Genomic DNA, 72,089 nt, shown 5'->3' with positions numbered 1-72,089 from the left:
CATTCTGTGAAAATTCTTTCTGTTCTGTGCATTCAACTAACAGAGTTGAACCTTACTTTTGATTGAGCTGTTCTGAAACACTCTTTCTGTAGAAACTGCAATTGGACATGCTAAGCGCTAAGAGGCCTACATTGGGAAAAGAATATCTTCAAATAAAAACTACACAGATGCATTCTGTGAAACCTATTTCTGATCTGTAAATTCAGTTAACAGAGATAAAACATATTTTTGATTGAGCAGTTATGAAACACTCTTTTTGTAGAAAATGCAAGTGGAGATTCGGAGCGCTAAGTGGGTAATAGTGGAAAAAGGAATGTCTTCAAATATAAACTACACAGAATCATTCGGTGAAACTTCTTTCTGATCTGTGCATTCAGCTAACAGAGTTAAACCATACTTTTGATTGAGCAGATCTGAACACTCTTTCTGTAGAAAATGCAACTGGACATTTGGAGCGCTAAGAGCGTAGTAGTGGAAAAAGGAATATATTCAAATATAAACTACACAGAAGCATTCTGTGAAACTTCTTTCTGATCTGAGCATTCACCTATCAGAGTTAAACCATACTTTTGATTGAGCAGTTTTGAAACACTCTGTCTGTAGAAAATGCAACTGGACATTCGTAGCGCTAAGTGGGTAATAGTGGAAAAAAGAATATGTTCAAATATAAACTACACAGAAGCACTGTATGAAACTACTTTCTGTTCTGTGCATTCAGCTAACAGAGTTGAACCTTACTTTTGATTGAGCCGTTCTGAAACACTCTTTCTGTAGAAACTGCAATTGGACATTCTGAGCGCTAAGAGGCCTCTATTGGGAAAAAAAATATCTTCAAATAAAAACTACACAGAAGCATTGTGTGAAACTTATTTCTGATATGTTCATTAAGCTAACAGAGTTAAACCATACTTTTGATTGCGCAGTTCTGAACACTCTTTCTGTAGAAAATGCAAGTGGACATTCGGAGCGCTAAGAGGGTAATAGTGGAAAAAGGAATATATTCAAATATAAACTACACAGTAGCATTCTGTGAAAATCCTTTCTGTTCTGTGCATTCAACTAACAGAGTTGAACCTTACTTTTGATTGAGCCGTTCTGAAACACTCTTTCTGTAGAAACTGCAATTGGACAAGCTAAGCGCTAAGAGGCCTACATTGGGAAAAAGAATATCTTCAAATAAAAACTACACAGATGCATTCTGTGAAACTTATTTCTGATCTGTAAATTCAGTTAACAGAGATAAAACATATTTTTGATTGTGCAGTTATGAAACACTCTTTTTGTAGAAAATGCAAGTGGAGATTCGGAGCGCTAAGAAGTTAATAGTGGAAAAAGGAATGTCTTCAAATATAAACTACACAGAATCATTCGGTGAAACTTCTTTCTGATCTGTGCATTCAGCTAACAGAGTTAAACCATACTTTTGATTGAGCAGATCTGAACACTCTTTCTGTAGAAAATGCAACTGGACATTTGGAGCGCTAAGAGTGTAGTAGTGGAAAAAGTAATATATTCAAATATAAACTACACAGAAGCATTCTGTGAAACTTCTTTCTGATCTGAGCATTCAGCTAACAGAGTTAAACCATACTTTTGATTGAGCAGTTTTGAAACACTCTGTCTGTAGAAAATGCAAATGGACATTCGTAGCGCTAAGAGGGTAATAGTGGAAAAAAGAATATGTTCAAATATAAACTACACAGAAGCATTGTATGAAACTTCTTTCTGTTCTGTGCATTCAACTAACAGAGTTGAACCTTACTTTTGATTGAGCCTTTCTGAAACACTCTTTCTGTAGAAACTGCAATTGGACATTCTGAGCGCTAAGAGGCCTCTATTGGGAAAAATAATATCTTCAAATAAAAACTATACAGAAGCATTGTGTGAAACTTATTTCTGATATGTTCATTAAGCTAACAGAGTTAAACCATACTTTTGATTGCGCAGTTCTGAACACTCCTTCTGTAGAAAATGCAAGTGGACATTCGGAGCGCTAAGAGGGTAATAGTGGAAAAAGGAATATATTCAAATATAAACTACACAGCAGCATTCTGTGAAAATACTTTCTGTTCTGTGCATTCAACTAACAGAGTTGAACCTTACTTTTGATTGAGCCGTTCGGAAACACTCTTTCTGTAGAAACTGCAATTGGACATTCTGAGCGCTAGGAGGCCTATATTGGGAAAAAGAATGTCTACAAATAAAAACTACACAGAAGAATTGTGTGAAACTTCTTTCTGTTCTGTTTGTTCAACTAAACTAGTTGAACCTTAGTTTTGATTGAGCCGTTCTGAAACACTCTTTCTGTAGAAAATGCAAGTGGAGATTCGGAGCGCTAAGAGGGTAATAGTGGAAAAAGGAATGTCTCCAAATATAAACTACACAGAATCATTCTGTGAAACTTCTTTCTGATCTGTGCATTCAGCTAACAGAGTTAAAACATACTTTTGATTGAGCAGATCTGAACACTCTTTCTGTAGAAAATGCAACTGGACATTTGGAGCGCTAAGAGAGTAGTAGTGGAAAAAGTAATATATTCAAATATAAACTACACAGAAGCATTCTGTGAAACTTCTTTCTGATCTGAGCATTCAGCTAACAGAGTTAAACCATACTTTTCATTGAGCAGTTTTGAAACACTCTGTCTGTAGGAAATGCAACTGGACATGCTAAGCGTTAAGAGGCCTACATTGGGTAAAAGAATATCTTCAAATAAAAACCACACAGATGCATTCTGTGAAACTTATTTCTGATCTGTAAATTCAGTTAACAGAGATAAAACATATTTTTGATTGAGCAGTTATGAAACACTCTTTTTGTAGAAAATGCAAGAGGAGATTCGGAGCGCTAAGATGGTAATAGTGGAAAAAGGAATGTCTTCAAATATAAACTACACAGAATCATTTGGTGAAACTTCTTTCTGATCTGTGCATTCAGCTAACAGGGTTAAAACATACATTTGATTGAGCAGATCTGAACACTCTTTCTGTAGAAAATGCAACCGGACATTTGGAGCGCTAAGAGCGTAGTAGTGGAAAAAGGAATATTTTCAAATATAAACTACACAGAAGCATTCTGTGAAACTACTTTCTGATCTGCGCATTCAGCTAACAGAGTTAAACCATACTTTTGATTGAGCAGTTTTGAAACACTCTGTCTGTAGAAAATGCAACTGGACATTCGTAGCGCTAAGTGGGTAATAGTGGAAAAAAGAATATGTTCAAATATAAACTACACAGAAGCATTGTATGAAACTTCTTTCTGTTCTGTGCATTCAACTAACAGAGTTGAACCTTACTTTTGATTGAGCCGTTCTGAAACACTCTTTCTGTAGAAACTGCAATTGGACATTCTGAGCGCTAAGAGGCCTCTATTGGGAAAAAAAATATCTTCAAATAAAAACTACACAGAAGCATTGTGTGAAACTTATTTCTGATATGTTCATTAAGGTAACAGAGTTAAACCATTCTTTTGATTGCGCAGTTCTGAACACTCTTTCTGTAGAAAATGCAAGTGGACATTCGGAGCGCTAAGAGGGTAATAGTGGAAAAAGTAATATATTCAAATATAAACTACACAGTAGCATTCTGTGAAAATTCTTTCTGTTCTGTGCATTCAAGTAACAGAGTTGAACCTTACTTTTGATTGAGCCGTTCTGAAACACTCTTTCTGTAGTAACTGCAATTGGACATGCTAAGCGCTAAGAGGCCTACATTGGGAAAAAGAATATCTTCAAATAAAAACTACACAGATGCGTTCTGTGAAACTTATTTCTGATCTGTAAATTCAGTTAACAGAGATAAAACATATTTTTGATTGAGCAGTTATGAAACACTCTTTTTGTAGAAAATGCAAGTGGAGATTCGGAGCGCTAAGTGGGTAATAGTGGAAAAAGGAATGTCTTCAAATATAAACTACACAGAATCATTCGGTGAAACTTCTTTCTGATCTGTGCATTCAGCTAACAGTGTTAAAACATATTTTTGATTGAGCAGATCTGAACACTCTTTCTGTAGAAAATGCAACTGGACATTTGGAGCGCTAAGAGCGTAGTAGTGGAAAAAGTAATATATTCAAATATAAACTACACAGAAGCATTCTGTGAAACATCTTTCTGATCTGAGCATTCAGCTAACAGAGTTAAACCATACTTTTGATTGAGCAGTTTTGAAACACTCTGTCTGTAGAAAATGCAACTGGACATTCGTAGCGCTAAGTGGGTAATAGTGGAAAAAAGAATATGTTCAAATATAAACTACACAGAAGCACTGTATGAAACTTCTTTCTGTTCTGTACATTCAACTAACAGAGTTGAACCTTACTTTTGATTGAGCCTTTCTGAAACACTCTTTCTGTAGAAACTGCAATTGGACATTCTGAGCGCTAGGAGGCCTATATTGGGAAAAAGAATGTCTACAAATAAAAACTACACAGAAGAATTGTGTGAAACTTCTTTCTGTTCTGTTTGTTCAACTAAAAGATTTGAAACTTAGTTTTGATTGAGCCGTTCTGAAACACTCTTTCTGTAGGAAATGCAAGTGGAGATTCGGAGCGCTAAGAGGGTAATAGTGGAAAAAGGAATGTCTCCAAATATAAACTACACAGAATCATTCTGTGAAACTTCTTTCTGATCTGTGCATTCAGCTAACAGAGTTAAACCATACTTTTGATTGAGCAGATCTGAACTCTCTTTCTGTAGAAAATGCAACTGGACATTTGGACCGCTAAGAGAGCAGTATTGGAAAAAGGAATATATTCAAATATAAACTACACAGAAGCATTCTGTGAAACTTCTTTCTGATCTGAGCATTCAGCTAACAGAGTTAAACCATACTTTTGATTGAGCAGTTTTGAAACACTCTGTCTGTAGAAAATGCAACTGGACATTCGTAGCTCTAAGTGGGTAATAGTGGAAAAAAGAATATTTTCAAATATAAACTACACAGAAGCATTGTATGAAACTTCTTTCTGTTCTGTGCATTCAACTAACAGAGTTGAACCTTACTTTTGATTGAGCCTTTCTGAAACACTCTTTCTGTAGAAACTGCAATTGGACATTCTGAGAGCTAAGAGGCCTCAATTGGGAAAAATAATATCTTCAAATAAAAACTACACAGAAGCATTGTGTGAAACTTATTTCTGATATGTTCATTAAGCTAACAGAGTTAAACCATACTTTTGATTGCACAGTTCTGAACACTCTTTCTGTAGAAAATGCAAGTGGACATTCGGAGCGCTAAGACGGTAATAGTGGAAAAAGGAATATATTCAAATATAAACTACACAGTAGCATTCTGTGAAAATACTTTCTGTTCTGTGTATTCAACTAACAGAGTTGAAACTTACTTTTGATTGAGCCGTTCTGAAACACTCTTTCTGTAGAAACTGCAATTGGACATGCTAAGCGCTAAGAGGCCTACATTGGGAAAAAAAATATCTTCAAATAAAAACTACACAGATGCATTCTGTGAAACTTATTTCTGATCTGTAAATTCAGTTAACAGAGTTAAAACATATTTTTGATTGAGCAGTTATGAAACACTCTTTTTGTAGAAAATACAAGTGGAGATTCGGAGCGCTAAGATGTTAATAGTGGAAAAAGGAATGTCTTCAAATATAAACTACACAGAATCATTCGGTGAAACTTTTTTCTGATCTGTGCATTCAGCTAACAGAGTTAAACCATACTTTTGACTGAGCAGATCTGAACACTCTTTCTGTAGAAAATGCAACTGGACATTTGGAGCGCTAAGAGCGTAGTAGTGGAAAAAGGAATATATTCAAATATAAACTACACAGAAGCATTCTGTGAAACTTCTTTCTGATCTGAGCATTCAGCTAACAGAGTTAAACCATACTTTTGATTGAGCAGTTTTGAAACACTCTGTCTGTAGAAAATGCAACTGGACATTCGTAGCGCTAAGTGGGAAATCGTGGAAAAAAGAATATGTTCAAATATAAACTACACAGAAGCATTGTATGAAACTTCTTTCTGTTCTGTGCATTCAACTAACAGAGTTGAACCTTACTTTTGATTGAGCCGTTCTGAAACACTCTTTCTGTAGAAACTGCAATTGGACATGCTAAGCGCTAAGAGGCCTACATTGGGAAAAAGAATATCTTCAAATAAAAACTACACAGATGCATTCTGTGTAACTTATTTCTGATCTGTAAATTCAGTTAACAGAGATAAAACATATTTTTGATTGAGCAGTTATGAAACACTCTTTTTGTAGAAAATGCAAGTGGAGATTCGGAGCGCTAAGAGGGTAATAGTGGAAAAAGGAATGTCTTCAAATATAAACTACACAGAATCATTCGGTGAAACTTCTTTCTGATCTGTGCATTCAGCTAACAGAGTTAAAACATATTTTTGATTGAGCAGATCTGAACACTCTTTCTGTAGAAAATGCAACTGGACATTTGGAGCGCTACGAGCGTAGTAGTGCAAAAAGGAATATATTCAAATATAAACTACACAGAAGCATTCTGTGAAACATCTTTCTGATCTGAGGATTCAGCTAACAGAGTTAAACCATACTTTTGATTGAGCAGTTTTGAAACACTCTGTCTGTAGAAAATGCAACTGGACATTCGTAGCGCTAAGTGGGTAATAGTGGAAAAAAGAATATGTTCAAATATAAACTACACAGAAGCATTGTATGAAACTTCTTTCTGTTCTGTGCACTCAACTAACAGAGTTGAACCTTACTTTTGATTGAGCCGTTCTGAAACACTCTTTCTGTAGAAACTGCAATTGGACATTCTGAGCGCTAGGAGGCCTATATTGGGAAAAAGAATGTCTACAAATAAAAACTACACAGAAGAATTGTGTGAAACTTCGTTCTGTTCTGTTTGTTCAACTAAAAGAGTTGAAACTTAGTTTTGATTGAGCCGTTCTGAAACACTCTTTCTGTAGAAAATGCAAGTGGAAATTCGGAGCGCTAAGAGGGTAATAGTGGAAAAAGGAATGTCTCCAAATATAAACTACACAGAATCATTCTGTGAACCTTCTTTCTGATCTGTGCATTCAGCTAACAGAATTAAACCATACTTTTGATTGAGCAGATCTGAACACTCTTTCTGTAGAAAATGCAACTGGACATTTGGAGCGCTAAGAGCGTAGTAGTGGAAAAAGGAATATATTCAAATATAAACTACACAGAAGCATTCTGTGAAACTTCTTTCTGATCTGAGCATTCAGCTAACAGAGTTAAACCATACTTTTGATTGAGCAGTTTTGAAACACTCTGTCTGTAGAAAATGCAACTGGACATGCTAAGCGTTAAGAGGCCTACATTGGGAAAAAGAATATCTTCAAATAAAAACCACACAGATGAATTCTGTGAAACTTATTTCTGATCTGTAAATTCAGTTAACAGAGATAAAACATATTTTTGATTGAGCAGTTATGAAACACTCTTTTTGTAGAAAATGCAAGTGGAGATTCGGAGCGCTAAGAGGGTAATATTGGAAAAAGGAATGTCTTCAAATATAAACTACACAGAATCATTCGGTGAAAATTCTTTCTGATCTGTGCATTCAGCTAACAGGGTTAAACCATACTTTTGATTGAGCATATCTGAACACTCTTTCTGTAGAAAATGCAACTGGACATTTGGAGCGCTAAGAGCGTATTAGTGGAAAAAGGAATATATTCAAATATAAACTACACAGAAGCATTCTGTGAAACTTCTTTCTGATCTGAGCATTCAGCTAACAGAGTTAAACCATACTTTTGATTGAGCAGTTTTGAAACACTCTCTCTGTAGAAAATGCAACTGGACATTCGTAGCGCTAAGTGGGTAATAGTGGAAAAAAGAATATGTTCAAATATAAACTACACAGAAGCATTGTATGAAACTTCTTTCTGTTCTGTGCATTCAACTAACAGAGTTGAACCTTACATTTGATTGAGCCTTTCTGAAACACTCTTTCTGTAGAAAGTGCAATTGGACATTCTGAGCGCTAAGAGGCCTCTATTGGGAAAAAAAATATCTTCAAATAAAAACTACACAGAAGCATTGTGTGAAACTTATTTCTGATATGTTCATTAAGCTAACAGAGTTAAACCATACTTTTGATTGTGCAGTTCTGAACACTCTTTCTGTAGAAAATGCAAGTGGACATTCGGAGCGCTAAGAGGGTAATAGTGGAAAAGGGAATATATTCAAATATAAACTACACAGTAGCATTCTGTGAAAATTCTTTCTGTTCTGTGCATTCAAGTAACAGAGTTGAACCTTACTTTTGATTGAGCCGTTCTGAAACACTCTTTCTGTAGAAACTGCAATTGGACATGCTAAGCGCTAAGAAGCCTACATTGGGAAAAAGAATATCTTCAAATAAAAACTACACAGATGCATTCTGTGAAACTTATTTCTGATCTGTAAATTCAGTTAACAGAGATAAAACATATTTTTGATTGAGCAGTTATGAAACACTCTTTTTGTAGAAAATGCAAGTGGAGATTCGGAGCGCTAAGAGGGTAATAGTGGAAAAAGGAATGTCTTCAAATATAAACTACACAGAATCATTCGGTGAAACTTCTTTCTGATCTGTGCATTCAGCTAACAGAGTTAAAACATATTTTTGATTGAGCAGATCTGAACACTCTTTCTGTAGAAAATGCAACTGGACATTTGGAGCGCTAAGAGCGTAGTAGTGGAAAAAGGAATATATTCAAATATAAACTACACAGATGCATTCTGTGAAACATCTTTCTGATCTGAGCATTCAGCTAACAGAGTTAAACCATACTTTTGATTGAGCAGTTTTGAAACACTCTGTCTGTAGAAAATGCAACTGGACATTCGTAGCGCTAAGTGGGTAATAGTGGAAAAAAGAATATGTTCAAATATAAACTACACAGAAGCATTGTATGAAACTTCTTTCTGTTCTGTACATTCAACTAACAGAGTTGAACCTTACTTTTGATTGAGCCGTTCTGAAACACTCTTTCTGTAGAAACTGCAATTGGACATTCTGAGCGCTAGGAGGCCTATATTGGGAAAAAGAATGTCTACAAATAAAAACTACACAGAAGAATTGTGTGAAACTTCTTTCTGTTCTGTTTGTTCAACTAAAAGATTTGAAACTTAGTTTTGATTGAGCCGTTCTGAAACACTCTTTCTGTAGAAAATGCAAGTGGAGATTCGGAGCGCTAAGAGGGTAATAGTGGAAAAAGGAATGTCTCCAAATATAAACTACACAGAATCATTCTGTGAAACTTCTTTCTGATCTGTGCATTCAGCTAACAGAATTAAACCATACTTTTGATTGAGCAGATCTGAACACTCTTTCTGTAGAAAATGCAACTGGACATTTGGAGCGCTAAGAGAGTAGTAGTGGAAAAAGGAATATATTCAAATATAAACTACACAGAAGCATTCTGTGAAACTTCTTTCTGATCTGAGCATTCAGCTAACAGAGTTAAACCATACTTTTGATTGAGCAGTTTTGAAACACTCTGTCTGTAGAAAATGCAACTGGACATGCTAAGCGTTAAGAGGCCTACATTGGGAAAAAGAATATCTTCAAATAAAAACCACACAGATGCATTCTGTGAAACTTATTTCTGATCTGTAAATTCAGTTAACAGAGATAAAACATATTTTTGATTGAGCAGTTATGAAACACTCTTTTTGTAGAAAATGCAAGTGGAGATTCGGAGTGCTAAGAGGGTAATAGTGGAAAAAGGAATGTCTTCAAATATAAACTACACAGAATCATTCGGTGAAACTTCTTTCTGATCTGTGCATTCAGCTAACAGGGTTAAACCATACTTTTGATTGAGCATATCTGAACACTCTTTCTGTAGAAAATGCAACTGGACATTTGGAGCGCTAAGAGCGTAGTAGTGGAAAAAGGAATATATTCAAATATAAACTACACAGAAGCATTCTGTGAAACTTCTTTCTGATCTGAGCATTCAGCTAACAGAGTTAAACCATACTTTTGATTGAGCAGTTTTGAAACACTCTGTCTGTAGAAAATGCAACTGGACATTCGTAGCGCTAAGTGGGTAATAGTGGAAAAAACAATATGTTCAAATATAAACTACACAGAAGCATTGTATGAAACTTCTTTCTGTTCTGTGCATTCAACTAACAGAGTTGAACCTTACTTTTGATTGAGCCTTTCTGAAAAACTCTTTCTGTAGAAACTGCAATTGGACATTCTGAGCGCTAAGAGGCCTCTATTGGGAAAAATAATATCTTCAAATAAAAACTACACAGAAGCATTTTGTGAAACTTATTTCTGATATGTTCATTAAGCTAACAGAGTTAAACCATACTTTTGATTGCGCAGTTCTGAACACTCTTTCTGTAGAAAATGCAAGTGGACATTCGGAGCGCTAAGAGGGTAATAGTGGAAAAGGGAATATATTCAAATATAAACTACACAGTAGCATTCTGTGAAAATTCTTTCTGTTCTGTGCATTCAAGTAACAGAGTTGAACCTTACTTTTGATTGAGCCGTTCTGAAACACTCTTTCTGTAGAAACTGCAATTGGACATGCTAAGCGCTAAGAAGCCTACATTGGGAAAAAGAATATCTTCAAATAAAAACTACACAGATGCATTCTGTGAAACTTATTTCTGATCTGTAAATTCAGTTAACAGAGATAAAACATATTTTTGATTGAGCAGTTATGAAACACTCTTTTTGTAGAAAATGCAAGTGGAGATTCGGAGCGCTAAGAGGGTAATAGTGGAAAAAGGAATGTCTTCAAATATAAACTACACAGAATCATTCGGTGAAACTTCTTTCTGATCTGTGCATTCAGCTAAAAGTGTTAAAACATATTTTTGATTGAGCAGATCTGAACACTCTTTCTGTAGAAAATGCAACTGGACATTTGGAGCGCTAAGAGCGTAGTAGTGGAAAAAGGAATATATTCATATATAAACTACACAGATGCATTCTGTGAAACATCTTTCTGATCTGAGCATTCAGCTAACAGAGTTAAACCATACTTTTGATTGAGCAGTTTTGAAACACTCTGTCTGTAGAAAATGCAACTGGACATTCGTAGCGCTAAGTGGGTAATAGTGGAAAAAAGAATATGTTCAAATATAAACTACACAGAAGCATTGTATGAAACTTCTTTCTGTTCTGTACATTCAACTAACAGAGTTGAACCTTACTTTTGATTGAGCCGTTCTGAAACACTCTTTCTGTAGAAACTGCAATTGGACATTCTGAGCGCTAGGAAGCCTATATTGGGAAAAAGAATGTCTACAAATAAAAACTACACAGAAGAATTGTGTGAAACTTCTTTCTGTTCTGTTTGTTCAACTAAAAGATTTGAAACTTAGTTTTGATTGGGCCGTTCTGAAACACTATTTCTGTAGAAAATGCAAGTGGAGATTCGGAGCGCTAAGAGGGTAATAGTGGAAAAAGGAATGTCTCCAAATATAAACTACACAGAATCATTCTGTGAAACTTCTTTCTGATCTGTGCATTCAGCTAACAGAGTTAAACCATACTTTTGATTGAGCAGATCTGAACACTCTTTCTGTAGAAAATGCAACTGGACATTTGGAGCGCTAAGAGAGCAGTATTGGAAAAAGGAATATATTCAAATATAAACTACACAGAAGCATTCTGTGAAACTTCTTTCTGATCTGAGCATTCAGCTAACAGAATTAAACCATACTTTTGATTGAGCAGTTTTGAAACACTCTGTCTGTACAAAATGCAACTGGACATTCGTAGCGCTAAGTGGTAATAGTGGAAAAAAGAATATGTTCAAATATAAACTACACAGAAACATTGTATGAAACTTCTTTCTGTTCTGTGCATTCAACTAACAGAGTTGAACCTTACTTTTGATTGAGCCTTTCTGAAACACTCTTTCTGTAGAAACTGCAATTGGACATTCTGAGCGCTAAGAGGCCTCAATTGGGAAAAATAATATCTTCAAATAAAAACTACACAGAAGCATTGTGTGAAACTTATTTCTGATATGTTCATTAAGCTAACAGAGTTAAACCATACTTTTGATTGCGCAGTTCTGAACACTCTTTCTGTAGAAAATGCAAGAGAACATTCGGAGCGCTAAGAGGGTAATAGTGGAAAAAGGAATATATTCATATATAAACTACACAGTAGCATTCTGTGAAAATTCTTTCTGTTCTATGCATTCAACTAACAGAGTTGAACCTTAATTTTGATTGAGCCGTTCTTAAACACTCTTTCTGTAGAAACTGCAATTGGACATGCTAAGCGCTAAGAGGTCTACATTGGGAAAAAAAATATCTTCAAATAAAAACTACACAGATGCATTCTGTGAAACTTATTTCTGATCTGTAAATTCAGTTAACAGAGATAAAACATATTTTTGATTGAGCAGTTATGAAACACTCTTTTTGTAGAAAATGCAAGTGGAGATTCGGAGCGCTAAGAGGTTAATAGTGGAAAAAGGAATGTCTTCAAATATAAACTACACAGAATCATTCGGTGAAACTTCTTTCTGATCTGTGCATTCAGCTAACAGAGTTAAAACATATTTTTGATTGAGCAGATCTGAACACTCTTTCTGTAGAAAATGCAACTGGACATTTGGAGCGCTAAGAGCGTAGTAGTGGAAAAAGGAATATATTCAAATATAAACTACACAGATGCATTCTGTGAAACATCTTTCTGATCTGAGCATTCAGCTAACAGAGTTAAACCATACTTTTGATTGAGCAGTTTTGAAACACTCTGTCTGTAGAAAATGCAACTGGACATTCGTAGCGCTAAGTGGGTAATAGTGGAAAAAAGAATATCTTCAAATATAAACTACACAGAAGCATTGTATGAAACTTCTTTCTGTTCTGTACATTCAACTAACAGAGTTGAACCTTACTTTTGATTGAGCCGTTCTGAAACACTCTTTCTGTAGAAACTGCAATTGGACATTCTGAGCGCTAGGAGGCCTATATTGGGAAAAAGAATGTCTACAAATAAAAACTACACAGAAGAATTGTGTGAAACTTCTTTCTGTTCTGTTTGTTCAAATAAAGGATTTGAAACTTAGTTTTGATTGAGCCGTTCTGAAACACCCTTTCTGTAGAAAATGCAAGTGGAGATTCGGAGCGCTAAGAGGGTAATAGTGGAAAAAGGAATGTCTCCAAATATAAACTACACAGAATCATTCTGTGAAACTTCTTTCTGATCTGTGCATTCAGCTAACAGAATTAAACCATACTTTTGATTGAGCAGATCTGAACACACTTTCTGTAGAAAATGCAACTGGACATTTGGAGCGCTAAGAGAGTAGTAGTGGAAAAAGGAATATATTCAAATATAAACTACACAGAAGCATTCTGTGAAACTTCTTTCTGATCTGAGCATTCAGCTAACAGAGTTAAACCATACTTTTGATTGAGCAGTTTTGAAACACTCTGTCTGTAGAAAATGCAACTGGACATGCTAAGCGTTAAGAGGCCTACATTGGGAAAAAGAATATCTTCAAATAAAAACCACACAGATGCATTCTGTGAAACTTATTTCTGATCTGTAAATTCAGTTAACAGAGATAAAACATATTTTTGATTGATCAGTTATGAAACACTCTTTTTGTAGAAAATGCAAGTGGAGATTCGGAGCGCTAAGGGGGTAATAGTGGAAAAAGGAATGTCTTCAAATATAAACTACACAGAATCATTCGGTGAAACTTCTTTCTGATCTGTGCATTCAGCTAACAGGGTAAAACCATACTTTTGATTGAGCATATCTGAACACTCTTTCTGTAGAAAATGCAACTGGACATTTGGAGCGCTAAGAGCGTAGTAGTGGAAAAAGGAATATATTCAAATATAAACTACACAGAAGCATTCTGTGAAACTTCTTTCTGATCTGAGCATTCAGCTAACAGAGTTAAACCATACTTTTGATTGAGCAGTTTTGAAACACTCTGTCTGTAGAAAATGCAACTGGACATTCGTAGCGCTAAGTGGGTAATTGTGGAAAAAAGAATATGTTCAAATATAAACTACACAGAAGCATTGTATGAAACTTCTTTCTGTTCTGTGCATTCAACTAACAGAGTTGAACCTTACTTTTGATTGAGCCTTTCTGAAAAACTCTTTCTGTAGAAACTGCAATTGGACATTCTGAGCGCTAAGAGGCCTCTATTGGGAAAAATAATATCTTCAAATAAAAACTACACAGAAGCATTTTGTGAAACTCATTTCTGATATGTTCATTAAGCTAACAGAGTTAAACCATACTTTTGATTGCGCAGTTCTGAACACTCTTTCTGTAGAAAATGCAAGTGGACATTCGGAGCGCTAAGAGGGTAATAGTGGAAAAGGGAATATATTCAAATATAAACTACACAGTAGCATTCTGTGAAAATTCTTTCTGTTCTGTGCATTCAAGTAACAGAGTTGAACCTTACTTTTGATTGAGCCGTTCTGAAACACTCTTTCTGTAGAAACTGCAATTGGACATGCTAAGCGCTAAGAAGCCTACATTGGGAAAAAGAATATCTTCAAATAAAAACTACACAGATGCATTCTGTGAAACTTATTTCTGATCTGTAAATTCAGTTAACAGAGATAAAACATATTTTTGATTGAGCAGTTATGAAACACTCTTTTTGTAGAAAATGCAAGTGGAGATTCGGAGCGCTAAGAGGGTAATAGTGGAAAAAGGAATGTCTTCAAATATAAACTAAACAGAATCATTCGGTGAAACTTCTTTCTGATCTGTGCATTCAGCTAAAAGTGTTAAAACATATTTTTGATTGAGCAGATCTGAACACTCTTTCTGTAGAAAATGCAACTGGACATTTGGAGCGCTAAGAGCGTAGTAGTGGAAAAAGGAATATATTCAAATATAAACTACACAGATGCATTCTGTGAAACATCTTTCTGATCTGAGCATTCAGCTAACAGAGTTAAACCATACTTTTGATTGAGCAGTTTTGAAACACTCTGTCTGTAGAAAATGCAACTGGACATTCGTAGCGCTAAGTGGGTAATAGTGGAAAAAAGAATATGTTCAAATATAAACTACACAGAAGCATTGTATGAAACTTCTTTCTGTTCTGTACATTCAACTAACAGAGTTGAACCTTACTTTTGATTGAGCCGTTCTGAAACACTCTTTCTGTAGGAACTGCAATTGGACATTCTGAGCGCTAGGAGGCCTATATTGGGAAAAAGAATGTCTACAAATAAAAACTACACAGAAGAATTGTGTGAAACTTCTTTCTGTTCTGTTTGTTCAACTAAAAGATTTGAAACTTAGTTTTGATTGAGCCGTTCTGAAACACTATTTCTGTAGAAAATGCAAGTGGAGATTCGGAGCGCTAAGAGGGTAATAGTGGAAAAAGGAATGTCTCCAAATATAAACTACACAGAATCATTCTGTGAAACTTCTTTCTGATCTGTGCATTCAGCTAACAGAGTTAAACCATACTTTTGATTGAGCAGATCTGAACACTCTTTCTGTAGAAAATGCAACTGGACATTTGGAGCGCTAAGAGAGCAGTATTGGAAAAAGGAATATATTCAAATATAAACTACACAGAAGCATTCTGTGAAACTTCTTTCTGATCTGAGCATTCAGCTAACAGAGTTAAACCATACTTTTGATTGAGCAGTTTTGAAACACTCTGTCTGTAGAAAATGCAACTGGACATTCGTAGCGCTAAGTGGTAATAGTGGAAAAAAGAATATGTTCAAATATAAACTACACAGAAACATTGTATGAAACTTCTTTCTGTTCTGTGCATTCAACTAACAGAGTTGAACCTTACTTTTGATTGAGCCTTTCTGAAACACTCTTTCTGTAGAAACTGCAATTGGACATTCTGAGCGCTAAGAGGCCTCAATTGGGAAAAATAATATCTTCAAATAAAAACTACACAGAAGCATTGTGTGAAACTTATTTCTGATATGTTCATTAAGCTAACAGAGTTAAACCATACTTTTGATTGCGCAGTTCTGAACACTCTTTCTGTAGAAAATGCAAGAGAACATTCGGAGCGCTAAGAGGGTAATAGTGGAAAAAGGAATATATACATATATAAACTACACAGTAGCATTCTGTGAAAATTCTTTCTGTTCTATGCATTCAACTAACAGAGTTGAACCTTAATTTTGATTGAGCCGTTCTTAAACACTCTTTCTGTAGAAACTGCAATTGGACATGCTAAGCGCTAAGAGGTCTACATTGGGAAAAAAAATATCTTCAAATAAAAACTACACAGATGCATTCTGTGAAACTTATTTCTGATCTGTAAATTCAGTTAACAGAGATAAAACCTATTTTTGATTGAGCAGTTATGAAACACTCTTTTTGTAGAAAATGCAAGTGGAGATTCGGAGCGCTAAGAGGTTAATAGTGGAAAAAGGAATGTCTTCAAATATAAACTACACAGAATCATTCGGTGAAACTTCTTTCTGATCTGTGCATTCAGCTAACAGAGTTAAAACATATTTTTGATTGAGCAGATCTGAACACTCTTTCTGTAGAAAATGCAACTGGACATTTGGAGCGCTAAGAGCGTAGTAGTGGAAAAAGGAATATATTCAAATATAAACTACACAGATGCATTCTGTGAAACATCTTTCTGATCTGAGCATTCAGCTAACAGAGTTAAACCATACTTTTGATTGAGCAGTTTTGAAACACTCTGTCTGTAGAAAATGCAACTGGACATTCGTAGCGCTAAGTGGGTAATAGTGGAAAAAAGAATATGTTCAAATATAAACTACACAGAAGCATTGTATGAAACTTCTTTCTGTTCTGTACATTCAACTAACAGAGTTGAACCTTACTTTTGATTGAGCCGTTCTGAAACACTCTTTCTGTAGAAACTGCAATTGGACATTCTGAGCGCTAGGAGGCCTATATTGGGAAAAAGAATGTCTACAAATAAAAACTACACAGAAGAATTGTGTGAAACTTCTTTCTGTTCTGTTTGTTCAACTAAAAGATTTGAAACTTAGTTTTGATTGAGCCGTTCTGAAACACTCTTTCTGTAGAAAATGCAAGTGGAGATTCGGAGCGCTAAGAGGGTAATAGTGGAAAAAGGAATGTCTCCAAATATAAACTACACAGAATCATTCTGTGAAACTTCTTTCTGATCTGTGCATTCAGCTAACAGAGTTAAACCATACTTTTGATTGAGCAGATCTGAACACTCTTTCTGTAGAAAATGCAACTGGACATTTGGAGCGCTAAGAGAGCAGTATTGGAAAAAGGAATATATTCAAATATAAACTACACAGAAGCATTCTGTGAAACTTCTTTCTGATCTGAGCATTCAGCTAACAGAGTTAAACCATACTTTTGATTGAGCAGTTTTGAAACACTCTGTCTGTAGAAAATGCAACTGGACATTCGTAGCGCTAAGTGGTAATAGTGGAAAAAAGAATATGTTCAAATATAAACTACACAGAAACATTGTATGAAACTTCTTTCTGTTCTGTGCATTCAACTAACAGAGTTGAACCTTACTTTTGATTGAGCCTTTCTGAAACACTCTTTCTGTAGAAACTGCAATTGGACATTCTGAGCGCTAAGAGGCCTCAATTGGGAAAAATAATATCTTCAAATAAAAACTACACAGAAGCATTGTGTGAAACTTATTTCTGATATGTTCATTAAGCTAACAGAGTTAAACCATACATTTGATTGCGCAGTTCTGAACACTCTTTCTGTAGAAAATGCAAGAGAACATTCGGAGCGCTAAGAGGGTAATAGTGGAAAAAGGAATATATTCATATATAAACTACACAGTAGCATTCTGTGAAAATTCTTTCTGTTCTATGCATTCAACTAACAGAGTTGAACCTTAATTTTGATTGTGCCGTTCTGAAACACTCTTTCTGTAGAAACTGCAATTGGACATGCTAAGCGCTAAGAGGTCTACATTGGGAAAAAAAATATCTTCAAATAAAAACTACACAGATGCATTCTGTGAAACTTATTTCTGATCTGTAAATTCAGTTAACAGAGATAAAACATATTTTTGTTTGAGCAGTTATGAAACACTCTTTTTGTAGAAAATGCAAGTGGAGATTCGGAGCGCTAAGAGGTTAATAGTGGAAAAAGGAATGTCTTCAAATATAAACTACACAGAATCATTCGGTGAAACTTCTTTCTGATCTGTGCATTCAGCTAACAGAGTTAAACCATACTTTTGATTGAGCAGATCTGAACACTCTTTCTGTAGAAAATGCAACTGGACATTTGGAGCGCTAAGAGCGTAGTAGTGTAAAAAGGAATATATTCAAATATAAACTACACAGAAGCATTCTGTGAAACTTCTTTCTGATCTGAGCATTCAGCTAACAGAGTTAAACCATACTTTTGATTGAGCAGTTTTGAAACACTCTGTCTGTAGAAAATGCAACTGGACATTCGTAGCGCTAAGTGGGTAATAGTGGAAAAAAGAATATGTTCAAATATAAACTACACAGAAACATTGTATGAAACTTCTTTCTGTTCTGTGCATTCAACTAACAGAGTTGAACCTTACTTTTGATTGAGCCTTTCTGAAACACTCTTTCTGTAGAAACTGCAATTGGACATTCTGAGCGCTAAGAGGCCTATATTGGGAAAAATAATATCTTCAAATAAAAACTACACAGAAGCATTTTGTGGAACTTATTTCTGATATGTTCATTAAGCTAACAGAGTTAAACCATACTTTTGATTGCGCAGTTCTGAACACTCTTTCTGTAGAAAATGCAAGTGGACATTCAGAGCGCTAAGAGGGTAATAGTGGAAAAAGGAATATATTCAAATATAAACTACATAGTAGCATTCTGTGAAAATCCTTTCTGTTCTGTGCATTCAACTAACAGAGTTGAACCTTACTTTTGATTGAGCCGTTCTGAAACACTCTTTCTGTAGAAACTGCAATTGGACATGCTAAGCGCTAAGAGGCCTACATTGGGAAAAGAATATCTTCAAATAAAAACTACACAGATGCATTCTGTGAAAATTATTTCTGATCTGTAAATTCAGTTAACAGAGATAAAACATATTTTTGATTGAGCAGTTATTAAACACTCTTTTTGTAGAAAATGCAAGTGGAGATTCGGAGCGCTAAGTGGGTAATAGTGGAAAAAGGAATGTCTTCAAATATAAACTACACAGAATCATTCGGTGAAACTTCTTTCTGATCTGTGCATTCAGCTAACAGAGTTAAACCATACTTTTGATTGAGCAGATCTGAACACTCTTTCTGTAGAAAATGCAACTGGACATTTGGAGCGCTAAGAGCGTAGTAGTGGAAAAAGGAATATATTCAAATATAAACTACACAGAAGCATTCTGTGAAACTTCTTTCTGATCTGAGCATTCAGCTAACAGAGTTAAACCATACTTTTGATTGAGCAGTTTTGAAACACTCTGTCTGTAGAAAATGCAACTGGACATTCGTAGCGCTAAGTGGGTAATAGTGGAAAAAAGAATATGTTCAAATATAAACTACACAGAAGCATTGTATGAAACTTCTTTCTGTTCTGTGCATTCAACTAACAGAGTTGAACCTTACTTTTGATTGAGCCTTTCTGAAACACTCTTTCTGTAGAAACTGCAATTGGACATTCTGAGCGCTAAGAGGCCTCTATTGGGAAAAATAATATCTTAAAATAAAAACTACACAGAAGCATTGTGTGAAATTTATTTCTGATATGGTCATTAAGCTAACAGAGTTAAACCGTACTTTTGATTGCGCAGTTCTGAACACTCCTTCTGTAGAAAATGCAAGTGGACATTCGGAGCGCTAAGAGGGTAATAGTGGAAAAAGGAATATATTCAAATATAAACTACACAGCAGCATTCTGTGAAAATTCTTTCTGTTCTGTGCATTCAACTAACAGAGTTGAACCTTACTATTGATTGAGCCGTTCTGAAACACTCTTTCTGTAGAAACTGCAATTGGACATTCTGAGCGCTAGGAGGCCTATATTGGGAAAAAGAATGTCTACAAATAAAAACTACACAGAAGAATTGTGTGAAACTTCTTTCTGTTCTGTTTGTTCAACTAAACTAGTTGAACCTTAGTTTTGATTGAGCCGTTCTGAAACACTCTTTCTGTAGAAAATGCAAGTGGAGATTCGGAGGGCTAAGAGGGTAATAGTGGAAAAAGGAATGTCTCCAAATAGAAACTACACAGAATCATTCTGTGAAACTTCTTTCTGATCTGTGCATTCAGCTAACAGAGTTAAACCATACTTTTGATTGAGAAGATCTGAACACTCTTTCTGTAGAAAATGCAACTGGACATTTGGAGCGCTAAGAGAGTAGTAGTGGAAAAAGGAATATATTCAAATATAAACTACACAGAAGCATTCTGTGAAACTTCTTTCTGATCTGAGCATTCAGCTAACAGAGTTAAACCATACTTTTGATTGAGCAGTTTTGAAACACTCTGTCTGTAGAATATGCAACTGGACATTCCTAGCGCTAAGTGGGTAATAGTGGAAAAAAGAATATGTTCAAATATAAACTACACAGAAGCATTGTATGAAACTTCTTTCTGTTCTGTGCATTCAACTAACAGAGTTGAACCTTACTTTTGATTGAGCCGTTCTGAAACACTCTTTCTGTAGTAACTGCAATTGGACATGCTAAGCGCTAAGAGGCCTACATTGGGAAAAATAATATCTTCAAATAAAAACTACACAGATGCATTCTGTGAAACTTATTTCTGATCTGTAAATTCAGTTAACAGAGATAAAACATATTTTTGATTGAGCAGTTATGAAACACTCTTTTTGTAGAAAATGCAAGTGGAGATTCGGAGCGCTAAGAGGGTAATAGTGGAAAAAGGAATGTCTTCAAATATAAACCACACAGAATCATTCGGTGAAACTTCTTTCTGATCTGTGCATTCAGCTAACAGAGTTAAAACATATTTTTGATTGAGCAGATCTGAACACTCTTTCTGTAGAAAATGCAACTGGACATTTGGAGCGCTAAGAGCGTAGTAGTGGAAAAAGGAATATATTCAAATATAAACTACACAGATGCATTCTGTGAAACATCTTTCTGATCTGAGCATTCAGCTAACAGAGTTAAACCATACTTTTGATTGAGCAGTTTTGAAACACTCTGTCTGTAGAAAATGCAACTGGACATTCGTAGCGCTAAGTGGGTAATAGTGGAAAAAAGAATATGTTCAAATATAAACTACACAGAAGCATTGTATGAAACTTCTTTCTGTTCTGTACATTCAACTAACAGAGTTGAACCTTACTTTTGATTGAGCCGTTCTGAAACACTCTTTCTGTAGAAACTGCAATTGGACATTCTGAGCGCTAGGAGGCCTATATTGGGAAAAAGAATGTCTACAAATAAAAACTAAACAGAAGAATTGTGTGAAACTTCTTTCTGTTCTGTTTGTTCAACTAAAAGATTTGAAACTTAGTTTTGATGGAGCCGTTCTGAAACACTCTTTCTGTAGAAAATGCAAGTGGAGATTCGGAGCGCTAAGAGGGTAATAGTGGAAAAAGGAATGTCTCCAAATAGAAACTACACAGAATCATTCTGTGAAACTTCTTTCTGATCTGTGCATTCAGCTAACAGAGTTAAACCATACTTTTGATTGAGCAGATCTGAACACTCTTTCTGTAGAAAATGCAACTGGACATTTGGAGCGCTAAGAGCGTAGTAGTGGAAAAAGGAATATATTCAAATATAAACTACACAGAAGCATTCTGTGAAACTTCTTTCTGATCTGAGCATTCAGCTAACAGAGTTAAACCATACTTTTGATTGAGCAGTTTTGAAACACTCTGTCTGTAGAAAATGCAACTGGACATTCGTAGCGCTAAGTGGGTAATAGTGGAAAAAAGAATATGTTCAAATATAAACTACACAGAAGCATTGTATGAAACTTCTTTCTGTTCTGTGCATTCAACTAACAGAGTTGAACCTTACTTTTGATTGAGCCTTTCTGAAACACTCTTTCTGTAGAAACTGCAATTGGACATTCTGAGCGCTAAGAGGCCTCTATTGGGAAAAATAATATCTTAAAATAAAAACTACACAGAAGCATTGTGTGAAATTTATTTCTGATATGGTCATTAAGCTAACAGAGTTAAACCGTACTTTTGATTGCGCAGTTCTGAACACTCCTTCTGTAGAAAATGCAAGTGGACATTCGGAGCGCTAAGAGGGTAATAGTGGAAAAAGGAATATATTCAAATATAAACTACACAGCAGCATTCTGTGAAAATTCTTTCTGTTCTGTGCATTCAACTAACAGAGTTGAACCTTACTATTGATTGAGCCGTTCTGAAACACTCTTTCTGTAGAAACTGCAATTGGACATTCTGAGCGCTAGGAGGCCTATATTGGGAAAAAGAATGTCTACAAATAAAAACTACACAGAAGAATTGTGTGAAACTTCTTTCTGTTCTGTTTGTTCAACTAAACTAGTTGAACCTTAGTTTTGATTGAGCCGTTCTGAAACACTCTTTCTGTAGAAAATGCAAGTGGAGATTCGGAGGGCTAAGAGGGTAATAGTGGAAAAAGGAATGTCTCCAAATAGAAACTACACAGAATCATTCTGTGAAACTTCTTTCTGATCTGTGCATTCAGCTAACAGAGTTAAACCATACTTTTGATTGAGAAGATCTGAACACTCTTTCTGTAGAAAATGCAACTGGACATTTGGAGCGCTAAGAGAGTAGTAGTGGAAAAAGGAATATATTCAAATATAAACTACACAGAAGCATTCTGTGAAACTTCTTTCTGATCTGAGCATTCAGCTAACAGAGTTAAACCATACTTTTGATTGAGCAGTTTTGAAACACTCTGTCTGTAGAATATGCAACTGGACATTCCTAGCGCTAAGTGGGTAATAGTGGAAAAAAGAATATGTTCAAATATAAACTACACAGAAGCATTGTATGAAACTTCTTTCTGTTCTGTGCATTCAACTAACAGAGTTGAACCTTACTTTTGATTGAGCCGTTCTGAAACACTCTTTCTGTAGTAACTGCAATTGGACATGCTAAGCGCTAAGAGGCCTACATTGGGAAAAATAATATCTTCAAATAAAAACTACACAGATGCATTCTGTGAAACTTATTTCTGATCTGTAAATTCAGTTAACAGAGATAAAACATATTTTTGATTGAGCAGTTATGAAACACTCTTTTTGTAGAAAATGCAAGTGGAGATTCGGAGCGCTAAGAGGGTAATAGTGGAAAAAGGAATGTCTTCAAATATAAACCACACAGAATCATTCGGTGAAACTTCTTTCTGATCTGTGCATTCAGCTAACAGAGTTAAAACATATTTTTGATTGAGCAGATCTGAACACTCTTTCTGTAGAAAATGCAACTGGACATTTGGAGCGCTAAGAGCGTAGTAGTGGAAAAAGGAATATATTCAAATATAAACTACACAGATGCATTCTGTGAAACATCTTTCTGATCTGAGCATTCAGCTAACAGAGTTAAACCATACTTTTGATTGAGCAGTTTTGAAACACTCTGTCTGTAGAAAATGCAACTGGACATTCGTAGCGCTAAGTGGGTAATAGTGGAAAAAAGAATATGTTCAAATATAAACTACACAGAAGCATTGTATGAAACTTCTTTCTGTTCTGTACATTCAACTAACAGAGTTGAACCTTACTTTTGATTGAGCCGTTCTGAAACACTCTTTCTGTAGAAACTGCAATTGGACATTCTGAGCGCTAGGAGGCCTATATTGGGAAAAAGAATGTCTACAAATAAAAACTAAACAGAAGAATTGTGTGAAACTTCTTTCTGTTCTGTTTGTTCAACTAAAAGATTTGAAACTTAGTTTTGATGGAGCCGTTCTGAAACACTCTTTCTGTAGAAAATGCAAGTGGAGATTCGGAGCGCTAAGAGGGTAATAGTGGAAAAAGGAATGTCTCCAAATAGAAACTACACAGAATCATTCTGTGAAACTTCTTTCTGATCTGTGCATTCAGCTAACAGAGTTAAACCATACTTTTGATTGAGCAGATCTGAACACTCTTTCTGTAGAAAATGCAACTGGACATTTGGAGCGCTAAGAGAGTAGTAGTGGAAAAAGGAATATATTCAAATATAAACTACACAGAAGCATTCTGTGAAACTTCTTTCTGATCTGAGCATTCAGCTAACAGAGTTAAACCATACTTTTGATTGAGCAGTTTTGAAACACTCTGTCTGTAGAATATGCAACTGGACATTCCTAGCGCTAAGTGGGTAATAGTGGAAAAAAGAATATGTTCAAATATAAACTACACAGAAGCATTGTATGAAACTACTTTCTGTTCTGTGCATTCAACTAACACAGTTGAACCTTACTTTTGATTGAGCCGTTCTGAAACACTCTTTCTGTAGAAACTGCAATTGGACATGCTAAGCGCTAAGAGGCCTACATTGGGAAAAATAATATCTTCAAATAAAAACTACACAGATGCATTCTGTGAAACTTATTTCTGATCTGTAAATTCAGTTAACAGAGATAAAACATATTTTTGATTGAGCAGTTATGAAACACTCTTTTTGTAGAAAATGCAAGTGGAGATTCGGAGCGCTAAGAGGGTAATAGTGGAAAAAGGAATGTCTTCAAATATAAACCACACAGAATCATTCGGTGAAACTTCTTTCTGATCTGTGCATTCAGCTAACAGAGTTAAAACATATTTTTGATTGAGCAGATCTGAACACTCTTTCTGTAGAAAATGCAACTGGACATTTGGAGCGCTAAGAGCGTAGTAGTGGAAAAAGGAATATATTCAAATATAAACTACACAGATGCATTCTGTGAAACATCTTTCTGATCTGAGCATTCAGCTAACAGAGTTAAACCATACTTTTGATTGAGCAGTTTTGAAACACTCTGTCTGTAGAAAATGCAACTGGACATTCGTAGCGCTAAGTGGGTAATAGTGGAAAAAAGAATATGTTCAAATATAAACTACACAGAAGCATTGTATGAAACTTCTTTCTGTTCTGTACATTCAACTAACAGAGTTGAACCTTACTTTTGATTGAGCCGTTCTGAAACACTCTTTCTGTAGAAACTGCAATTGGACATTCTGAGCGCTAGGAGGCCTATATTGGGAAAAAGAATGTCTACAAATAAAAACTAAACAGAAGAATTGTGTGAAACTACTTTCTGTTCTGTTTGTTCAACTAAAAGATTTGAAACTTAGTTTTGATTGAGCCGTTCTGAAACACTCTTTCTGTAGAAAATGCAAGTGGAGATTCGGAGCGCTAAGAGGGTAATAGTGGAAAAAGGAATGTCTCCAAATATAAACTACACAGAATCATTCTGTGAAACTTCTTTCTGATCTGTGCATTCAGCTAACAGAGTTAAACCATACTTTTGATTGAGCAGATCTGAACACTCTTTCTGTAGAAAATGCAACTGGACATTTGGAGCGCTAAGAGAGTAGTAGTGGAAAAAGGAATATATTCAAATATAAACTACACAGAAGCATTCTGTGAAACTTCTTTCTGATCTGAGCATTCAGCTAACAGAGTTAAACCATACTTTTGATTGAGCAGTTTTGAAACACTCTGTCTGTAGAATATGCAACTGGACATTCCTAGCGCTAAGTGGGTAATAGTGGAAAAAAGAATATGTTCAAATATAAACTACACAGAAGCATTGTATGAAACTTCTTTCTGTTCTGTGCATTCAACTAACAGAGTTGAACCTTACTTTTGATTGAGCCGTTCTGAAACACTCTTTCTGTAGTAACTGCAATTGGACATGCTAAGCGCTAAGAGGCCTACATTGGGAAAAATAATATCTTCAAATAAAAACTACACAGATGCATTCTGTGAAACTTATTTCTGATCTGTAAATTCAGTTAACAGAGATAAAACATATTTTTGATTGAGCAGTTATGAAACACTCTTTTTGTAGAAAATGCAAGTGGAGATTCGGAGCGCTAAGAGGGTAATAGTGGAAAAAGTAATGTCTTCAAATATAAACCACACAGAATCATTCGGTGAAACTTCTTTCTGATCTGTGCATTCAGCTAACAGAGTTAAAACATATTTTTGATTGAGCAGATCTGAACACTCTTTCTGTAGAAAATGCAACTGGACATTTGGAGCGCTAAGAGCGTAGTAGTGGAAAAAGGAATATATTCAAATATAAACTACACAGATGCATTCTGTGAAACATCTTTCTGATCTGAGCATTCAGCTAACAGAGTTAAACCATACTTTTGATTGAGCAGTTTTGAAACACTCTGTCTGTAGAAAATGCAACTGGACATTCGTAGCGCTAAGTGGGTAATAGTGGAAAAAAGAATATGTTCAAATATAAACTACACAGAAGCATTGTATGAAACTTCTTTCTGTTCTGTACATTCAACTAACAGAGTTGAACCTTACTTTTGATTGAGCCGTTCTGAAACACTCTTTCTGTAGAAACTGCAATTGGACATTCTGAGCGCTAGGAGGCCTATATTGGGAAAAAGAATGTCTACAAATAAAAACTAAACAGAAGAATTGTGTGAAACTTCTTTCTGTTCTGTTTGTTCAACTAAAAGATTTGAAACTTAGTTTTGATGGAGCCGTTCTGAAACACTCTTTCTGTAGAAAATGCAAGTGGAGATTCGGAGCGCTAAGAGGGTAATAGTGGAAAAAGGAATGTCTCCAAATAGAAACTACACAGAATCATTCTGTGAAACTTCTTTCTGATCTGTGCATTCAGCTAACAGAGTTAAACCATACTTTTGATTGAGCAGATCTGAACACTCTTTCTGTAGAAAATGCAACTGGACATTTGGAGCGCTAAGAGAGTAGTAGTGGAAAAAGGAATATATTCAAATATAAACTACACAGAAGCATTCTGTGAAACTTCTTTCTGATCTGAGCATTCAGCTAACAGAGTTAAACCATACTTTTGATTGAGCAGTTTTGAAACACTCTGTCTGTAGAATATGCAACTGGACATTCCTAGCGCTAAGTGGGTAATAGTGGAAAAAAGAATATGTTCAAATATAAACTACACAGAAGCATTGTATGAAACTACTTTCTGTTCTGTGCATTCAACTAACACAGTTGAACCTTACTTTTGATTGAGCCGTTCTGAAACACTCTTTCTGTAGAAACTGCAATTGGACATGCTAAGCGCTAAGAGGCCTACATTGGGAAAAAGAATATCTTCAAATAAAAACTACACAGATGCATTCTGTGAAACTTATTTCTGATCTGTAAATTCAGTTAACAGAGATAAAACATATTTTTGATTGAGCAGTTATGAAACACTCTTTTTGTAGAAAATGCAAGTGGAGATTCGGAGCGCTAAGAGGGTAATAGTGGAAAAAGGAATGTCTTCAAATATAAACCACACAGAATCATTCGGTGAAACTTCTTTCTGATCTGTGCATTCAGCTAACAGAGTTAAAACATATTTTTGATTGAGCAGATCTGAACACTCTTTCTGTAGAAAATGCAACTGGACATTTGGAGCGCTAAGAGCGTAGTAGTGGAAAAAGGAATATATTCAAATATAAACTACACAGATGCATTCTGTGAAACATCTTTCTGATCTGAGCATTCAGCTAACAGAGTTAAACCATACTTTTGATTGAGCAGTTTTGAAACACTCTGTCTGTAGAAAATGCAACTGGACATTCGTAGCGCTAAGTGGGTAATAGTGGAAAAAAGAATATGTTCAAATACAAACTACACAGAAGCATTGTATGAAACTTCTTTCTGTTCTGTACATTCAACTAACAGAGTTGAACCTTACTTTTGATTGAGCCGTTCTGAAACACTCTTTCTGTAGAAACTGCAATTGGACATTCTGAGCGCTAGGAGGCCTATATTGGGAAAAAGAATGTCTACAAATAAAAACTAAACAGAAGAATTGTGTGAAACTTCTTTCTGTTCTGTTTGTTCAACTAAAAGATTTGAAACTTAGTTTTGATTGAGCCGTTCTGAAACACTCTTTCTGTAGAAAATGCAAGTGGAGATTCGGAGCGCTAAGAGGGTAATAGTGGAAAAAGGAATGTCTCCAAATATAAACTACACAGAATCATTCTGTGAAACTTCTTTCTGATCTGTGCATTCAGCTAACAGAGTTAAACCATACTTTTGATTGAGCAGATCTGAACACTCTTTCTGTAGAAAATGCAACTGGACATTTGGAGCGCTAAGAGTGCAGTATTGGAAAAAGGAATATATTCAAATATAAACTACACAGAAGCATTCTGTGAAACTTCTTTCTGATCTGAGCATTCAGCTAACAGGGTTAAACCATACTTTTGATTGAGCAGTTTGAAACACTCTGTCTGTAGAAAATGCAACAGGACATTCGTAGCGCTAAGTGGTAATAGTGGAAAAAAGAATATGTTCAAATATAAACTACACAGAAGCATTGTATGAAACTTCTTTCTGTTCTGTGCATTCAACTAACAGAGTTGAACCTTACTTTTGATTGAGCCTTTCTGAAACACTCTTTCTGTAGAAACTGCAATTGGACATTCTGAGCGCTAAGAGGCCTCAATTGGGAAAAATAATATCTTCAAATAAAAACTACACAGAAGCATTGTGTGAAACCTATTTCTGATATGTTCATTAAGCTAACAGAGTTAAACCATACTTTTGATTGCCCAGTTCTGAACACTCTTTCTGTAGAAAATGCAAGAGAACATTCGGAGCGCTAAGAGGGTAATAGTGGAAAAAGGAATATATTCAAATATAAACTACACAGTAGCATTCTGTGAAAATTCTTTCTGTTCTGTGCATTCAACTAACAGAGTTGAACCTTACTTTTGATTGAGCCGTTCTGAAACACTCTTTCTGTAGAAACTGCAATTGGACATGCTAAGCGCTAAGAGGCCTACATTGGGAAAAGGATATCTTCAAATAAAAACTACACAGATTCATTCTGTGAAAATTATTTCTGATCTGTAAATTCAGTTAACAGAGATAAAACATATTTTTGATTGAGCAGTTATTAAACACTCTTTGTGTAGAAAATGCAAGTGGAGATTCGGAGCGCTAAGTGGGTAATAGTGGAAAAAGGAATGTCTTCAAATATAAACTACACAGAATCATTCGGTGAAACTTCTTTCTGATCTGTGCATTCAGCTAACAGAGTTAAACCATACTTTTGATTGAGCAGATCTGAACACACTTTCTGTAGAAAATGCAACTGGACATTTGGAGCGCTAAGAGCGTAGTAGTGGAAAAAGGAATATATTCAAATATAAGCTACACAGAAGCATTCTGTGAAACTTCTTTCTGATCTGAGCATTCAGCTAACAGAGTTAAACCATACTTTTGATTGAGCAGTTTTGAAACACTCTGTCTGTAGAAAATGCAACTGGACATTCGTAGCGCTAAGTGGGTAATAGTGGAAAAAAGAATATGTTCAAATATAAACTACACAGAAACATTGTATGAAACTTCTTTCTGTTCTGTGCATTCAACTAACAGAGTTGAACCTTACTTTTGATTGAGCCTTTCTGAAACACTCTTTCTGTAGAAACTGCAATTGGACATTCTGAGCGCTAAGAGGCCTCTATTGGGAAAAATAATATCTTCAAATAAAAACTACACAGAAGCATTGTGTGGAACTTATTTCTGATATGTTCATTAAGCTAACAGAGTTAAACCATACTTTTGATTGCGCAGTTCTGAACACTCCTTCTGTAGAAAATGCAAGTGGACATTCGGAGCGCTAAGAGGGTAATAGTGGAAAAAGGAATATATTCAAATATAAACTACACAGCAGCATTCTGTGAAAATTCTTTCTGTTCTGTGCATTCAATTAACAGAGTTGAACCTTACTTTTGATTGAGCCGTTCTGAAACACTCTTTCTGTAGAAACTGCAATTGGACATTCTGAGCGCTAGGAGGCCTATATTGGGAAAAAGAATGTCTACAAATAAAAACTACACAGAAGAATTGTGTGAAACTTCTTTCTGTTGTGTTTGTTCAACTAAACTATTTGAACCTTAGTTTTGATTGAGCCGTTCTGAAACACTCTTTCTGTAGAAAATGCAAGTGGAGATTCGGAGCGCTAAGAGGGTAATAGTGGAAAAAGGAATGTCTCCAAATAGAAACTACACAGAATCATTCTGTGAAACTTCTTTCTGATCTGTGCATTCAGCTAACAGAGTTAAACCATACTTTTGATTGAGCAGATCTGAACACTCTTTCTGTAGAAAATGCAACTGGACATTTAGAGCGCTAAGAGAGTAGTAGTGTAAAAAGGAATATATTCAAATATAAACTACACAGAAGCATTCTGTGAAACTTCTTTCTGATCTGAGCATTCAGCTAACAGAGTTAAACCATACTTTTGATTGAGCAGTTTTGAAACACTCTGTCTGTAGAAAATGCAACTGGACATTCGTAGCGCTAAGTGGGTAATAGTGGAAAAAAGAATATGTTCAAATATAAACTACACAGAAACATTGTATGAAACTTCTTTCTGTTCTGTGCATTCAACTAACAGAGTTGAACCTTACATTTGATTGAGCCTTTCTGAAACACTCTTTCTGTAGAAACTGCAATTGGACATTCTGAGCGCTAAGAGGCCTATATTGGGAAAAATAATATCTTCAAATAAAAACTACACAGAAGCATTGTGTGGAACTTATTTCTGATATGTTCATTAAGCTAACAGAGTTAAACCATACTTTTGATTGCGCAGTTCTGAACACTCTTTCTGTAGAAAATGCAAGTGGACATTCAGAGCGCTAAGAGGGTAATAGTGGAAAAAGGAATATATTCAAATATAAACTACACAGTAGCATTCTGTGAAAATCCTTTCTGTTCTGTGCATTCAACTAACAGAGTTGAAACTTACTTTTGATTGAGCCGTTCTGAAACACTCTTTCTGTAGAAAGTGCAATTGGACATGCTAAGCGCTAAGAGGCCTACATTGGGAAAAGAATATCTTCAAATAAAAACTACACAGATGCATTCTGTGAAAATTATTTCTGATCTGTAAATTCAGTTAACAGAGATAAAACATATTTTTGATTGAGCAGTTATTAAACACTCTTTTTGTAGAAAATGCAAGTGGAGATTCGGAGCGCTAAGTGGGTAATAGTGGAAAAAGGAATGTCTTCAAATATAAACTACACAGAATCATTCGGTGAAACTTATTTCTGATCTGTGCATTCAGCTAACAGAGTTAAACCATACTTTTGATTGAGCAGATCTGAACACTCTTTCTGTAGAAAATGCAACTGGACATTTGGAGCGCTAAGAGCGTAGTAGTGGAAAAAGGAATATATTCAAATATAAACTACACAGAAGCATTCTGTGAAACTTCTTTCTGATCTGAGCATTCAGCTAACAGAGTTAAACCATACTTTTGATTGAGCAGTTTTGAAACACTCTGTCTGTAGAAAATGCAACTGGACATTCGTAGCGCTAAGTGGGTAATAGTGGAAAAAAGAATATGTTCAAATATAAACTACACAGAAGCATTGTATGAAACTTCTTTCTGTTCTGTGCATTCAACTAACAGAGTTGAACCTTACTTTTGATTGAGCCTTTCTGAAACACTCTTTCTGTAGAAACTGCAATTGGACATTCTGAGCGCTAAGAGGCCTCTATTGGGAAAAATAATATCTTAAAATAAAAACTACACAGAAGCATTGTGTGAAACTTATTTCTGATATGGTCATTAAGCTAACAGAGTTAAACCGTACTTTTGATTGCGCAGTTCTGAACACTCCTTCTGTAGAAAATGCAAGTGGACATTCGGAGCGCTAAGAGGGTAATAGTGGAAAAAGGAATATATTCAAATATAAACTACACAGCAGCATTCTGTGAAAATTCTTTCTGTTCTGTGCATTCAACTAACAGAGTTGAACCTTACTATTGATTGAGCCGTTCTGAAACACTCTTTCTGTAGAAACTGCAATTGGACATTCTGAGCGCTAGGAGGCCTATATTGGGAAAAAGAATGTCTACAAATAAAAACTACACAGAAGAATTGTGTGAAACTTCTTTCTGTTCTGTTTGTTCAACTAAACTAGTTGAACCTTAGTTTTGATTGAGCCGTTCTGAAACACTCTTTCTGTAGAAAATGCAAGTGGAGATTCGGAGGGCTAAGAGGGTAATAGTGGAAAAAGGAATGTCTCCAAATAGAAACTACACAGAATCATTCTGTGAAACTTCTTTCTGATCTGTGCATTCAGCTAACAGAGTTAAACCATACTTTTGATTGAGCAGATCTGAACACTCTTTCTGTAGAAAATGCAACTGGACATTTGGAGCGCTAAGAGAGTAGTAGTGGAAAAAGGAATATATTCAAATATAAACTACACAGAAGCATTCTGTGAAACTTCTTTCTGATCTGAGCATTCAGCTAACAGAGTTAAACCATACTTTTGATTGAGCAGTTTTGAAACACTCTGTCTGTAGAATATGCAACTGGACATTCCTAGCGCTAAGTGGGTAATAGTGGAAAAAAGAATATGTTCAAATATAAACTACACAGAAGCATTGTATGAAACTTCTTTCTGTTCTGTGCATTCAACTAACAGAGTTGAACCTTACTTTTGATTGAGCCGTTCTGAAACACTCTTTCTGTAGAAACTGCAATTGGACATGCTAAGCGCTAAGAGGCCTACATTGGGAAAAATAATATCTTCAAATAAAAACTACACAGATGCATTCTGTGAAACTTATTTCTGATCTGTAAATTCAGTTAACAGAGATAAAACATATTTTTGATTGAGCAGTTATGAAACACTCTTTTTGTAGAAAATGCAAGTGGAGATTCGGAGCGCTAAGTGGGTAATAGTGGAAAAAGGAATGTCTTCAAATATAAACCACACAGAATCATTCGGTGAAACTTCTTTCTGATCTGTGCATTCAGCTAACAGAGTTAAAACATATTTTTGATTGAGCAGATCTGAACACTCTTTCTGTAGAAAATGCAACTGGACATTTGGAGCGCTAAGAGCGTAGTAGTGGAAAAAGGAATATATTCAAATATAAACTACACAGATGCATTCTGTGAAACATCTTTCTGATCTGAGCATTCAGCTAACAGAGTTAAACCATACTTTTGATTGAGCAGTTTTGAAACACTCTGTCTGTAGAAAATGCAACTGGACATTCGTAGCGCTAAGTGGGTAATAGTGGAAAAAAGAATATGTTCAAATATAAACTACACAGAAGCATTGTATGAAACTTCTTTCTGTTCTGTACATTCAACTAACAGAGTTGAACCTTACTTTTGATTGAGCCGTTCTGAAACACTCTTTCTGTAGAAACTGCAATTGGACATTCTGAGCGCTAGGAGGCCTATATTGGGAAAAAGAATGTCTACAAATAAAAACTAAACAGAAGAATTGTGTGAAACTTCTTTCTGTTCTGTTTGTTCAACTAAAAGATTTGAAACTTAGTTTTGATTGAGCCGTTCTGAAACACTCTTTCTGTAGAAAATGCAAGTGGAGATTCGGAGCGCTAAGAGGGTAATAGTGGAAAAAGGAATGTCTCCAAATAGAAACTACACAGAATCATTCTGTGAAACTTCTTTCTGATCTGTGCATTCAGCTAACAGAGTTAAACCATACTTTTGATTGAGCAGATCTGAACACTCTTTCTGTAGAAAATGCAACTGGACATTTGGAGCGCTAAGAGAGTAGTAGTGGAAAAAGGAATATATTCAAATATAAACTACACAGAAGCATTCTGTGAAACTTCTTTCTGATCTGAGCATTCAGCTAACAGAGTTAAACCATACTTTTGATTGAGCAGTTTTGAAACACTCTGTCTGTAGAATATGCAACTGGACATTCCTAGCGCTAAGTGGTTAATAGTGGAAAAAAGAATATGTTCAAATATAAACTACACAGAAGCATTGTATGAAACTACTTTCTGTTCTGTGCATTCAACTAACACAGTTGAACCTTACTTTTGATTGAGCCGTTCTGAAACACTCTTTCTGTAGAAACTGCAATTGGACATGCTAAGCGCTAAGAGGCCTACATTGGGAAAAATAATATCTTCAAATAAAAACTACACAGATGCATTCTGTGAAACTTATTTCTGATCTGTAAATTCAGTTAACAGAGATAAAACATATTTTTGATTGAGCAGTTATGAAACACTCTTTTTGTAGAAAATGCAAGTGGAGATTCGGAGCGCTGAGAGGGTAATAGTGGAAAAAGGAATGTCTTCAAATATAAACCACACAGAATCATTCGGTGAAACTTCTTTCTGATCTGTGCATTCAGCTAACAGAGTTAAAACATATTTTTGATTGAGCAGATCTGAACACTCTTTCTGTAGAAAATGCAACTGGACATTTGGAGCGCTAAGAGCGTAGTAGTGGAAAAAGGAATATATTCAAATATAAACTACACAGATGCATTCTGTGAAACATCTTTCTGATCTGAGCATTCAGCTAACAGAGTTAAACCATACTTTTGATTGAGCAGTTTTGAAACACTCTGTCTGTAGAAAATGCAACTGGACATTCGTAGCGCTAAGTGGGTAATAGTGGAAAAAAGAATATGTTCAAATATAAACTACACAGAAGCATTGTATGAAACTTCTTTCTGTTCTGTACATTCAACTAACAGAGTTGAACCTTACTTTTGATTGAGCCGTTCTGAAACACTCTTTCTGTAGAAACTGCAATTGGACATTCTGAGCGCTAGGAGGCCTATATTGGGAAAAAGAATGTCTACAAATAAAAACTAAACAGAAGAATTGTGTGAAACTTCTTTCTGTTCTGTTTGTTCAACTAAAAGATTTGAAACTTAGTTTTGATTGAGCCGTTCTGAAACACTCTTTCTGTAGAAAATGCAAGTGGAGATTCGGAGCGCTAAGAGGGTAATAGTGGAAAAAGGAATGTCTCCAAATATAAACTACACAGAATCATTCTGTGAAACTTCTTTCTGATCTGTGCATTCAGCTAACAGAATTAAACCATACTTTTGATTGAGCAGATCTGAACACTCTTTCTGTAGAAAATGCAACTGGACATTTGGAGCGCTAAGAGTGCAGTATTGGAAAAAGGAATATATTCAAATATAAACTACACAGAAGCATTCTGTGAAACTTCTTTCTGATCTGAGCATTCAGCTAACAGGGTTAAACCATACTTTTGATTGAGCAGTTTGAAACACTCTGTCTGTAGAAAATGCAACAGGACATTCGTAGCGCTAAGTGGTAATAGTGGAAAAAAGAATATGTTCAAATATAAACTACACAGAAGCATTGTATGAAACTTCTTTCTGTTCTGTGCATTCAACTAACAGAGTTGAACCTTACTTTTGATTGAGCCTTTCTGAAACACTCTTTCTGTAGAAACTGCAATTGGACATTCTGAGCGCTAAGAGGCCTCAATTGGGAAAAATAATAACTTCAAATAAAAACTACACAGAAGCATTGTGTGAAACTTATTTCTGATATGTTCATTAAGCTAACAGAGTTAAACCATACTTTTGATTGCCCAGTTCTGAACACTCTTTCTGTAGAAAATGCAAGAGAACATTCGGAGCGCTAAGAGGGTAATAGTGGAAAAAGGAATATATTCATATATAAACTACACAGTAGCATTCTGTGAAAATTCTTTCTGTTCTGTGCATTCAACTAACAGAGTTGAACCTTACTTTTGATTGAGATGTTCTGAAACACTCTTTCTGTAGAAACTGCAATTGGACATGCTAAGCGCTAAGAGGCCTACATTGGGAAAAAGAATATCTTCAAATAAAAACTACCCAGATGCATTCTGTGAAACTTATTTCTGATCTGTAAATTCAGTTAACAGAGATAAAATATATTTTTGATTGAGCAGTTATGAAACACACTTTTTGTAGAAAATGCAAGTGGAGATTCGGAGCGCTAAGAGTGTAATAGTGGAAAAACGAATGTCTTCAAATATAAACTACCCAGAATCATTCGGTGAAACTTCTTTCTGATCTGTGCATTCAGCTAACAGAGTTAAACCATACTTTTGATTGAGCAGATCTGAACACTCTTTCTGTAGAAAATGCAACTGGACATTTGGAGCGCTAAGAGCGTAGTAGTGGAAAAAGGAATATATTCAAATATAAACTACACAGAAGCATTCTGTGAAACTTCTTTCTGATCTGAGCATTCAGCTAACAGAGTTAAACCATACTTTTGATTGAGCAGTTTTGAAACACTCTGTCTGTAGAAAATGCAACTGGACATTCGTAGCGCTAAGTGGGTAATAGTGGAAAAAAGAATATGTTCAAATATAAACTACACAGAAGCATTGTATGAAACTCCTTTCTGTTCTGTGCATTCAACTAACAGAGTTGAACCTTACTTTTGATTGAGCCGTTCTGAAACACTCTTTCTGTAGAAACTGCAATTGGACATTCTGAGCGCTAAGAGGCGTATATTGGGAAAAAGAATGTCTACAAATAAAAACTACACAGAAGAATTGTGTGAAACTTCTTTCTGTTCTGTTTGTTCAACTAAAAGAGTTGAAACTTAGTTTTGATTGAGCCATTCTGAAACACTCTTTCTGTAGAAAATGCAAGTGGAGATTCGGAGCGCTAAGAGGGTAATAGTGGAAAAAGGAATGTCTCCAAATATAAACTACACAGAATCATTCTGTGAAACTTCTTTCTGATCTGTGCATTCAGCTAACAGAGTTAAACCATACTTTTGATTGAGCAGATCTGAACACTCTTTCTGTAGAAAATGCAACTGGACATTTGGAGCGCTAAGAGAGTAGTAGTGGAAAAAGGAATATATTCAAATATAAACTACACAGAAGCATTCTGTGAAACTTCTTTCTGATCTGAGCATTCAGCTAACAGTGTTAAACCGTACTTTTGATTGAGCAGTTTTGAAACACTCTGTCTGTAGAAAATGCAACTGGACATTCGTAGCGCTAAGTGGGTAATAGTGGAAAAAAGAATATGTTCAAATATAAACTACACAGAAGCATTGTATGAAACGTCTTTCTGTTCTGTGCATTCAACTAACAGAGTTGAACCTTACTTTTGATTGAGCCTTTCTGAAACACTCTTTCTGTAGAAACTGCAATTGGACATTCTGAGCGCTAAGAGGCCTATATTGGGAAAAATAATATCTTCAAATAAAAACTACACAGAAGCATTGTGTGAAACTTATTTCTGATATGGTCATTAAGCTAACAGAGTTAAACCATACTTTTGATTGCGCAGTTCTGAACACTCCTTCTGTAGAAAATGCAAGTGGACATTCGGAGCGCTAAGAGGGTAATAGTGGAAAAAAGATATGTTCAAATATAAACTACACAGAAACATTGTATGAAACTTCTTTCTGTTCTGTGCATTCAACTAACAGAGTTGAACCTTACTTTTGATTGAGCCGTTCTGAAACACTCTTTCTGTAGAAACTGCAATTGGACATTCTGATCGCTAAGAGGCCTATATTGGGAAAAAGAATGTCTACAAATAAAAACTACACAGAAGAATTGTGTGAAACTTCTTTCTGTTCTGTTTGTTCAACTAAAAGAATTGAACCTTAGTTTTGATTGAGCCGTTCTGAAACACCCTTTCTGTAGAAAATGCAAGTGGAGATTCGGAGCGCTAAGAGGGTAATAGTGGAAAAAGGAATGTCTCCAAATATAAACTACACAGAATCATTCTGTGAAACTTCTTTCTGATCTGTGCATTCAGCTAACAGAGTTAAACCATACTTTTGATTGAGCAGATCTGAACACTCTTTCTGTAGAAAATGCAACTGGACATCTGGAGCGCTAAGAGAGTAGTAGTGGAAAAAGGAATATATTCAAATATAAACTACACAGAAGCATTCTGTGAAACTTCTTTCTGATCTGAGCATTCAGCTAACAGAGTTAAACCATACTTTTGATTGAGCAGTTTTGAAACACTCTCTCTGTAGAAAACGCAAGTGGACATTCGTAGCGCTAAGTGGGTAATAGTGGAAAAAAGAATATGTTCAAATATAAACTACACAGAAGCATTGTATGAAACTTCTTTCTGTTCTGTGCATTCAACTAACAGAGTTGAACCTTACTTTTGATTGAGCCGTTCGGAAACACTCTTTCTGTAGAAACTGCAATCGGACATTCTGAGCGCTAAGAGGCCTATATTGGGAAAAAGAATGTCTACAAATAAAAACTACACAGAAGAATTGTGTGAAACTTCTTTCTGTTCTGTTTGTTCTACTAAAAGAGTTGAACCTTAGTTTTGATTGAGCCGTTCTGAAACACTCTTTCTGTAGAAAATGCAAGTGGAGATTCAGAGCGCTAAGAGGTTAATAGTGGAAAAAGGAATGTCTAAAAAATATAAACTACACAGAATCATTCTGTGAAACTTCTTTCTGATCTGTGCATTCAGCTAACAGTGTTAAACCATACTTTTGATTGAGCAGATCTGAACACTCTTTCTGTAGAAAATGCAACTGGACATTTGGAGCGCTAAGAGCGTAATAGTGGAAAAAGGAATATATTCAAATATAAACTACACAGAAGCATTCTGTGAAACTTCTTTCTGATCTGAGCATTCAGCTAACAGAGTAAAACCATACTTTTGATTGAGCAGTTTTGAAACACTCTGTCTGTAGAAAATGCCACTGGACATTCGGAGCGCTAAGTGGGTAATAGTGGAAAAAAGAATATGTTCAAATAGAAACTACGCAGAAGCATTGTATGAAACTTCTTTCTGTTCTATGCATTCAACTAACAGAGTTGAACCTTACTTTTGATTGAGCGGTTCTGAAACACTCTTTCTGTAGAAACTGCAATTGGACATTCTGAGCGCTAAGTGGCCTATATTGGGAAAAAGAATGTCTACAAATAAAAACTACACATAAAAATTGTGTGAAACTTCTTTCTGTTCTGTTTGTTAAACTAAAAGAGTTGAACCTTAGTTTTGATTGAGCCGTTCTGAAACACTCTTTCTGTAGAAAATGCAAGTGGAGATTCGGAGCGATAAGAGGGTAATAGTTTAAAAAGGAATGTCTCCAAATATAAACTACACAGAATCATTCTGTGAAACTTCTTTCTGATCTGTGCATTCAGCTAACAGAGTTAAACCATACTTTTGATTGAGCAGATCTGAACACTCTTTCTATAGAAAATGCAACTGGATATTTGGAGCGCTAAGAGAGTAGTAGTGGAGAAAGGAATATATTCAAATATAAACTACACAGAAGCATTCTGTGAAACTTCTTTCTGATCTGAGCATTCAGCTAACAGAGTTAAACCATACTTTTGATTGAGCAGTTTTGAAACACTCTGTCTGTAGAAAATGCAACTGGACATTCGCAGCGCTAAGTGGGTAATAGTGGAAAAAAGAATATGTTCAAATATAAACTACACAGAAGCATTGTATGAAACTTCTTTCTGTTCTGTGCATTCAACTAACAGAGTTGAACCTTACATTGATTGAGCCGTTCTGAAACACTCTTTTTGTAGAAACTGCAATTGGACATTCTGAGCGCTAAGAGGCCTCTATTGGGAAAAATAATATCTTCAAATAAAAACTACACAGAAGCATTGTGTGAAACTTATTTCTGATATGTTCATTAAGCTAACAGAGTTATATCATACTTTTGATTGCACAGTTCTGAACACTCTTTCTGTAGAAAATGCAAGTGGACATTCGGAGCGCTAAGAGGGTAATAGTGGAAAAAGGAATATATTCAAATATAAACTACACAGTAGCATTCTGTGAAAATTCTTTCTGTTCTGTGCATTCAACTAACAGAGTTGAACCTTACTTTTGATTGAGCCGTTCTGAAACACTCTTTCTGTAGAAACTGCAATTGGACATGCTAAGCGCTAAGAGGCCTACATTGGGAAAAAGAATATCTTCAAATAAAAACTACACAGATGAATTCTGTGAAACTTATTTCTGATCTGTAAATTCAGTTAACAGAGAAAAAACTTATTTTTGATTGAGCAGTTATGAAACACTCTTTTTGTAGAAAATGCAAGTGGAGATTCGGAGCGCTAAGAGGGTAATAGTGGAAAAAGGAATGTCTCCAAATATAAACTACACAGAATCATTCGGTGAAACTTCCTTCTGATCTGTGCATTCAGCTAACAGAGTTAAACCATACTTTTGATTGAGCACATCTGAACACTCTTTCTGTAGAAAATGCAACTGGACATTTGGAGCGCTAAGAGCATAATAGTGGAAAAAGTAATATATTCAAATATAAACTACACAGAAGCATTCTGTGAAACTTCTTTCTGATCTGAGCATTCAGCTAACAGAGTTAAACCATACTTTTGATTGAGCAGTTTTGAAACACTCTGTCTGTAGAAAATGCAACTGGACATTCGTAGCGCTAAGTGGGTAATAGTGGAAAAAAGAATATGTTCAAATAGAAACTACACAGAAGCATTGTTTAAAACTTCTTTCTGTTCTGTGCATTCAACTAACAGAGTTGAACCTTACTTTTGATTGAGCCGTTCTGAAACACTCTTTCTGTAGAAACTGCAATTGGACATTCTGAGCGCTAAGAGGCCTATATTGGTAAAAAGAATGTCTACAAATAAAAACTACACAGAAGAATTGTGTGAAACTTCTTTCAGTTCTGTTTGTTCAACTAAAAGAGTTGAACCTTAGTTTTGATTGAGCCGTTCTGAAACACTCTTTCTGTAGAAAATGCAAGTGGAGATTCGGAGCGCTAAGAGGGTAATAGTGGAAAAAGGAATGTCTCCAAATAGAAACTACACAGAATCATTCTGTGAAACTTCTTTCTGATCTGTGCATTCAGCTAACAGAGTTAAACCATACTTTTGATTGAGCAGATCTGAACACTCTTTCTGTAGAAAATGCAACTGGACATTTGGAGCGCTAAGAGAGCAGTAGTGGAAAAAGGAATATATTCAAATATAAACTACACAGAAGCATTCTGTGAAACTTCTTTCTGATCTGAGCATTCAGCTAACAGAGTTAAACCATACTTTTGATTGAGCAGTTTTGAAACACTCTGTCTGTAGAAAATGCAACTGGACATTCGCAGCGCTAAGTGGGTAATAGTGGAAAAAAGAATATGTTCAAATATAAACTACACAGAAGCATTGTATGAAACTTCTTTCTGTTCTGTGCATTCAAATAACAGAGTTGAACCTTACTTTTGATTGAGCCGTTCTGAAACACTCTTTCTGTAGAAACTGCAATTGGACATTCTGAGCGCTAAGAGGCCTATATTGGGAAAAAGAATGTCTACAAATAAAAACTACACAGAAGAATTGTGTGAAACTTCTTTCTGTTCTGTTTGTTCAACTAAAAGAGTTGAACCTTAGTTTTGATTGAGCCGTTCTGAAACACTCTATCTGTAGAAAATGCAAGTGGAGATTCGGAGCGCTAAGAGGGTAATAGTGGAAAAAGTAATGTCTCCAAATATAAACTACACAGAATCATTCTGTGAAACTTCTTTCTGATCTGTGCATTCAGCTAACAGAGTTAAACCATACTTTTGATTGAGCAGATCTGAACACTCTTTCTGTAGAAAATGCAACTGGACATTTGGAGCGCTAAAAGCGTAGAAGTGGAAAAAGGAATATATTCAAATATAAACTACACAGAAGCATTCTGTGAAACTTCTTTCTGATCTGAGCATTCAGCTAACAGAGTTAAACCATACTTTTGATTGAGCAGTTTTGAAACACTCTGTCTGTAGAAAATGCAACTGGACATTCGTGGCGCTAAGTGGGTAATAGTGGAAAAAAGAATATGTTCAAATATAAACTACACAGAAGCATTGTATGAAACTTCTTTCTGTTCTGTGCATTCAACTAACAGAGTTGAACCTTACTTTTGATTGAGCCGTTCTGAATCACTCTTTCTGTAGAAACTGCAATTGGACATTCTGAGCGCTAAGAGGCCTATATTGGGAAAAAGAATGTCTACAAATAAAAACTACACAGAAGAATTGTGTGAAACATCTTTCTGTTCTGTTTGTTAAACTAAAAGAGTTGAACCTTAGTTTTGATTGAGCGGTTCTGAAACACTCTTTCTGTAGAAAATGCAAGTGGAGATTCGGAGCGCTAAGGGGGTAATAGTGGAAAAAGGAATATCTCCAAATATAAACTACACAAAATCATTCTGTGAAACTTCTTTCTGATCTGTGCATTCAGCTAACAGAGTTAAACCATACTTTTGATTGAGCAGATCTGAACACTCTTTCTGTAGAAAATGCAACTGGACATCTGGAGCGCTAAGAGCGTAGTAGTGGAAAAAGGAATATATTCAAATATAAACTACACAGAAGCATTCTGTGAAACTTCTTTCTGATCTGAGCATTCAGCTAACAGAGTTAAACCGTACTTTTGATTGAGCAGTTTTGAAACACTCTGTCTGTAGAAAATGCAACTGGACATTCGTAGCGCTAAGTGGGTAATAGTGGAAAAAAGAATATGTTCAAATATAAACTACACAGAAGCATTGTATGAAACTTCTTTCTGTTCTGTGCATTCAACTAACAGAGTTGAAAGTGACTTTTGATTGAGCCTTTCTGAAACACTCTTTCTGTAGAAACTGCAATTGGACATTCTGAGCGCTAAGAGGCCTATATTGGGAAAAAAAATATCTTCAAATAAAAACTACACAGAAGCATTGTGTGAAACTTATTTCTGATATGTTCATTAAGCTAACAGAGTTCAACCATACTTTTGATTGCGCAGTTCTGAACACTCTTTCTGTAGAAAATGCAAGTGGACATTCGGAGCGCTAAGAGGGTAATAGTGGAAAAAGGAATATATTCAAATATAAACTACACAGTAGCATTCTGTGAAAATTCTTTCTGTTCTGTGCATTCAACTAACAGAGTTGAACCTTACTTTTGATTGAGCCGTTCTGAAACACTCTTTCTGTAGAAACTGCAATTGGACATGCTAAGCGCTAAGAGGCCTACATTGGGAAAAAGAATATCTTCAAATAAAAACTACACAGATGCATTCTGTGAAACTTATTTCTGATCTGTAAATTCAGTTAACAGAGAAAAAACATATTTTTGATTGAGCAGTTATGAAACACACTTTTTGTAGAAAATGCAAGTGGAGATTCGGAGAGCTAAGGGGGTAATAGTGGAAAAAGGAATGTCTTCAAATATAAACTACACAGAATCATTAGGTGAAACTTCTTTCTGATCTGTGCATTCAGCTAACAGAGTTAAACCATACTTTTGATTGAGCAGATCTGAACACTCTTTCTGTAGAAAATGCAACTGGACATTTGGAGCGCTAAAAGCGTAGAAGTGGAAAAAGGAATATATTCAAATATAAACTACACAGAAGCATTCTGTGAAACTTCTTTCTGATCTGAGCATTCAGCTAACAGAGTTAAACCATACTTTTGATTGAGCAGTTTTGAAACACTCTGTCTGTAGAAAATGCAACTGGACATTTGGAGCGCTAAGAGCGTAGTAGTGGAAAAAGGAATATATTCAAATATAAACTACACAGAAGCATTCTGTGAAACTTTTTTCTGATCTGAGCATTCAGCTAACAGAGTTAAACCATACTTTTGATTGAGCAGTTTTGAAACACTCTGTCTCTAGAAAATGCAACTGGACATTCGTGGCGCTAAGTGGGTAATAGTGGAAAAAAGAATATGTTCAAATATAAACTACACAGAAGTATTGTATGAAACTTCTTTCTGTTCTGTGCATTCAACTAACAGAGTTGAACCTTACTTTTGATTGAGCCGTTCTGAAACACTCTTTCTGTAGAAACTGCAATAGGACATTCTGAGCGCTAAGGGGCCTATATTGGGAAAAAGAATGTCTACAAATAAAAACTACACAGAAGAATTGTGTGAAACTTCTTTCTGTTCCTTTTGTTCAACTAAAAGAGTTGAACCTTAGTTTTGATTGAACCGTTCTGAAACACTCTTTCTGTAGAAAATGCAAGTGGAGATTCGGAGCGCTAAGAGTGTAATAGTGGAAAAAGGAATGTCTCCAAATATAAACTACACAGAATCATTCTGTGAAACTTCTTTCTGATCTGTGCATTCAGCTAACAGAGTTAAACCATACTTTTGATTGAGCAGATCTGAACACTCTTTCTGTAGAAAATGCAACTGGACATTTGGAGCGCTAAGAGAGTAGTAGTGGAAAAAGGAATATATTCAAATATAAACTACACAGAAGCATTCTGTGAAACTTCTTTCTGATCTGAGCATTCAGCTAACAGAGTTAAACCATACTTTTGATTGAGCAGTTTTGAAACACTCTGTCTGTAGAAAATGCAACTGGACATTCGTAGCGCTAAGTGGGTAATAGTGGAAAAAAGAATATGTTCAAATATAAACTACACAGAAGCATTGTATGAAACTTCTTTCTGTTCTGTGCATTCAACTAACAGAGTTGAACCTTACTTTCGATTGAGCCGTTCTGAAACACTCTTTCTGTAGAAACTGCAATTGGACATTCTGAGCGCTAAGAGGCCTATATCGGGAAAAAGAATGTCTACAAATAAAAACTACACAGAAGAATTGTGTGAAACTTCTTTCTGTTCTGTTTGTTCAACTAAAAGAGTTGAACCTTAGTTTTGATTGAGCCGTTCTGAAACACTCTTTCTGTAGAAAATGCAAGTGGAGATTCGGAGCGCTAAGAGGGTAATAGTGGAAAAAGGAATGTCTCCAAATATAAACTACACAGAATCATTCTGTGAAACTTCTTTCTGATCTGTGCATTCAGCTAACAGAGTTAAACCAGACTTTTGATTGAGCAGATCTGAACACTCTTTCTGTAGAAAATGCAACTGGACATTTGGAGCGCTAAGAGAGTAGTAGTGGAAAAAGGAATATATTCAAATATAAACTACACAGAAGCATTCTGTGAAACTTCTTTCTGATCTGAGCATTCAGCTAACAGAGTTAAACCGTACTTTTGATTGAGCAGTTTTGAAACACTCTGTCTGTAGAAAATGCAACTGGACATTCGTAGCGCTAAGTGGGTAATAGTGGAAAAAAGAATATGTTCAAATATAAACTACACAGAAGCATTGTATGAAACTTCTTTCTGTTCTGTGCATTCAACTAACAGAGTTGAACCTGACTTTTGATTGAGCCTTTCTGAAACACTCTTTCTGTAGAAACTGCAATTGGACATTCTGAGCGCTAAGAGGCCTATATTGGGAAAAATAATATCTTCAAATAAAAACTACACAGAAGCATTGTGTGAAACTTATTTCTGATATGTTCATTAAGCTAACAGAGTTAAATCATACTTTTGATTGCACAGTTCTGAACACTCTTTCTGTAGAAAATGCAAGTGGACATTCGGAGCGCTAAGAGGGTAATAGTGGAAAAAGGAATATATTCAAATATAAACTACACAGTAGCATTCTGTGAAAATTCTTTCTGTTCTGTGCATTCAACTAACAGAGTTGAACCTTACTTTTGATTGAGCCGTTCTGAAACACTCTTTCTGTAGAAACTGCAATTGGACATGCTAAGCGCTAAGAGGCCTACATTGGGAAAAAGAATATCTTCAAATAAAAACTACACAGATGCATTCTGTGAAACTTATTTCTGATCTGTAAATTCAGTTAACAGAGAAAAAACATATTTTTGATTGAGCAGTTATGAAACACACTTTTTGTAGAAAATGCAAGTGGAGATTCGGAGCGCTAAGAGGGTAATAGTGGAAAAAGGAATGTCTTCAAATATAAACTACACAGAATCATTCGGTGAAACTTCTTTCTGATCTGTGCATTCAGCTAACAGAGTTAAACCATACTTTTGATTGAGCAGATCTGAACACTCTTTCTGTAGAAAATGCAACTGGACATTTGGAGCGCTAAAAGCGTAGAAGTGGAAAAAGGAATATATTCAAATATAAACTACACAGAAGCATTCTGTGAAACTTCTTTCTGATCTGAGCATTCAGCTAACAGAGTTAAACCATACTTTTGATTGAGCAGTTTTGAAACACTCTGTCTGTAGAAAATGCAACTGGACATTCGTGGCGCTAAGTGGGTAATAGTGGAAAAAAGAATATGTTCAAATATAAACTACACAGAAGCATTGTATGAAACTTCTTTCTGTTCTGTGCATTCAACTAACAGAGTTGAACCTGACTTTTGAATGAGCCTTTCTGAAACACTCTTTCTGTAGAAACTGCAATTGGACATTCTGAGCGCTAAGAGGCCTATATTGGGAAAAAAAATATCTTCAAATAAAAACTACACAGAAGCATTGTGTGAAACTTATTTCTGATATGTTCATTAAGCTAACAGAGTTCAACCATACTTTTGATTGCGCAGTTCTGAACACTCTTTCTGTAGAAAATGCAAGTGGACATTCGGAGCGCTAAGAGGGTAATAGTGGAAAAAGGAATATATTCAAATATAAACTACACAGTAGCATTCTGTGAAAATTCTTTCTGTTCTGTGCATTCAACTAACAGAGTTGAACCTTACTTTTGATTGAGCCGTTCTGAAACACTCTTTCTGTAGAAACTGCAATTGGACATGCTAAGCGCTAAGAGGCCTACATTGGGAAAAAGAATATCTTCAAATAAAAACTACACAGATGCATTCTGTGAAACTTATTTCTGATCTGTAAATTCAGTTAACCGAGAAAAAACATATTTTTGATTGAGCAGTTATGAAACACACTTTTTGTAGAAAATGCAAGTGGAGATTCGGAGAGCTAAGGGGGTAATAGTGGAAAAAGGAATGTCTACAAATATAAACTACACAGAATCATTCGGTGAAACTTCTTTCTGATCTGTGCATTCAGCTAACAGAGTTAAACCATACTTTTGATTGAGCAGATCTGAACACTCTTTCTGTAGAAAATGCAACTGGACATTTGGAGCGCTAAAAGCGTAGAAGTGGAAAAAGGAATATATTCAAATATAAACTACACAGAAGCATTCTGTGAAACTACTTTCTGATCTGAGCATTCAGCTAACAGAGTTAAACCATACTTTTGATTGAGCAGTTTTGAAACACTCTGTCTGTAGAAAATGCAACTGGACATTTGGAGCGCTAAGAGCGTAGTAGTGGAAAAAGGAATATATTCAAATATAAACTACACAGAAGCATTCTGTGAAACTTTTTTCTGATCTGAGAATTCAGCTAACAGAGTTAAACCATACTTTTGATTGAGCAGTTTTGAAACACTCTGTCTCTAGAAAATGCAACTGGACATTCGTGGCGCTAAGTGGGTAATAGTGGAAAAAAGAATATGTTCAAATATAAACTACACAGAAGTATTGTATGAAACTTCTTTCTGTTCTGTGCATTCAACTAACAGAGTTGAACCTTACTTTTGATTGAGCCGTTCTGAAACACTCTTTCTGTAGAAACTGCAATTGGACATTCTGAGCGCTAAGGGGCCTATATTGGGAAAAAGAATGTCTACAAATAAAAACTACACAGAAGAATTGTGTGAAACTTCTTTCTGTTCTGTTTGTTCAACTAAAAGAGTTGAACCTTAGTTTTGATTGAACCGTTCTGAAACACTCTTTCTGTAGAAAATGCAAGTGGAGATTCGGAGCGCTAAGAGTGTAATAGTGGAAAAAGGAATGTCTCCAAATATAAACTACACAGAATCATTCTGTGAAACTTCTTTCTGATCTGTGCATTCAGCTAACAGAGTTAAACCATACTTTTGATTGAGCAGATCTGAACACTCTTTCTGTAGAAAATGCAACTGGACATTTGGAGCGCTAAGAGAGTAGTAGTGGAAAAAGGAATATATTCAAATATAAACTACACAGAAGCATTCTGTGAAACTTCTTTCTGATCTGAGCATTCAGCTAACAGAGTTAAACCATACTTTTGATTGAGCAGTTTTGAAACACTCTGTCTGTAGAAAATGCAACTGGACATTCGTAGCGCTAAGTGGGTAATAGTGGAAAAAAGAATATGTTCAAATATAAACTGCACAGAAGCATTGTATGAAACTTCTTTCTGTTCTGTGCATTCAACTAACAGAGTTGAACCTTACTTTTGATTGAGCCGTTCTGAATCACTCTTTCTGTAGAAACTGCAATTGGACATTCTGAGCGCTAAGAGGCCTATATTGGGAAAAAGAATGTCTACAAATAAAAACTACACAGAAGAATTGTGTGAAACATCTTTCTGTTCTGTTTGTTCAACTAAAAGAGTTGAACCTTAGTTTTGATTGAGCGGTTCTGAAACACTCTTTCTGTAGAAAATGCAAGTGGAGATTCGGAGCGCTAAGGGGGTAATAGTGGAAAAAGGAATGTCTCCAAATATAAACTACACAAAATCATTCTGTGAAACTTCTTTCTGATCTGTGCATTCAGCTAACAGAGTTAAACCATACTTTTGATTGAGCAGATCTGAACACTCTTTCTGTAGAAAATGCAACTGGACATCTGGAGCGCTAAGAGCGTAGTAGTGGAAAAAGGAATATATTCAAATATAAACTACACAGAAGCATTCTGTGAAACTTCTTTCTGATCTGAGCATTCAGCTAACAGAGTTAAACCGTACTTTTGATTGAGCAGTTTTGAAACACTCTGTCTGTAGAAAATGCAACTGGACATTCGTAGCGCTAAGTGGGTAATAGTGGAAAAAAGAATATGTTCAAATATAAACTACACAGAAGCATTGTATGAAACTTCTTTCTGTTCTGTGCATTCAACTAACAGAGTTGAACCTGACTTTTGATTGAGCCTTTCTGAAACACTCTTTCTGTAGAAACTGCAATTGGACATTCTGAGCGCTAAGAGGCCTATATTGGGAAAAATAATATCTTCAAATAAAAACTACACAGAAGCATTGTGTGAAACTTATTTCTGATATGTTCATTAAGCTAACAGAGTTCAACCATACTTTTGATTGCGCAGTTCTGAACACTCTTTCTGTAGAAAATGCAAGTGGACATTCGGAGCGCTAAGAGGGTAATAGTGGAAAAAGGAATATATTCAAATATAAACTACACAGTAGCATTCTGTGAAAATACTTTCTGTTCTGTGCATTCAACTAACAGAGTTGAACCTTACTTTTGATTGAGCCGTTCTGAAACACTCTTTCTGTAGAAACTGCAATTGGACATGCTAAGCGCTAAGAGGCCTACATTGGGAAAAAGAATATCTTCAAATAAAAACTACACAGATGCATTCTGTGAAACTTATTTCTGATCTGTAAATTCAGTTAACAGAGATAAAACATATTTTTGATTGAGCAGTTATGAAGCATTCTTTTTGTAGAAAATGCAAGTGGAGATTCGGAGCGCTAAGAGGGTTATAGTGGAAAAAGTAATGTCTTCAAATATAAACTACACAGAATCATTCAGTGAAACTTCTTTCTGATCTGTGCATTCAGCTAACAGAGTTAAACCATACTTTTGATTGAGCAGATCTGAACTCTCTTTCTGTAGAAAATGCAACTGGACATTTGGAGCGCTAAGAGCGTAGTAGTGGAAAAAGGAATATATTCAAATATAAACTACACAGAAGCATTCTGTGAAACTTCTTTCTGATCTGAGCATTCAGCTAACAGAGTTAAACCATACTTTTGATTGAGCAGTTTTGAAACACTCTGTCTGTAGAAAATGCAACTGGACATTCGTAGCGCTAAGTGGGTAATAGTGGAAAAAAGAATATGTTCAAATATAAACTACACAGAAGCATTGTATGAAACTTCTTTCTGTTCTGTGCATTCAACTAACAGAGTTGAACCTGACTTTTGATTGAGCCTTTCGGAAACACTCTTTCTGTAGAAACTGCAATTGGACATTTTGAGCGCTAAGAGGCCTATATTGGGAAAAATAATATCTTCAAATAAAAACTACACAGAAGCATTGTGTGAAACTTATTTCTGATATGTTCATTAAGCTAACAGAGTTAAACCATCCTTTTGATTGCGCAGTTCTGAACACTCTTTCTGTAGAAAATGCCAGTGGACATTCGGAGCGCTAAGAGGGTAATAGTGGAAAAAGGAATATATTCAAATATAAACTACACAGTAGCATTCTGTGAAAATTCTTTCTGTTCTGTGCATTCAACTAACAGAGTTGAACCTTACTTTTGATTGAGCCTTTCTGAAACACTCTTTCTGTAGAAACTGCAATTGGACATTCTGAGCGCTAAGAGGCCTATATTGGGAAAAATAATATCTTCAAATAAAAACTACACAGAAGCATTGTGTGAAACTTATTTCTGATATGTTCATTAAGCTAACAGAGTTAAACCATACTTTTGATTGAGCAGATCTGAACACTCTTTCTGTAGAAAATGCAACTGGACATTTGGAGCGCTAAGAGCGTAGTAGTGGAAAAAGGAATATATTCAAATATAAACTACACAGAAGCATTCTGTGAAACTTCTTTCTGATCTGAGCATTCAGCTAACAGAGTTAAACCATACTTTTGATTGAGCAGTTTTGAAACTCTCTGTCTGTAGAAAATGCAACTGGACATTCGTAGCGCTAAGTGGGTAATAGTGGAAAAAAGAATATGTTCAAATATAAACTACACAGAAGCATTGTATGAAACTTCTTTCTGTTCTGTGCATTCAACTAACAGAGTTGAACCTTACTTTTGATTGAGCCGTTCTGAAACACTCTTTCTGTAGAAACTGCAATTGGACATTCTGAGCGCTAAGAGGCCTATATTGGGAAAAAGAATGTCTACAAATAAAAACTACACAGAAGAATTGTGTGAAACTTCTTTCTGTTCTGTTTGTTCAACTAAAAGAGTTGAACCTTAGTTTTGATTGAGCCGTTCTGAAACACTCTTTCTGTAGAAAATGCAAGTGGAGATTCGGAGCGCTAAGAGGGTAATAGTGGAAAAGGGAATGTCTCCAAATATAAACTACACAGAATCATTCTGTGAAACTTCTTTCTGATCTGTGCATTCAGCTAACAGAGTTAAACCATACTTTTGATTGAGCAGATCTGAACACTCTTTCTGTAGAAAATGCAACTGGACATTTGGAGCACTAAGAGAGTAGTAGTGGAAAAAGGAATATATTCAAATATAAATTACACAGAAGCATTCTGTGAAACTTCTTTCTGATGTGAGCATTCAGCTAACAGATTTAAACCATACTTTTGATTGAGCAGTTTTGAAACACTCTGTCTGTAGAAAATGCAACTGGACATTCGTAGCGCTAAGTGGGTAATAGTGGAAAAAAGAATATGTTCAAATATAAACTACACAGAAGCATTGTATGAAACTTCTTTCTGTTCTGTGCATTCAACTAACAGAGTTGAACCTTACTTTTGATTGAGCCGTTCTGAAACACTCTTTCTGTAGAAACTGCAATTGGACATTCTGAGCGCTAAGAGACCTATATCGGGAAAAAGAATGTCTACAAATAAAAACTACACAGAAGAATTGTGTGAAACTTCTTTCTGTTCTGTTTGTTCAACTAAAAGAGTTGAACCTTAGTTTTGATTGAGCCGTTCTGAAACACTCTTTCTGTAGAAAATGCAAGTGGAGATTCGGAGCGCTAAGAGGGTAATAGTGGAAAAAGGAATGTCTCCAAATATAAACTACACAGAATCATTCTGTGAAACTTCTTTCTGATCTGTGCATTCAGCTAACAGAGTTAAACCATACTTTTGATTGAGCAGATCTGAACAATCTTTCTGTAGAAAATGCAACTGGACATTTGGAGCGCTAAGAGAGTAGTAGTGGAAGAAGGAATATATTCAAATATAAACTACACAGAAGCATTCTGTGAAATTTCTTTCTGATCTGAGCATTCAGCTAACAGAGTTAAACCATACTTTTGATTGAGCAGTTTTGAAACACTCTGTCTGTAGAAAATGCAACTGGACATTCGTAGCGCTAAGTGGGTAATAGTGGAAAAAAGAATATGTTCAAATATAAACTACACAGAAGCATTGTATGAAACATCTTTCTGTTCTGTGCATTCAACTAACAGAGTTGAACCTTACTTTTGATTGAGCCTTTCTGAAACACTCTTTCTGTAGAAACTGCAATTGGACATTCTGAGCGCTAAGAGGCCTATATTGGGAAAAAAAATATCTTCAAATAAAAACTACACAGAAGCATTGTGTGAAACTTATTTCTGATATGTTCATTAAGCTAACAGAGTTAAACCATACTTTTGATTGCGCAGTTCTGAACACTCTTTCTGTAGAAAATGCAAGTGGACATTCGGAGCGCTAAGAGGGTAATAGTGGAAAAAGGAATATATTCAAATATAAACTACACAGTAGCATTCTGTGAAAATTCTTTCTGTTCTGTGCATTCAACTAACAGAGTTGAACCTTACTTTTGATTGAGCCGTTCTGAAACACTCTTTCTGTAGAAACTGCAATTGGACATGCTAAGCGCTAAGAGGCCTACATTGGGAAAAAGAATATCTTCAAATAAAAACTACACAGATGCATTCTGTGAAACTTATTTCTGATCTGTAAATTCAGTTAACAGAGATAAAACATATTTTTGATTGAGCAGTTATGAAACACTCTTTTTGTAGAAAATGCAAGTGGAGATTCGGAGCGCTAAGAGGGTAATAGTGGAAAAAGGAATGTCTTCAAATATAAACTACACAGAATCATTCGGTGAAACTTCTTTCTGATCTGTGCATTCAGCTAACAGAGTTAAACCATACTTTTGATTGAGCAGTTTTGAAACACTCTGTCTGTAGAAAATGCAACTGGACATTCGTAGCGCTAAGTGGGTAATAGTGGAAAAAAGAATATGTTCAAATATAAACTACACAGAAGCATTGTATGAAACTACTTTCTGTTCTGTGCATTCAACTAACAGAGTTGAACCTTACTTTTGATTGAGCCGTTCTGAATCACTCTTTCTGTAGAAACTGCAATTGGACATTCTGAGCGCTAAGAGGCCTATATTGGGAAAAAGAATGTCTACAAATAAAAACTACACAGAAGAATTGTGTGAAACATCTTTCTGTTCTGTTTGTTCAACTAAAAGAGTTGTACCTTAGTTTTGATTGAGCGGTTCTGAAACACTCTTTCTGTAGAAAATGCAAGTGGAGATTCGGAGCGCTAAGGGGGTAATAGTGGAAAAAGGAATGTCTCCAAATATAAACTACACAAAATCATTCTGTGAAACTTCTTTCTGATCTGTGCATTCAGCTAACAGAGTTAAACCATACTTTTGATTGAGCAGATCTGAACACTCTTTCTGTAGAAAATGCAACTGGACATCTGGAGCGCTAAGAGCGTAGTAGTGGAAAAAGGAATATATTCAAATATAAACTACACAGAAGCATTCTGTGAAACTTCTTTCTGATCTGAGCATTCAGCTAACAGAGTTAAACCGTACTTTTGATTGAGCAGTTTTGAAACACTCTGTCTGTAGAAAATGCAACTGGACATTCGTAGCGCTAAGTGGGTAATAGTGGAAAAAAGAATATGTTCAAATATAAACTACACAGAAGCATTGTATGAAACTTCTTTCTGTTCTGTGCATTCAACTAACAGAGTTGAACCTGACTTTTGATTGAGCCTTTCTGAAACACTCTTTCTGTAGAAACTGCAATTGGACATTCTGAGCGCTAAGAGGCCTATATTGGGAAAAATAATATCTTCAAATAAAAACTACACAGAAGCATTGTGTGAAACTTATTTCTGATATGTTCATTAAGCTAACAGAGTTCAACCATACTTTTGATTGCGCAGTTCTGAACACTCTTTCTGTAGAAAATGCAAGTGGACATTCGGAGCGCTAAGAGGGTAATAGTGGAAAAAGGAATATATTCAAATATAAACTACACAGTAGCATTCTGTGAAAATACTTTCTGTTCTGTGCATTCAACTAACAGAGTTGAACCTTACTTTTGATTGAGCCGTTCTGAAACACTCTTTCTGTAGAAACTGCAATTGGACATGCTAAGCGCTAAGAGGCCTACATTGGGAAAAAGAATATCTTCAAATAAAAACTACACAGATGCATTCTGTGAAACTTATTTCTGATCTGTAAATTCAGTTAACAGAGATAAAACATATTTTTGATTGAGCAGTTATGAAACATTCTTTTTGTAGAAAATGCAAGTGGAGATTCGGAGCGCTAAGAGGGTAATAGTGGAAAAAGGAATGTCTTCAAATATAAACTACACAGAATCATTCGGTGAAACATCTTTCTGATCTGTGCATTCAGCTAACAGAGTTAAACCATACTTTTGATTGAGCAGATCTGAACTCTCTTTCTGTAGAAAATGCAACTGGACATTTGGAGCGCTAAGAGCGTAGTAGTGGAAAAAGGAATATATTCAAATATAAACTACACAGAAGCATTCTGTGAAACTTCTTTCTGATCTGAGCATTCAGCTAACAGAGTTAAACCATACTTTTGATTGAGCAGTTTTGAAACACTCTGTCTGTAGAAAATGCAACTGGACATTCGTAGCGCTAAGTGGGTAATAGTGGAAAAAAGAATATGTTCAAATATAAACTACACAGAAGCATTGTATGAAACTTCTTTCTGTTCTGTGCATTCAACTAACAGAGTTGAACCTGACTTTTGATTGAGCCTTTCTGAAACACTCTTTCTGTAGAAACTGCAATTGGACATTTTGAGCGCTAAGAGGCCTATATTGGGAAAAATAATATCTTCAAATAAAAACTACACAGAAGCATTGTGTGAAACTTATTTCTGATATGTTCATTAAGCTAACAGAGTTAAACCATCCTTTTGATTGCGCAGTTCTGAACACTCTTTCTGTAGAAAATGCCAGTGGACATTCGGAGCGCTAAGAGGGTAATAGTGGAAAAAGGAATATATTCAAATATAAACTACACAGTAGCATTCTGTGAAAATTCTTTCTGTTCTGTGCATTCAACTAACAGAGTTGAACCTTACTTTTGATTGAGCCTTTCTGAAACACTCTTTCTGTAGAAACTGCAATTGGACATTCTGAGCGCTAAGAGGCCTATATTGGGAAAAATAATATCTTCAAATAAAAACTACACAGAAGCATTGTGTGAAACTTATTTCTGATATGTTCATTAAGCTAACAGAGTTAAACCATACTTTTGATTGAGCAGATCTGAACACTCTTTCTGTAGAAAATGCAACTGGACATTTGGAGCGCTAAGAGCGTAGTAGTGGAAAAAGGAATATATTCAAATATAAACTACACAGAAGCATTCTGTGAAACTTCTTTCTGATCTGAGCATTCAGCTAACAGAGTTAAACCATACTTTTGATTGAGCAGTTTTGAAACACTCTGTCTGTAGAAAATGCAACTGGACATTCGTAGCGCTAAGTGGGTAATAGTGGAAAAAAGAATATGTTCAAATATAAACTACACAGAAGCATTGTATGAAACTCCTTTCTGTTCTGTGCAATCAACTAACAGAGTTGAACCTTACTTTTGATTGAGCCGTTCTGAAACACTCTTTCTGTAGAAACTGCAATTGGACATTCTGAGCGCTAAGAGGCCTATATTGGGAAAAAGAATGTCTACAAATAAAAACTACACAGAAGAATTGTGTGAAACTTCTTTCTGTTCTGTTTGTTCAACTAAAAGAGTTGAACCTTAGTTTTGATTGAGCCGTTCTGAAACACTCTTTCTGTAGAAAATGCAAGTGGAGATTCGGAGCGCTAAGAGGGTAATAGTGGAAAAGGGAATGTCTCCAAATATAAACTACACAGAATCATTCTGTGAAACTTCTTTCTGATCTGTGCATTCAGCTAACAGAGTTAAACCATACTTTTGATTGAGCAGATCTGAACACTCTTTCTGTAGAAAATGCAACTGGACATTTGGAGCACTAAGAGAGTAGTAGTGGAAAAAGGAATATATTCAAATATAAATTACACAGAAGCATTCTGTGAAACTTCTTTCTGATGTGAGCATTCAGCTAACAGAGTTAAACCGTACTTTTGATTGAGCAGTTTTGAAACACTCTGTCTGTAGAAAATGCAACTGGACATTCGTAGCGCTAAGTGGGTAATAGTGGAAAAAAGAATATGTTCAAATATAAACTACACAGAAGCATTGTATGAAACTTCTTTCTGTTCTGTGCATTCAACTAACAGAGTTGAACCTGACTTTTGATTGAGCCTTTCTGAAACACTCTTTCTGTAGAAACTGCAATTGGACATTCTGAGCGCTAAGAGGCCTATATTGGGAAAAATAATATCTTCAAATAAAAACTACACAGAAGCATTGTGTGAAACTTATTTCTGATATGTTCATTAAGCTAACAGAGTTCAACCATACTTTTGATTGCGCAGTTCTGAACACTCTTTCTGTAGAAAATGCAAGTGGACATTCGGAGCGCTAAGAGGGTAATAGTGGAAAAAGGAATATATTCAAATATAAACTACACAGTAGCATTCTGTGAAAATACTTTCTGTTCTGTGCATTCAACTAACAGAGTTGAACCTTACTTTTGATTGAGCCGTTCTGAAACACTCTTTCTGTAGAAACTGCAATTGGACATGCTAAGCGCTAAGAGGCCTACATTGGGAAAAAGAATATCTTCAAATAAAAACTACACAGATGCATTCTGTGAAACTTATTTCTGATCTGTAAATTCAGTTAACAGAGATAAAACATATTTTTGATTGAGCAGTTATGAAACATTCTTTTTGTAGAAAATGCAAGTGGAGATTCGGAGCGCTAAGAGGGTAATAGTGGAAAAAGGAATGTCTTCAAATATAAACTACACAGAATCATTCAGTGAAACTTCTTTCTGATCTGTGCATTCAGCTAACAGAGTTAAACCATACTTTTGATTGAGCAGATCTGAACTCTCTTTCTGTAGAAAATGCAACTGGACATTTGGAGCGCTAAGAGCGTAGTAGTGGAAAAAGGAATATATTCAAATATAAACTACACAGAAGCATTCTGTGAAACTTCTTTCTGATCTGAGCATTCAGCTAACAGAGTTAAACCATACTTTTGATTGAGCAGTTTTGAAACACTCTGTCTGTAGAAAATGCAACTGGACATTCGTAGCGCTAAGTGGGTAATAGTGGAAAAAAGAATATGTTCAAATATAAACTACACAGAAGCATTGTATGAAACTTCTTTCTGTTCTGTGCATTCAACTAACAGAGTTGAACCTGACTTTTGATTGAGCCTTTCGGAAACACTCTTTCTGTAGAAACTGCAATTGGACATTTTGAGCGCTAAGAGGCCTATATTGGGAAAAATAATATCTTCAAATAAAAACTACACAGAAGCATTGTGTGAAACTTATTTCTGATATGTTCATTAAGCTAACAGAGTTAAACCATCCTTTTGATTGCGCAGTTCTGAACACTCTTTCTGTAGAAAATGCCAGTGGACATTCGGAGCGCTAAGAGGGTAATAGTGGAAAAAGGAATATATTCAAATATAAACTACACAGTAGCATTCTGTGAAAATTCTTTCTGTTCTGTGCATTCAACTAACAGAGTTGAACCTTACATTTGATTGAGCCTTTCTGAAACACTCTTTCTGTAGAAACTGCAATTGGACATTCTGAGCGCTAAGAGGCCTATATTGGGAAAAATAATATCTTCAAATAAAAACTACACAGAAGCATTGTGTGAAACTTATTTCTGATATGTTCATTAAGCTAACAGAGTTAAACCATACTTTTGATTGAGCAGATCTGAACACTCTTTCTGTAGAAAATGCAACTGGACATTTGGAGCGCTAAGAGCGTAGTAGTGGAAAAAGGAATATATTCAAATATAAACTACACAGAAGCATTCTGTGAAACTTCTTTCTGATCTGAGCATTCAGCTAACAGAGTTAAACCATACTTTTGATTGAGCAGTTTTGAAACACTCTGTCTGTAGAAAATGCAACTGGACATTCGTAGCGCTAAGTGGGTAATAGTGGAAAAAAGAATATGTTCAAATATAAACTACACAGAAGCATTGTATGAAACTTCTTTCTGTTCTGTGCATTCAACTAACAGAGTTGAACCTTACTTTTGATTGAGCCGTTCTGAAACACTCTTTCTGTAGAAACTGCAATTGGACATTCTGAGCGCTAAGAGGCCTATATTGGGAAAAAGAATGTCTACAAATAAAAACTACACAGAAGAATTGTGTGAAACTTCTTTCTGTTCTGTTTGTTCAACTAAAAGAGTTGAACCTTAGTTTTGATTGAGCCGTTCTGAAACACTCTTTCTGTAGAAAATGCAAGTGGAGATTCGGAGCGCTAAGAGGGTAATAGTGGAAAAGGGAATGTCTCCAAATATAAACTACACAGAATCATTCTGTGAAACTTCTTTCTGATCTGTGCATTCAGCTAACAGAGTTAAACCATACTTTTGATTGAGCAGATCTGAACACTCTTTCTGTAGAAAATGCAACTGGACATTTGGAGCACTAAGAGAGTAGTAGTGGAAAAAGGAATATATTCAAATATAAATTACACAGAAGCATTCTGTGAAACTTCTTTCTGATGTGAGCATTCAGCTAACAGATTTAAACCATACTTTTGATTGAGCAGTTTTGAAACACTCTGTCTGTAGAAAATGCAACTGGACATTCGTAGCGCTAAGTGGGTAATAGTGGAAAAAAGAATATGTTCAAATATAAACTACACAGAAGCATTGTATGAAACTTCTTTCTGTTCTGTGCATTCAACTAACAGAGTTGAACCTTACTTTTGATTGAGCCGTTCTGAAACACTCTTTCTGTAGAAACTGCAATTGGACATTCTGAGCGCTAAGAGACCTATATCGGGAAAAAGAATGTCTACAAATAAAAACTACACAGAAGAATTGTGTGAAACTTCTTTCTGTTCTGTTTGTTCAACTAAAAGAGTTGAACCTTAGTTTTGATTGAGCCGTTCTGAAACACTCTTTCTGTAGAAAATGCAAGTGGAGATTCGGAGCGCTAAGAGGGTAATAGTGGAAAAAGGAATGTCTCCAAATATAAACTACACAGAATCATTCTGTGAAACTTCTTTCTGATCTGTGCATTCAGCTAACAGAGTTAAACCATACTTTTGATTGAGCAGATCTGAACACTCTTTCTGTAGAAAATGCAACTGGACATTTGGAGCGCTAAGAGAGTAGTAGTGGAAGAAGGAATATATTCAAATATAAACTACACAGAAGCATTCTGTGAAACTTCTTTCTGATCTGAGCATTCAGCTAACAGAGTTAAACCATACTTTTGATTGAGCAGTTTTGAAACACTCTGTCTGTAGAAAATGCAACTGGACATTCGTAGCGCTAAGTGGGTAATAGTGGAAAAAAGAATATGTTCAAATATAAACTACACAGAAGCATTGTATGAAACATCTTTCTGTTCTGTGCATTCAACTAACAGAGTTGAACCTTACTTTTGATTGAGCCTTTCTGAAACACTCTTTCTGTAGAAACTGCAATTGGACATTCTGAGCGCTAAGAGGCCTATATTGGGAAAAAAAATATCTTCAAATAAAAACTACACAGAAGCATTGTGTGAAACTTATTTCTGATATGTTCATTAAGCTAACAGAGTTAAACCATACTTTTGATTGCGCAGTTCTGAACACTCTTTCTGTAGAAAATGCAAGTGGACATTCGGAGCGCTAAGAGGGTAATAGTGGAAAAAGGAATATATTCAAATATAAACTACACAGTAGCATTCTGTGAAAATTCTTTCTGTTCTGTGCATTCAACTAACAGAGTTGAACCTTACTTTTGATTGAGCCGTTCTGAAACACTCTTTCTGTAGAAACTGCAATTGGACATGCTAAGCGCTAAGAGGCCTACATTGGGAAAAAGAATATCTTCAAATAAAAACTACACAGATGCATTCTGTGAAACTTATTTCTGATCTGTAAATTCAGTTAACAGAGATAAAACATATTTTTGATTGAGCAGTTATGAAACACTCTTTTTGTAGAAAATGCAAGTGGAGATTCGGAGCGCTAAGAGGGTAATAGTGGAAAAAGGAATGTCTTCAAATATAAACTACACAGAATCATTCGGTGAAACTTCTTTCTGATCTGTGCATTCAGCTAACAGAGTTAAACCATACTTTTGATTGAGCAGATCTGAACACTCTTTCTGTAGAAAATGCAACTGGACATTTGGAGCGCTAAGAGCGTAGTAGTGGAAAAAAGAATATATTCAAATATAAACTACACAGAAGCATTCTGTGAAACTTCTTTCTGATCTGAGCATTCAGCTAACAGAGTTAAACCATACTTTTGATTGAGCAGTTTTGAAACACTCTGTCTGTAGAAAATGCAACTGGACATTCGTAGCGCTAAGTGGGTAATAGTGGAAAAAAGAATATGTTCAAATATAAACTACACAGAAGCATTGTATGAAACTACTTTCTGTTCTGTGCATTCAACTAACAGAGTTGAACCTTACTTTTGATTGAGCCGTTCTGAATCACTCTTTCTGTAGAAACTGCAATTGGACATTCTGAGCGCTAAGAGGCCTATATTGGGAAAAAGAATGTCTACAAATAAAAACTACACAGAAGAATTGTGTGAAACATCTTTCTGTTCTGTTTGTTCAACTAAAAGAGTTGAACCTTAGTTTTGATTGAGCGGTTCTGAAACACTCTTTCTGTAGAAAATGCAAGTGGAGATTCGGAGCGCTAAGGGGGTAATAGTGGAAAAAGGAATGTCTCCAAATATAAACTACACAAAATCATTCTGTGAAACTTCTTTCTGATCTGTGCATTCAGCTAACAGAGTTAAACCATACTTTTGATTGAGCAGATCTGAACACTCTTTCTGTAGAAAATGCAACTGGACATCTGGAGCGCTAAGAGCGTAGTAGTGGAAAAAGGAATATATTCAAATATAAACTACACAGAAGCATTCTGTGAAACTTCTTTCTGATCTGAGCATTCAGCTAACAGAGTTAAACCGTACTTTTGATTGAGCAGTTTTGAAACACTCTGTCTGTAGAAAATGCAACTGGACATTCGTAGCGCTAAGTGGGTAATAGTGGAAAAAAGAATATGTTCAAATATAAACTACACAGAAGCATTGTATGAAACTTCTTTCTGTTCTGTGCATTCAACTAACAGAGTTGAACCTGACTTTTGATTGAGCCTTTCTGAAACACTCTTTCTGTAGAAACTGCAATTGGACATTCTGAGCGCTAAGAGGCCTATATTGGGAAAAATAATATCTTCAAATAAAAACTACACAGAAGCATTGTGTGAAACTTATTTCTGATATGTTCATTAAGCTAACAGAGTTCAACCATACTTTTGATTGCGCAGTTCTGAACACTCTTTCTGTAGAAAATGCAAGTGGACATTCGGAGCGCTAAGAGGGTAATAGTGGAAAAAGGAATATATTCAAATATAAACTACACAGTAGCATTCTGTGAAAATACTTTCTGTTCTGTGCATTCAACTAACAGAGTTGAACCTTACTTTTGATTGAGCCGTTCTGAAACACTCTTTCTGTAGAAACTGCAATTGGACATGCTAAGCGCTAAGAGGCCTACATTGGGAAAAAGAATATCTTCAAATAAAAACTACACAGATGCATTCTGTGAAACTTATTTCTGATCTGTAAATTCAGTTAACAGAGATAAAACATATTTTTGATTGAGCAGTTATGAAACATTCTTTTTGTAGAAAATGCAAGTGGAGATTCGGAGCGCTAAGAGGGTAATAGTGGAAAAAGGAATGTCTTCAAATATAAACTACACAGAATCATTCGGTGAAACATCTTTCTGATCTGTGCATTCAGCTAACAGAGTTAAACCATACTTTTGATTGAGCAGATCTGAACTCTCTTTCTGTAGAAAATGCAACTGGACATTTGGAGCGCTAAGAGCGTAGTAGTGGAAAAAGGAATATATTCAAATATAAACTACACAGAAGCATTCTGTGAAACTTCTTTCTGATCTGAGCATTCAGCTAACAGAGTTAAACCATACTTTTGATTGAGCAGTTTTGAAACACTCTGTCTGTAGAAAATGCAACTGGACATTCGTAGCGCTAAGTGGGTAATAGTGGAAAAAAGAATATGTTCAAATATAAACTACACAGAAGCATTGTATGAAACTTCTTTCTGTTCTGTGCATTCAACTAACAGAGTTGAACCTGACTTTTGATTGAGCCTTTCTGAAACACTCTTTCTGTAGAAACTGCAATTGGACATTTTGAGCGCTAAGAGGCCTATATTGGGAAAAATAATATCTTCAAATAAAAACTACACAGAAGCATTGTGTGAAACTTATTTCTGATATGTTCATTAAGCTAACAGAGTTAAACCATCCTTTTGGTTGCGCAGTTCTGAACACTCTTTCTGTAGAAAATGCCAGTGGACATTCGGAGCGCTAAGAGGGTAATAGTGGAAAAAGGAATATATTCAAATATAAACTACACAGTAGCATTCTGTGAAAATTCTTTCTGTTCTGTGCATTCAACTAACAGAGTTGAACCTTACTTTTGATTGAGCCTTTCTGAAACACTCTTTCTGTAGAAACTGCAATTGGACATTCTGAGCGCTAAGAGGCCTATATTGGGAAAAATAATATCTTCAAATAAAAACTACACAGAAGCATTGTGTGAAACTTATTTCTGATATGTTCATTAAGCTAACAGAGTTAAACCATACTTTTGATTGAGCAGATCTGAACACTCTTTCTGTAGAAAATGCAACTGGACATTTGGAGCGCTAAGAGCGTAGTAGTGGAAAAAGGAATATATTCAAATATAAACTACACAGAAGCATTCTGTGAAACTTCTTTCTGATCTGAGCATTCAGCTAACAGAGTTAAACCATACTTTTGATTGAGCAGTTTTGAAACACTCTGTCTGTAGAAAATGCAACTGGACATTCGTAGCGCTAAGTGGGTAATAGTGGAAAAAAGAATATGTTCAAATATAAACTACACAGAAGCATTGTATGAAACTCCTTTCTGTTCTGTGCATTCAACTAACAGAGTTGAACCTTACTTTTGATTGAGCCGTTCTGAAACACTCTTTCTGTAGAAACTGCAATTGGACATTCTGAGCGCTAAGAGGCCTATATTGGGAAAAAGAATGTCTACAAATAAAAACTACACAGAAGAATTGTGTGAAACTTCTTTCTGTTCTGTTTGTTCAACTAAAAGAGTTGAACCTTAGTTTTGATTGAGCCGTTCTGAAACACTCTTTCTGTAGAAAATGCAAGTGGAGATTCGGAGCGCTAAGAGGGTAATAGTGGAAAAGGGAATGTCTCCAAATATAAACTACACAGAATCATTCTGTGAAACTTCTTTCTGATCTGTGCATTCAGCTAACAGAGTTAAACCATACTTTTGATTGAGCAGATCTGAACACTCTTTCTGTAGAAAATGCAACTGGACATTTGGAGCACTAAGAGAGTAGTAGTGGAAAAAGGAATATATTCAAATATAAATTACACAGAAGCATTCTGTGAAACTTCTTTCTGATGTGAGCATTCAGCTAACAGATTTAAACCATACTTTTGATTGAGCAGTTTTGAAACACTCTGTCTGTAGAAAATGCAACTGGACATTCGTAGCGCTAAGTGGGTAATAGTGGAAAAAAGAATATGTTCAAATATAAACTACACAGAAGCATTGTATGAAACTTCTTTCTGTTCTGTGCATTCAACTAACAGAGTTGAACCTTACTTTTGATTGAGCCGTTCTGAAACACTCTTTCTGTAGAAACTGCAATTGGACATTCTGAGCGCTAAGAGACCTATATCGGGAAAAAGAATGTCTACAAATAAAAACTACACAGAAGAATTGTGTGAAACTTCTTTCTGTTCTGTTTGTTCAACTAAAAGAGTTGAACCTTAGTTTTGATTGAGCCGTTCTGAAACACTCTTTCTGTAGAAAATGCAAGTGGAGATTCGGAGCGCTAAGAGGGTAATAGTGGAAAAAGGAATGTCTCCAAATATAAACTACACAGAATCATTCTGTGAAACTTCTTTCTGATCTGTGCATTCAGCTAACAGAGTTAAACCATACTTTTGATTGAGCAGATCTGAACACTCTTTCTGTAGAAAATGCAACTGGACATTTGGAGCGCTAAGAGAGTAGTAGTGGAAGAAGGAATATATTCAAATATAAACTACACAGAAGCATTCTGTGAAACTTCTTTCTGATCTGAGCATTCAGCTAACAGAGTTAAACCATACTTTTGATTGAGCAGTTTTGAAACACTCTGTCTGTAGAAAATGCAACTGGACATTCGTAGCGCTAAGTGGGTAATAGTGGAAAAAAGAATATGTTCAAATATAAACTACACAGAAGCATTGTATGAAACATCTTTCTGTTCTGTGCATTCAACTAACAGAGTTGAACCTTACTTTTGATTGAGCCTTTCTGAAACACTCTTTCTGTAGAAACTGCAATTGGACATTCTGAGCGCTAAGAGGCCTATATTGGGAAAAAAAATATCTTCAAATAAAAACTACACAGAAGCATTGTGTGAAACTTATTTCTGATATGTTCATTAAGCTAACAGAGTTAAACCATACTTTTGATTGCGCAGTTCTGAACACTCTTTCTGTAGAAAATGCAAGTGGACATTCGGAGCGCTAAGAGGGTAATAGTGGAAAAAGGAATATATTCAAATATAAACTACACAGTAGCATTCTGTGAAAATTCTTTCTGTTCTGTGCATTCAACTAACAGAGTTGAACCTTACTTTTGATTGAGCCGTTCTGAAACACTCTTTCTGTAGAAACTGCAATTGGACATGCTAAGCGCTAAGAGGCCTACATTGGGAAAAAGAATATCTTCAAATAAAAACTACACAGATGCATTCTGTGAAACTTATTTCTGATCTGTAAATTCAGTTAACAGAGATAAAACATATTTTTGATTGAGCAGTTATGAAACACTCTTTTTGTAGAAAATGCAAGTGGAGATTCGGAGCGCTAAGAGGGTAATAGTGGAAAAAGGAATGTCTTCAAATATAAACTACACAGAATCATTCGGTGAAACTTCTTTCTGATCTGTGCATTCAGCTAACAGAGTTAAACCATACTTTTGATTGAGCAGATCTGAACACTCTTTCTGTAGAAAATGCAACTGGACATTTGGAGCGCTAAGAGCGTAGTAGTGGAAAAAAGAATATATTCAAATATACACTACACAGAAGCATTCTGTGAAACTTCTTTCTGATCTGAGCATTCAGCTAACAGAGTTAAACCATACTTTTGATTGAGCAGTTTTGAAACACTCTGTCTGTAGAAAATGCAACTGGACATTCGTAGCGCTAAGTGGGTAATAGTGGAAAAAAGTATATGTTCAAATATAAACTACACAGAAGCATTGTATGAAACTTCTTTCTGTTCTGTGCATTCAACTAACAGAGTTGAATCTGACTTTTGATTGAGCCTTTCTGAAACACTCTTTCTGTAGAAACTGCAATTGGACATTCTGAGCGCTAAGAGGCCTATATTGGGAAAAATAATATCTTCAAATAAAAACTACACAGAAGCATTGTGTGAAACTTATTTCTGATATGTTCATTAAGCTAACAGAGTTCAACCATACTTTTGATTGCGCAGTTCTGAACACTCTTTCTGTAGAAAATGCAAGTGGACATTCGGAGCGCTAAGAGGGTAATAGTGGAAAAAGGAATATATTCAAATATAAACTACACAGTAGCATTCTGTGAAAATTCTTTCTGTTCTGTGCATTCAACTAACAGAGTTGAACCTTACTTTTGATTGAGCCGTTCTGAAACACTCTTTCTGTAGAAACTGCAATTGGACATGCTAAGCGCTAAGAGGCCTACATTGGGAAAAAGAATATCTTCAAATAAAAACTACACAGATGCATTCTGTGAAACTTATTTCTGATCTCTAAATTCAGTTAACAGAGATAAAACATATTTTTGATTGAGCAGTTATGAAAAACTCTTTTTGTAGAAAATGCAAGTGGAGATTCGGAGCGCTAAGAGGGTAATAGTGGAAAAAGGAATGTCTTCAAATATAAACTACACAGAATCATTCGGGGAAACTTCTTTCTGATTTGTGCATTCAGCTAACAGAGTTAAACCATACTTTTGATTGAGCAGATCTGAACACTCTTTCTGTAGAAAATGCAACTGGACATTTGGAGCGCTAAGAGTGTAGTAGTGGAAAAAGGAATATATTCAAATATAAACTACACAGAAGCATTCTGTGAAACTTCTTTCTGATCTGAGCATTCAGCTAACAGATTTAAACCATACTTTTGATTGAGCAGTTTTGAAACACTCTGTCTGTAGAAAATGCAACTGGACATTCGTAGCGCTAAGTGGGTAATAGTGGAAAAAAGAATATGTTCAAATATAAACTACACAGAAGCATTGTATGAAACTACTTTCTGTTCTGTGCATTCAACTAACAGAGTTGAACCTTACTTTTGATTGAGCCGTTCTGAATCACTCTTTCTGTAGAAACTGCAATTGGACATTCTGAGCGCTAAGAGGCCTATATTGGGAAAAAGAATGTCTACAAATAAAAACTACACAGAAGAATTTTGTGAAACATCTTTCTGTTCTGTTTGTTCAACTAAAAGAGTTGAACCTTAGTTTTGATTGAGCGGTTCTGAAACACTCTTTCTGTAGAAAATGCAAGTGGAGATTCGGAGCGCTATGGGGGTAATAGTGGAAAAAGGAATGTCTCCAAATATAAACTACACAAAATCATTCTGTGAAACTTCTTTCTGATCTGTGCATTCAGCTAACAGAGTTAAACCATACTTTTGATTGAGCAGATCTGAACACTCTTTCTGTAGAAAATGCAACTGGACATTTGGAGCGCTAAGAGAGTAGTAGTGGAAAAAGGAATATATTCAAATATAAACTACACAGAAGCATTCTGTGAAACTTCTTTCTGATCTGAGCATTCAGCTAACAGAGTTAAACCGTACTTTTGATTGAGCAGTTTTGAAACACTCTGTCTGTAGAAAATGCAACTGGACATTCGTAGCGCTAAGTGGGTAATAGTGGAAAAAAGAATATGTTCAAATATAAACTACACAGAAGCATTGTATGAAACTTCTTTCTGTTCTGTGCATTCAACTAACAGAGTTGAACCTGACTTTTGATTGAGCCTTTCTGAAACACTCTTTCTGTAGAAACTGCAATTGGACATTCTGAGCGCTAAGAGGCCTATATTGGGAAAAATAATATCTTCAAATAAAAACTACACAGAAGCATTGTGTGAAACTTATTTCTGATATGTTCATTAAGCTAACAGAGTTCAACCATACTTTTGATTGCGCAGTTCTGAACACTCTTTCTGTAGAAAATGCAAGTGGACATTCGGAGCGCTAAGAGGGTAATAGTGGAAAAAGGAATATATTCAAATATAAACTACACAGTAGCATTCTGTGAAAATACTTTCTGTTCTGTGCATTCAACTAACAGAGTTGAACCTTACTTTTGATTGAGCCGTTCTGAAACACTCTTTCTGTAGAAACTGCAATTGGACATGCTAAGCGCTAAGAGGCCTACATTGGGAAAAAGAATATCTTCAAATAAAAACTACACAGATGCATTCTGTGAAACTTATTTCTGATCTGTAAATTCAGTTAACAGAGATAAAACATATTTTTGATTGAGCAGTTATGAAACATTCTTTTTGTAGAAAATGCAAGTGGAGATTCGGAGCGCTAAGAGGGTAATAGTGGAAAAAGGAATGTCTTCAAATATAAACTACACAGAATCATTCGGTGAAACTTCTTTCTGATCTGTGCATTCAGCTAACAGAGTTAAACCATACTTTTGATTGAGCAGATCTGAACTCTCTTTCTGTAGAAAATGCAACTGGACATTTGGAGCGCTAAGAGCGTAGTAGTGGAAAAAGGAATATATTCAAATATAAACTACACAGAAGCATTCTGTGAAACTTCTTTCTGATCTGAGCATTCAGCTAACAGAGTTAAACCATACTTTTGATTGAGCAGTTTTGAAACACTCTGTCTGTAGAAAATGCAACTGGACATTCGTAGCGCTAAGTGGGTAATAGTGGAAAAAAGAATATGTTCAAATATAAACTAAACAGAAGCATTGTATGAAACTTCTTTCTGTTCTGTGCATTCAACTAACAGAGTTGAACCTGACTTTTGATTGAGCCTTTCTGAAACACTCTTTCTGTAGAAACTGCAATTGGACATTTTGAGCGCTAAGAGGCCTATATTGGGAAAAATAATATCTTCAAATAAAAACTACACAGAATCATTGTGTGAAACTTATTTCTGATATGTTCATTAAGCTAACAGAGTTAAACCATCCTTTTGATTGCGCAGTTCTGAACACTCTTTCTGTAGAAAATGCCAGTGGACATTCGGAGCGCTAAGAGGTTAATAGTGGAAAAAGGAATATATTCAAATATAAACTACACAGTAGCATTCTGTGAAAATTCTTTCTGTTCTGTGCATTCAACTAACAGAGTTGAACCTTACTTTTGATTGAGCCTTTCTGAAACACTCTTTCTGTAGAAACTGCAATTGGACATTCTGAGCGCTAAGAGGCCTATATTGGGAAAAATAATATCTTCAAATAAAAACTACACAGAAGCATTGTGTGAAACTTATTTCTGATATGTTCATTAAGCTAACAGAGTTAAACCATACTTTTGATTGAGCAGATCTGAACACTCTTTCTGTAGAAAATGCAACTGGACATTTGGAGCGCTAAGAGCGTAGTAGTGGAAAAAGGAATATATTCAAATATAAACTACACAGAAGCATTCTGTGAAACTTCTTTCTGATCTGAGCATTCAGCTAACAGAGTTAAACCATACTTTTGATTGAGCAGTTTTGAAACACTCTGTCTGTAGAAAATGCAACTGGACATTCGTAGCGCTAAGTGGGTAATAGTGGAAAAAAGAATATGTTCAAATATAAACTACACAGAAGCATTGTATGAAACTTCTTTCTGTTCTGTGCATTCAACTAACCGAGTTGAACCTTACTTTTGATTGAGCCGTTCTGAAACACTCTTTCTGTAGAAACTGCAATTGGACATTCTGAGCGCTAAGAGGCCTATATTGGGAAAAAGAATGTCTACAAATAAAAACTACACAGAAGAATTGTGTGAAACTTCTTTCTGTTCTGTTTGTTCAACTAAAAGAGTTGAACCTTAGTTTTGATTGAGCCGTTCTGAAACACTCTTTCTGTAGAAAATGCAAGTGGAGATTCGGAGCGCTAAGAGGGTAATAGTGGAAAAGGGAATGTCTCCAAATATAAACTACACAGAATCATTCTGTGAAACTTCTTTCTGATCTGTGCATTCAGCTAACAGAGTTAAACCATACTTTTGATTGAGCAGATCTGAACACTCTTTCTGTAGAAAATGCAACTGGACATTTGGAGCACTAAGAGAGTAGTAGTGGAAAAAGGAATATATTCAAATATAAATTACACAGAAGCATTCTGTGAAACTTCTTTCTGATGTGAGCATTCAGCTAACAGATTTAAACCATACTTTTGATTGAGCAGTTTTGAAACACTCTGTCTGTAGAAAATGCAACTGGACATTCGTAGCGCTAAGTGGGTAATAGTGGAAAAAAGAATATGTTCAAATATAAACTACACAGAAGCATTGTATGAAACTTCTTTCTGTTCTGTGCATTCAACTAACAGAGTTGAACCTTACTTTTGATTGAGCCGTTCTGAAACACTCTTTCTGTAGAAACTGCAATTGGACATTCTGAGCGCTAAGAGACCTATATCGGGAAAAAGAATGTCTACAAATAAAAACTACACAGAAGAATTGTGTGAAACTTCTTTCTGTTCTGTTTGTTCAACTAAAAGAGTTGAACCTTAGTTTTGATTGAGCCGTTCTGAAACACTCTTTCTGTAGAAAATGCAAGTGGAGATTCGGAGCGCTAAGAGGGTAATAGTGGAAAAAGGAATGTCTCCAAATATAAACTACACAGAATCATTCTGTGAAACTTCTTTCTGATCTGTGCATTCAGCTAACAGAGTTAAACCATACTTTTGATTGAGCAGATCTGAACACTCTTTCTGTAGAAAATGCAACTGGACATTTGGAGCGCTAAGAGAGTAGTAGTGGAAGAAGGAATATATTCAAATATAAACTACACAGAAGCATTCTGTGAAACTTCTTTCTGATCTGAGCATTCAGCTAACAGAGTTAAACCATACTTTTGATTGAGCAGTTTTGAAACACTCTGTCTGTAGAAAATGCAACTGGACATTCGTAGCGCTAAGTGGGTAATAGTGGAAAAAAGAATATGTTCAAATATAAACTACACAGAAGCATTGTATGAAACATCTTTCTGTTCTGTGCATTCAACTAACAGAGTTGAACCTTACTTTTGATTGAGCCTTTCTGAAACACTCTTTCTGTAGAAACTGCAATTGGACATTCTGAGCGCTAAGAGGCCTATATTGGGAAAAAAAATATCTTCAAATAAAAACTACACAGAAGCATTGTGTGAAACTTATTTCTGATATGTTCATTAAGCTAACAGAGTTAAACCATACTTTTGATTGCGCAGTTCTGAACACTCTTTCTGTAGAAAATGCAAGTGGACATTCGGAGCGCTAAGAGGGTAATAGTGGAAAAAGGAATATATTCAAATATAAACTACACAGTAGCATTCTGTGAAAATTCTTTCTGTTCTGTGCATTCAACTAACAGAGTTGAACCTTACTTTTGATTGAGCCGTTCTGAAACACTCTTTCTGTAGAAACTGCAATTGGACATGCTAAGCGCTAAGAGGCCTACATTGGGAAAAAGAATATCTTCAAATAAAAACTACACAGATGCATTCTGTGAAACTTATTTCTGATCTGTAAATTCAGTTAACAGAGATAAAACATATTTTTGATGGAGCAGTTATGAAACACTCTTTTTGTAGAAAATGCAAGTGGAGATTCGGAGCGCTAAGAGGGTAATAGTGGAAAAAGGAATGTCTTCAAATATAAACTACACAGAATCATTCGGTGAAACTTCTTTCTGATCTGTGCATTCAGCTAACAGAGTTAAACCATACTTTTGATTGAGCAGATCTGAACACTCTTTCTGTAGAAAATGCAACTGGACATTTGGAGCGCTAAGAGCGTAGTAGTGGAAAAAAGAATATATTCAAATATAAACTACACAGAAGCATTCTGTGAAACTTCTTTCTGATCTGAGCATTCAGCTAACAGAGTTAAACCATACTTTTGATTGAGCAGTTTTGAAACACTCTGTCTGTAGAAAATGCAACTGGACATTCGTAGCGCTAAGTGGGTAATAGTGGAAAAAAGTATATGTTCAAATATAAACTACACAGAAGCATTGTATGAAACTTCTTTCTGTTCTGTGCATTCAACTAACAGAGTTGAATCTGACTTTTGATTGAGCCTTTCTGAAACACTCTTTCTGTAGAAACTGCAATTGGACATTCTGAGCGCTAAGAGGCCTATATTGGGAAAAATAATATCTTCAAATAAAAACTACACAGAAGCATTGTGTGAAACTTATTTCTGATATGTTCATTAAGCTAACAGAGTTCAACCATACTTTTGATTGCGCAGTTCTGAACACTCTTTCTGTAGAAAATGCAAGTGGACATTCGGAGCGCTAAGAGGGTAATAGTGGAAAAAGGAATATATTCAAATATAAACTACACAGTAGCATTCTGTGAAAATTCTTTCTGTTCTGTGCATTCAACTAACAGAGTTGAACCTTACTTTTGATTGAGCCGTTCTGAAACACTCTTTCTGTAGAAACTGCAATTGGACATGCTAAGCGCTAAGAGGCCTACATTGGGAAAAAGAATATCTTCAAATAAAAACTACACAGATGCATTCTGTGAAACTTATTTCTGATCTCTAAATTCAGTTAACAGAGATAAAACATATTTTTGATTGAGCAGTTATGAAAAACTCTTTTTGTAGAAAATGCAAGTGGAGATTCGGAGCGCTAAGAGGGTAATAGTGGAAAAAGGAATGTCTTCAAATATAAACTACACAGAATCATTCGGGGAAACTTCTTTCTGATTTGTGCATTCAGCTAACAGAGTTAAACCATACTTTTGATTGAGCAGATCTGAACACTCTTTCTGTAGAAAATGCAACTGGACATTTGGAGCGCTAAGAGCGTAGTAGTGGAAAAAGGAATATATTCAAATATAAACTACACAGAAGCATTCTGTGAAACTTCTTTCTGATCTGAGCATTCAGCTAACAGAGTTAAACCATACTTTTGATTGAGCAGTTTTGAAACACTCTGTCTGTAGAAAATGCAACTGGACATTCGTAGCGCTAAGTGGGTAATAGTGGAAAAAAGAATATGTTCAAATATAAACTACACAGAAGCATTGTATGAAACTACTTTCTGTTCTGTGCATTCAACTAACAGAGTTGAACCTTACTTTTGATTG

Source organism: Symphalangus syndactylus, chromosome 15 (genome assembly GCF_028878055.3).
Source record: "Symphalangus syndactylus isolate Jambi chromosome 15, NHGRI_mSymSyn1-v2.1_pri, whole genome shotgun sequence".
In the NCBI taxonomy this organism is placed as follows: domain Eukaryota; kingdom Metazoa; phylum Chordata; class Mammalia; order Primates; family Hylobatidae; genus Symphalangus; species Symphalangus syndactylus.
Note: the sequence above shows the minus strand (reverse complement) of the source record.